General features: G+C 32.9%; 5 protein-coding genes across 5 annotated transcripts; all 5 read right to left on the bottom strand.

Moving 5' to 3' along the window:
- Nucleotides 1-3548: 3548 nt before the first annotated feature.
- Nucleotides 3549-7566, bottom strand: LOC131615901 (mitochondrial fission 1 protein A-like). The gene is made up of 5 exons (XM_058887082.1): nt 7308-7566; nt 6895-7036; nt 6677-6798; nt 3995-4058; nt 3549-3869 (listed from the first exon to the last, which is right to left on the bottom strand). The coding sequence occupies exons 1-5, from the start codon at nt 7407-7409 to the stop codon at nt 3772-3774; spliced, it is 528 nt and encodes a 175-aa protein (XP_058743065.1). The 5' UTR covers nt 7410-7566; the 3' UTR covers nt 3549-3771.
- An 8043-nt stretch (nt 7567-15609) lies between these two features.
- On the bottom strand, nt 15610-19003 carry LOC131615900 (probable magnesium transporter NIPA7). Its single transcript, XM_058887081.1, has 8 exons — nt 18686-19003; nt 18540-18596; nt 17755-17845; nt 17502-17662; nt 17297-17424; nt 16634-16771; nt 16404-16496; nt 15610-16307 (listed from the first exon to the last, which is right to left on the bottom strand). The coding sequence occupies exons 1-8, from the start codon at nt 18813-18815 to the stop codon at nt 16080-16082; spliced, it is 1026 nt and encodes a 341-aa protein (XP_058743064.1). The 5' UTR covers nt 18816-19003; the 3' UTR covers nt 15610-16079.
- Nucleotides 19004-23170: 4167 nt separating this feature from the next.
- Nucleotides 23171-25585, bottom strand: LOC131617847 (serine--glyoxylate aminotransferase-like). The gene is made up of 5 exons (XM_058889102.1): nt 25452-25585; nt 25032-25265; nt 24247-24898; nt 23788-23998; nt 23171-23396 (listed from the first exon to the last, which is right to left on the bottom strand). Exons 2-5 carry the CDS (start codon nt 25234-25236, stop codon nt 23259-23261), a joined length of 1206 nt encoding a protein of 401 aa, XP_058745085.1. The 5' UTR covers nt 25237-25265; nt 25452-25585; the 3' UTR covers nt 23171-23258.
- A 6205-nt stretch (nt 25586-31790) lies between these two features.
- LOC131615899 (protein CHROMATIN REMODELING 5-like) lies at nt 31791-52534 on the bottom strand. The gene is made up of 31 exons (XM_058887080.1): nt 52129-52534; nt 50462-51303; nt 50255-50313; nt 49630-50064; nt 46857-47081; nt 46581-46664; nt 46005-46064; nt 45817-45920; nt 45543-45594; nt 44799-44862; nt 43654-43747; nt 43496-43583; nt 43284-43418; nt 42349-42540; nt 42185-42252; nt 41225-41318; nt 39168-39292; nt 39015-39078; nt 38072-38284; nt 36984-37226; nt 36794-36904; nt 36518-36607; nt 36149-36331; nt 35955-36035; nt 35572-35808; nt 34624-34779; nt 34167-34344; nt 33902-34083; nt 33193-33540; nt 33013-33106; nt 31791-32810 (listed from the first exon to the last, which is right to left on the bottom strand). Exons 2-31 carry the CDS (start codon nt 51174-51176, stop codon nt 32365-32367), a joined length of 5220 nt encoding a protein of 1739 aa, XP_058743063.1. The 5' UTR covers nt 51177-51303; nt 52129-52534; the 3' UTR covers nt 31791-32364.
- A 10005-nt stretch (nt 52535-62539) lies between these two features.
- LOC131615898 (leucine-rich repeat receptor-like serine/threonine-protein kinase BAM3) lies at nt 62540-66112 on the bottom strand. The gene is made up of 2 exons (XM_058887079.1): nt 63452-66112; nt 62540-63217 (listed from the first exon to the last, which is right to left on the bottom strand). The coding sequence occupies exons 1-2, from the start codon at nt 66015-66017 to the stop codon at nt 62883-62885; spliced, it is 2901 nt and encodes a 966-aa protein (XP_058743062.1). The 5' UTR covers nt 66018-66112; the 3' UTR covers nt 62540-62882.
- Nucleotides 66113-72089: the final 5977 nt, after the last annotated feature.

Raw genomic sequence — 72089 nt, 5'->3', positions numbered from 1 at the left:
GGTATAACTTTGAAATCCATGGCTAAATCAGTTTTTAATTGATGATGGTATAACTTTGAAATCCATCGTGAAATCCGTTTTTAATTAGACAAAATAAATTAGAGTTTAAAGGTAGTGCACTGACGGTAAACTAACTTTACACATACAACCAATCAAAATTCTTACACTTGCCATGTCATATTAGTTTTTTTAAATTAAAATTGTTTTTTAATTATATACATAATTGTGATTGATAGTGTAAAAATATTTTACACGTTCAATGCATATCCTTTTTTCTCAATAAACTAAAACAAAATACTTTATAAATTAAAGGAGCAATGACAAAAAAAAAACACAATCTAAACCTAAATAAAATGTAAATTTTGCCTAAATATATTAACATAAGAATAGATGTCCACACTTAGTAAAGTAATCTTCAAGGAAAATAACTGTAATAAAATTACATTATTATATTATAAATATAGGAGTTTAAAATAATGAATATTTTTTATATATTAAAGTGAAAAATTTTAGAATGAAATAAATATTTTTTACGAATAAATGAAAGTTTAGAATTTAAAAATGTGAGAAATAAAAATGATAAATTACATTTAAAAAATAAAAGTAAAAAAATATGAGCTTTGTTAGTGTTCTGGACTGCGCCTAGCGTCGGCCCAATACACAATCCAAGGCCTAGTCCGAGACTGCTGGGTGAAAGGCTCAAAGAACACATGCCCGACAGACGAGGTCAATGAAACTATCCGAAGAGTAGCTGCCATGCGAAGGCACTCCCTCGTGCCTCCCGGGCAGCTACCTCCTCGCACGTGTCAACAACAACACCTCCTCGTAGGGTTTGTCATCATCGCCTCTCCAAATGTTACAGAGTAATCCTACTCCAAAAAGACTGCGTCTTCCACTTCCATGTATTTTGGGGCAGTTGAACCAGGTTGGAGTCCACATGCTGGTCTTCACTACAGACGTAGACCTTGGCAGTCTCCCTTTTGAGTCTGCACATGAAGTTCAATATGGAGACGTTGGTCCAGCGTTGGGAGCTATAAATATCCTCTTTTATTAAAGGGTCGAGTATCCATTCATTCTTACTCTTACTCTCTAGTATTTGCTCTCTCTCTAACTTTAGTATCGGAGTACCTTGCAGGTACACTCCCATTCTCAGAAGTCCATCAAATTGCAGAGCAAGACGATCAATTCTGATCAGGTACAATCAATTAGGATGTCATGCTCTTGTATAAAATTGAAATTTTTTGTATCAATGCCACATAAGTAAAATATAATTTGCTTTGGTAATATATATAAATAAATAGATAAATTAATGTATTATGTTACTTTTAAAATATAGATATAAGTCTTTATAAACTCTCTAAAAACTAATTCAGAAACTGATTCTAAAAATAAAACTGTTCCGAAGCTTTTAAATAGTCTATATCACAAAATATCAAATCGAGACCAAACTAAAATATGTTACCTTTCCTTTCTCTAGACCCTGAAATAAGTCAAACACCCTTAAAATTCACCGCGGGAACGATCCGGAGCGCCCCAAGCCCCCAACCACCTACACACCCCATATTAGATAGTTGAGGTGATCTCACACAAAATAAATAGATGATTGGTTAACTCCATAAGTTTACCATAAAGCACACCCAACTAAACTACCCAAACACAATTTGCTGCCTTAGAAATTTTTTCCTAGTCAGCAACCTATCTTGAAACAAGAAATAATCACCTAAAAGAGACACATAAACACGTTGAACAAATCTTAATATTATGCCAAAATTTACTCCCGAGGTCATTCCAAAATTAAATAAAACAAGAAAATGATGAAAACTAATTAAATTGATTTTTTTCTTTTTATTATATATTAAATTTTTTTGTAATTTTTTAAATTTTAAAATTAAATTATTAAAAAACAAAAATTATTATTTTGTATTCTCTTCCACAAAATTATGTAAAATACTTCCGCCACTTAGATTAGGGTATTAGTGTATTACAACATAGTATTATCATTTATCATTGTACTCACTTTACATATTTGTTAATGATGTCTATGTTGTGTTCATTTAATCAAATATGTGAATAAGCACCTGTGTAGATGCTAACAACATTGTACACATCAACAATATGCACATAATAATTTTGTTGTATGTTTGAACAAGCTGCAGTAACATGTAAGGACGTAAAAAGTATAAAAATTTCAGTCATAACTCACGTTTGATTTTTAAGGTTGACGTTGAAATGACTAGTAGATCGCCCTCATTATGATTTCCCTTAACCAAGAATTAGAACCTTTGACAATCAAATTGCATAACTTTATTAGTGTTGGATTTGATTACCTCTTCCTTAATTTCTTTGATGCAATTAGTAGTGTAAACTTGTCCTGAACCCAACTTTTTTGTCAGTTGATGTTGAATAACTTTCTAATACACTTTTGGGCCGTTAAAATACTTTTAGACAATTACACACTAAAATAAACAGTTGTGGATGTGAAAATGAGTACTTTAATATCCACCTCGTCTCATACCCGTATTTTATATATATATATATATATATATATATATATATATATATATATATATATATATATATATATATATATATATATATATATATATATATATATATATATATTATGTACAGTTTTATCATCACTACTAAATAGATATATATTTTAATATAAATATTTGTTTGTTTCTTAATTCAAAGATAATATCCTTGAATTTTTTTTTAATGTTGAAAAAATTTAAAATGACATGATAACTTAATCGATTATTTTTATTAAAAATACATAAATACTTAAATACTATGGTACAAGTAGAAACATTAGTGCCCACACGACCCAAGTATAAGATTGAGGATGATTTTTTTTTTTTTAAAATCGAGCAAATATAGAGATGGACCCTATATTACTATATACAAGTCGTGTCAATTGTCATTCATATTCTGGAGTGAAGGCAATGCTTGGTCTTCTTTGGGTGAGTAGTCTCATTCAAAACTAGGGCTTAAAACTATCAATAACTTGAGCATTTAATTCTTTACTAAATTTACCACTGAAATCTTAATAATTTAAACCTCAATGTTTTTCATTGTTTTTTCATAAGTTGGAGGTAATGCAACATTTTTTAAAAATAGAAATACTAAGATAAACTAATGATATATTTATCAATGAGTAATATAATTATTCTACTGCAAATGAAGAGCTTTTTTCAGAGATGATTTATAAAAAAAGAGAATGCGTTGTAAAAGTTTAAAAAACCTATAAGATTTTTTTTTCTTCCAAAACTTCCACACACCTTGAGTTGACATATGTAAAAGTACCCTAACTAGAAGAGACTCCCTACCACTAGTATTGACATATTACACAATCTGAGATGCCAAATTATTGTAATATTTCCCAGATTTTCCATAGATGTTTCATGTTCATACAAACAAAACTTCGGATTCAACCCTCACATCAATGTCTTATTGTCCAAAGTTTAAATTGAAATCACTGATATTACTGATATGGCTATTCATACATCATATTTCAAGGAGTTTAGCAGAAAGATGGAGAAAAATTGAAGGAGACAACAACCAAACATAAATATAGAATTTTCTCAAAACATGAAAACACACATCATATCTCTTATCTAGTACTTGGATATTAGTATATCCCCCATTTTGTACACATCATTGTTTGCTCCATCCTTTAAAAGCAGTAAAATACAACAAATCACAGTATCATATATGTTTTGCTCTTACACATCATCTGCGATCATATGCTTATCAGAAAGGACTCTGTCACCTTTTACGAGATGCAGCTGCCGCAATCCCACCTGCAATGAGTCCAACAGCAGTTGCAGCAACAGTTGCAGCAATGCCCAAGCCAATGACACCATCTACAACAGAGGAATAGAAACAATGTCAGCGTTATTTAGGGTCCAAATCAAGTCCCTACTCATTGGTCTCAACATGATAACAGTGGCAGAAAACGCATAGGGAGACATCAATAATTGTTGAGAACCTTTTGTAATCCGTTCCGAAATCGCCGTCTCAAGTGTCAATGCCTGCCTCCAGTCAGGTGCAATCTGCAGAAGAAAAAATGGATAGGATATTTATTTAGTCTTTGAGGAAAAAACATCAAAGCATTGTTTCCAGTGTTTCGAAAATACATTCTCTCTAGTTAGCTTTCATTTTCAAACTATCACAATTAAAAAGAAAATCCATAATACTCCCTCCGTCCCACAATGAGTGACCCAGCGGCCAGCACACCATTTCACACAGATTAAGAGAAGTAGAAAAAAGTAAGAGACATAATATTGTTTTTACTATATTACCCTTATTATGTATTGGAAATGGTGAACTTTTTAATAATCAGAGGGTAGAATTGGAAAAAATGTATTGGAAATTGAAATGGGTCATTCCTTTTGGGACACTGTTTTATTCTAAATAGATCATTCATTGTGGGACGGAGGGAGTAGGGGTGTGCATGGTTACCACATTACAAGAACCGATCCATTTTAGTGGTTTTAGTTTTGAAACCAAACCACTTTTTATAAAAGTCCATTAGAAACTGCAAAATGGTTTTAATTTGGTTTCAAAACCGGTTCAAATTGGTTTTTAACCAAACTAATTTGTTAGTAAATGGTAGCTTTATTTTTTATTAGATTTTTTTTGATATTGTATAACTTAATACTGGTATACGTGGCATTTTTAATAGACTCAGTCATTAATTTTCTTGACATTTGAAATTATTCATTATTTTATGCTTTTTCTAAAGAAAATTAAATAAAAAATAACTGAGATGAATAATAACATTCACTTAATTTTAATTAATTGATTTGTTTCATCCTTGTAATAACGTGACATGTTTTGTAAACATTCTACCTTGGCCACCTAAAAAAACTATTTTATTCTTTTTAAACAGAATGATCTTTTATTTTATTTTATACTTTAATTTATAAGTTTATGACATTTTAAGCAATTAAATTATAAATTATACTGTTTAATGCATACAATTTATGAAGGTCAAATAAAATAAATAATTTAAAGAATAAAGTATTTTTTAACCATAACTATATAATATTTATATCGACTTTACGCGACCCGTGCGAATATTTTACACGGGTCCTTTGCTAGTTCAAGAGTTAAAAGGTAGTGATTGGTTGACAGTGTAAAAATATTTTACACTATCAGTGCATCACTTTTTCTTTTTATTAAAAATAAAAAAAATTAACCAATATTTTAATGGTCAGATTAGTTATTAAATTGATAAGAATACTGAATAAACTGAATAACACAATAATTTTTCTAGAAACTTTAACTCTAAAGACGAAAAGTTGTCTCAAATAATTTTTAAACAAAGTCTATTTATATTTATATTTTTCAATTTTTTTTATCAAAGCAACATAGTTTTATATAAAAAAAAAAACACAAGCATATCAGTTTTTCAAAATCATAGATTTGTCATATTTTATCACTTTTGGCAATTTGTGATTGTTTTTCACTGGTTCCAAAATTTATCCAATCCAGTAATTTGACCAGATCAATGACACCTTCGATTCATGTTCAACTAATTGATTTGGTCCAATTTTTAAAATACTAAATTTAAGAAGATAAAATAAACTTATAAATAACTTAAAGGACAAAAATACAATTTAATAAGAATTAAAAAATTTAATGTAGAGATGAAAACAGTATTTAAGTCCAAATATTATATATAAATGAAGACAAATTAATTTGTTAAGTTCAAGAGTTTTTGAATGAGATAATACTTTTTTAAAAGAAAGATTAAAAAAATGAATTCAATAAAGAAAAATAACAAGAATTTGAAAGAATGAAAAATTGAATTCAGTGAAAAATGATAACAAGAATTTGATAGATTACAAAAAATGAATTAAGTAAAGAAAAATAACAGTAAAGAAAAATAACAATTGTACACAGTAATATTTTACTTTTCATTGACATCATATTCATTTGGTTATACGGATAACCATTGGTTATTAGAATTGGAAACCGGTTTTTTGTTTTAGTTACAAAATGGATTTGGAGCGGTTTTCATTCAACACAAATTGGATATTTAAAATTGGTTCATTGGATTTTTAAAATTGGTTCTTCTAAACCGGTTTTTTTGCACACCCCTAGGAGGGAGTAACTCAATCATACAGCCACCCACATATAAAGTAAAAATTGAAAATATTGTTAGGAAGTAGATAGATCAAATTAGGGGAACTTGATTTAAAACAACGGACGAAAACACATCAGTGTGATTTTGTCTACAAAAGAAACTGATGAAATCATTATACAACTATTAAAAAGTGGATGAAGTGTAGGATGTTAAAAAATTAGAAAGGCGGAAGGCTCCGCTCTAATATTTCTTTAGAGCCGAACATGATTCTAGAGGTATAATATTGATTTTAACATGTATGGTTTCTCTAAAGTAGAATTGATTTTGCCTTTAGAATTGATTCTAAGGAAGGTTTTGATTCTAGAATGGATTTTAACATTTTAATTTATTATTCAACACATTTCTACAGGAATGTATCCAAACATAAATCATTTTACTTTCAAGTCACTTATAGTCAAAATTAACTCATTCAAAACTAATTTTTACCACCGCAGAAGAACGGAACAGACACCAAGTAACAACAAACACAGAACCAAACACACAGCAAGTAACAATAAGGCCAAAGAAAGAAAACGATACCTCAAGGCATTTTTCAACAAGATCCCTACTCTTTGAATAGTCACCACTTCTATAATATCCAACAGCCAGAAGATAAAGATTCTCCCTCTGCTGCAGCGGGTCTACCATACTAGGTAACGATGCTGCCATACACAAGTAATTTTACAATCAACATATTCTGCTGAACACAGTTGCAAGTTAAGTAAGTAAAATATATAGATACAGAGATAGTGGTTTACATTGAAGCATTGCTATGCCACGCTGCACATCATCTGGACGTTTAGAGTGAACAAGAGCCCATGATAAACGCAAGAGAGATTCTTGCATAGACTTATCAGAGGAGGGTTGTTTCTCAGCCTCAGCAACCTCTCTTTCACATCCCTACAGATATACATACATACATCAAATGAAAAGCAGCAAAGCAAAAGGAAAAATCAATTTGGTGTGAATTAAGATCACCGGCTATAAGTGATTTTGTTAGATTATCAGAAACAGCTTTTTTTAATAAGCGCTTGTAAGCAATCTGACAAGTGTTAAACTGAAATAAGTGAATTGAAATGAGACTGTGAGAGAGAACAGATAGAGCAAAAACGAAAACCCTAAAAAAGGGAAAACGGTGTGTTAGATGATTGGTGAGAGAGAGGGGACTTACGGCGATGATATCGGAATCGCAGGAGGGAAGATGGTCGGAGCCGGAGAAGAATTGACCGACTTTGTCAACGATCATTCCTAGCTTAGCTTCAAGTTTCGCCATTGAAATTGAATTGAATCGAATTGAAATTGAAGTGAGTTGAGAAATTGGTATTGGAATTGTTTGATTGAAAATTGAGAGCAGAGAGAGTTGTTTTAAGTTTTATTGGCACGCACGCCGACTCGGACTCGGACACGGAGAGACTTACTCGTTAAGGAAAATGCAATAGATTTGTAGAACGCAATACTACTATAATACCCTTATCTTTTTTGTTGTCTTTATTAAATGCAATGAATTGTTTGGAAATTACTCGACTTGAGCTGATTTTATTGAAAATAACAGATAATTCAACTTAAAATTTATATTTTTTTATGAAAAAAGTTAATTTATAATATAAAGATTTGTTTATATTAGGCTAAATTATAGTTTTTGTTATAAACATTTATACTAGTGGATGTCCATCCCTCTTCTTATTCTTCATCTTCCTATTCCACTTTAATGTACTTAATTTTCTACCTTCCTTGGGTCCTATAAATAAGACTCATGTTACAATGTAAAGTTCACCCTTGAGAAGAATATAATACAATATTGCTTTTTCTCTTCTTTTCTCTCATTCATCTCTCCTTCGTCTATATTATTTTGGTTAATTTTATAACACGTTATCAGCACGAAGCTCTACCGAAAAAAAATTGAAGCCCTAATTGTTAGAGGTAATATTAGTTTATTATTTTATTATTTTACTTTCTCATTATCCATGTTGAATTTTGATATTATAACTTATTAAATTATCAATAATCTCTAAAGGATTACAAAAACAACGTGTTTGTTATATAGTTCCTGAAGAACTTAACAAATATCCATTAAAGATAGTATTAAGTTTGTTATATAGTTCTTGAAGAACATATCAAATATCCTAGAAGGATAATATTGAGTTTGATATATAATTCCTGAAGAATTATAAATAAAAAATGATGATTGTGATTGAGTTCTTGAAGAACTACACACACAAAAAAAAAACTTTTTATCACTACGAAGATCATTTGTGATATATAATTCCCGAAGAGTTAAAGTTTTAAAATAAGGATTTCTCACACCTTAAAATATTTTATCTATAATATTAGAAGAATTTCATCATGATATTAATGAATCCCAGAAGGATTGCATCTATACTAATAACATATCCCTGAAGGATTGCACAAAGAATAATTTTTCTTGACCGTTGTTTATGAAAATAGTTAGTGATGTGATATTTGTAGAACTAAAGATTAATATTAAACTATCTCCAAATTATTGTTCAAAGATTGAGTTTAATCAATTATTGTGTTTATAATAATTGATGAATTCCAGAAGAATTCAACGTTCAATCACCTTTAAAAGGCCGCATCTATAATATTATTGAATCCTAGAAGGATTGTATCAATTATGTTAAAAATTAACAAAATAATTGCTTCAATAATATTATCGAATTCTAAAATAATTGAATAAATAATATTGAAGTATCCCAGAAGGATGATTTTGAGGTATGATTTTGAGGATGATCTTCATGCATCCCAAAAATATTGTAAGAGTAATATTAAAATATCCCTGAAGGATTTCATAAATTTTTGTTGTTGTTGTATCGATCTAAAAATTTTTAATTTGTAATATGTTCATTAAAAGATTGTCATTCCAGAAAAATGACACAAATAATTTTAACGCATCCCAGAAGGATGGTTATATATTTTATTTATTTTTTAGATTATTGTTTATAACAAATTATTTATATAGTTCCTGAAGAACTTATCAAGCATCGCTGAAGGATAGTAAATCAAATTAATTATATGACGATATAATTTTAGTGATATGATATTGTATGATTAAATATGTTTAATTTTATAAGGGGTAATTGTTTGATAATTATATGATAATATGTTCATATGAATGTGTTTGATTAAAGTGTTTAATAATGAGATACTATTATATTGGTTTTGAATTATATTGGAGGTATTGAATATCTTTGTATTACACTTAAATGTGTCGTTGGTAAAACCGGTTGAGTCATCTAGGATTTAATATGATGCGAATAATTTGTATTGAAGAACCAGAAGTTTCTTCAATCCAGTCAACTTTTGTGTGTTTCTAAAGGAAAATAAAAATTTGAGAAATTGAGTTTTTATGACATTAATTGTTGCATCGACTAAAAGATCATGCATATGTCTCTACTCACAACCAGAAGTATGTGAAATCATTTTCTCAACTAATTAGACTAAGATCTTGTTTTCTGGATTTTTTAAAAAAATTCATGTATAAGTATCACATATATTATTAAAATTGATATTGAATATCATGTAATATATGTCCATAAAAAGAAAATGGACCCGAAGATCCATTCTTTAGACGTCTAAAGTTAATTATATGGTTGATACTTATGAGATCATCAATTCTAAATTATATATTTGAAACACCCAAAGTATGATATTAAGATATTTATTCGCATTAAGCCAACAAGATACTATATCTTAGTCCTCCCTAATTTATTCTAATATTTCTCATCTAAGTGAACATTTGGATGTGTTGTGTATATTTCAATTGCTCCAATATAATACATTAAGATGAGTCATGAAAGAATATTGGAAAAATATAATTAATATGAATCTCAATTTTGAGGATATAATTTGAGAAAAGAATTAAATACTTGATTGCAGCCCAGTAGGCTGATTATCACTTGATACATTAATTTTCCCAATATTAGGGGGAGGGAATAAGTAGCTGAAATCATGAACAAGAAGTTCAAATGAACAGCTAAAATCATGAACAAGAAGTTCAAATGAACAACTGAAATCATGAACAAGAAGTTCAAATGAACAATTTAAAATAAATTGTTGTCTTGATCCTCGTATAAATCAATATGAACCAAAAGTTCAAAATATTATTCATTTGCAAAGTTTATGAAATAAATTATCAGCTGATAATACTCCACTCAAAGTGGATTCTCCTATTGGATAATATAATATTGCAACAGAGTTGTTGCTGCGCCTGAAGCGTGGTATGAAAGTCGGTTCCAATGTTAAAAGTCCTCTACTAAGAAAAGAAACTAAAGATGACCCAAGTGAAGATATGAAAATGCTAAGAGCACTTTGACATAATTTAATTTTCAGTTCCAGAAGAACAAATCAAGTACTTGAAATATGAAATAAAGAGATCTCGATAAATTATGTCATGGATGAAATGGAATGGAACCGAAATTGAGATAACCAAATAAAGTCAATATTGACAATGTCTTTGTATACAATATAGCGCTAAAAGTGATCAATGGTAACGAGGATCATGAGTCAAAGTCTATTAAAGATTGTAGACTAAGTGAGAATTGGCCAAAATAAATATATTCAATTGAAGAAGAATTAAACTCACTTTACAAGTGACTCACTTTTGGACCTGTAGTCCGAACACCTCAAGGTGTGAAACTAATTGGATATAAACGAGTTTTTATGAAAAAGAAAAATAAGAATGATATAAAGTTTGATTTATTTCTCAATGATTTTCACAAATACCTAAGAATGATTTTGATAAAACATATTCACCTGTAGTGGATTCAATCAATTTTTGATATTTAATTAGCCTTGTAACACATGAAGGGCTTAATTTGAACATGATGAATGTAATGACATCTTATTTATATGGTTCACTTAATAGTGACATTTACCTGAAACTCCCTGAAGGGTTCAATATACCAAAGGCACGTAATTATGGATCTCGAGAAAACTACTACATCAAATTGAACAAGTCTCTGTATGAGCTGAAAGAATCTGGATGCATGTGGTATAATCGCCTCAGTGAATATTTACTAAATGATGAATATACAAATAATTCAATTTGTACTTGTATTTTCATAAAATGATGTGGAAAAGTATTTGCAATAATAGTTGTCTATGTGGATGACATAAGTATTATTGGAACTCCTGAAGAGCTTCCAAAAGCTATAAATTGCTTAAATAAAGAGTTTGAGATGAAGAACCTAGAAAAGACAAAATTATGTCTAGGTTTGCAAATTGAACATTTGGACAAAGGAATATTTGTACATCAAGAAGGCTATATAGAAAAAGTGTTAAAACGCTTCTATATGGACAAAAGTCATCCGTTGTCTACTCCAATGGTTGTTAGATCATTAGATGTGGAGAAAGATCCTTTCAGACCTCGAGAAAAGGATGAAGAATTGCTTGGTCCTGAAGTACCATATCTCAGTGCAATTGGAGCACTAATGTACCTTGCGAATTATACACGTCCTGATATATCATTTGCTGTAAATCTATTAGCAAGATACAGTTCTTCACCTACACGAAGACATTGGAACGGAGTCAAACATATACTTCGTTACCTTAGAGGTACAATAGACATGGGTTTGTTTTATGCAAAAGTATCCCAATTCGAATTAACAGGTTATGCAGATGCAGGTTACTTGTCAGATCCTCATAATGGTAGATCACAAACTGGTTATTTGTTTACATGTGGAGGTACTGCTATTTCCTGGAGATCGGTGAAACAAACCATAGCAGCAACATCATCTAATCATGCAGAACTTTTAGCATTACATGAGGCAAGTCGAGAATGCGTTTGGTTGAGATCCTTAATTTAGCACATCCAAAATACTTGTGGTTTATCTTTTGAAAAATTAAATACAACGATCATATATGAAGATAATACCGCATGCATCGCTCAATTGAAAGATGGTTACATTAAAGGAGACCGGACAAAACACATTTCCCCAAAGTTCTTCTTTACTCATGATCTCCAAAAGAATGGTGATATAAGCATCCAACAAATTTGTTCATGTGATAACCTTGCAGACCTTTTCACAAAGTCACTCCCAAGCAGAATTTTTAATCAACTGGTACACAAGATTGGTCTTCATCGAAGAAATGACTGTTCAACCGAGGGGGAGAAATGAAAGGATATTGTACTCTTTTTCCTTCACTAGATTTTTTTCCCACTGGGTTTTTTCTAGTAAGGTTTTAACGAGGCATATCCTCAATGGACATCCAAGGGGGAGTGTTATAAACATTTATACTAGTGGATGTCCATCCCTCTTCTTATTCTTCATCTTCCTATTCCACTTTAATGTACTTAATTTTCTACCTTCCTTGGGTCCTATAAATAAGACTCATGTTACAATGTAAAGTTCACCCTTGAGAAGAATATAATACAATATTGCTTTTTCTCTTCTTTTCTCTCATTCATCTCTCCTTCGTCTATATTATTTTGGTTAATTTTATAACAGTTTTGGTCTTCCTGTTTTGTCTGTTTCATGAATTTAGTCCTTCTATTTTAAATTCAAACAGTTTTGGTCCCCTATTTTATATTTAAACAGTTTTAGTCCCCTCTCATATTTTTTTTAAGAAAATCGATGAAATTTTTTATTTTTTAACTTATAGTTTTATCTACGAAATTCAATAATAAGTTTATATACGATGATTTATCATGTTTTACAAGTAATTTGTCATTTAAAAAGTAAAAATATTGTTAATTTTAAGTGAAAAAGTATGAAAGGGGACCAAAATTGTTTAAATCTAAAATAAGGGGACTAAAACTGTTTAAATTTAAAATAGGGGGACCAATTTCGTGAATTCGAGAAAATAGGTGGACCAAAACTGTAATTAAGCCTTTATATTAATATAGAAATATAAATAAATATTAGCATCAAATTTGAACTCTAAGGCTCCGCTTTAGTAAAAATAATGGTTGATTAATAAGTTAGTTGATAGTTTATAAATTAAGAATAATATTTTATAACTGAGTTTTTATAATTTATATTTTATATTTTATGACATAAAAGACTTTTAATGCATAATTCTTTGATTTTAAATCAAAATAAACTATATATAAAATAAAAGTGGATTTTAGTTATAATAATAGGGATAAAAATAAAAGACTAAAATGCTATTTGAAATAACTTCTAGAAAAAAAGGCATAAAGTAGTAAAATAATCTATAATATAATATAATTTTTAAAATTATTAATATATAAATATAAATAAATGATATTGTCTGAACCCTAAATCCTACATCAACATCTTACACGGATTTAACCAACTAAAATATACTAGTTTAGGTAGTAGAATATGATGTAATTTATTTTTTTAATTTTGAATTATATTAAGGGTTCTTTTTTTTAACCTTTAAAAAATATATCAAAAATTAGGCATTGACAATGTAAAATATTTTATATTTTTATCTAATAGAAATTTATTAATCTGCCATATCATTAATTTAATTTTAAAGCTTAAATGAATCTTTGGTCCTTGTAAGTTAGCGAGTTTTTGATTTTCGTCCCTGTAAGTTTTTTTTCTGGGTCAGAGTCCCTATATTTCACTTTCACGTTTGTTTTAATCCCTAAAATCAAAATCTGCAGGAAAATTCGCAGGAAAGGTTTTCCTGCGAATTTTGGCTTTAGGGACTAAACCGCAAGCAAAATGTAAGATATGGGGACTCATACCAACAAAAAAAACTTACAGGGACGAAAATCAAAAACTCGCTAACTTACAAGGACCAAAGGTGCATTTAAGCCTAATTTTAAATATAAATGTGATTTGGTGGAATATATGTTGTTGATAGATTAATAGTGTAAAATTATTTTATATTGTCGATGGAACCTTTGACTCAAAAGTTAAATACTTTTATCAATATTTAATTTAATTTTCATTTCAATTTTTATTATAAGAAATATTTTTATATTAATTAAATATTTAATATATTTGACTATATTTATTGATTATATATATATATATATATATATATATATATATATATATATATATATATATATAAAATAAACAATTTTGATTATATATAATTTCTATTTTTATCTAATAGAAATTTATTAATCTTCCATATCATTAATTTAATTTTAAATATTAATGTGATTTGGTGGAATATATGTTGTTGATAGATTAATAGTATAAAATTATTTTATATTGTCGATGGAACCTTTGACTCAAAAGTTAAATACTTTTATCAATATTTAATTTAATTTTCATTTCAATCTTTATTATAAGAAATATTTTTATATTAATTAAATATTTAATGTATTTGACTAAATTTATTGATTATATATATATATATATATATATATATATATATATATATATATATATATATATATATATATATATATATATATATATATATATATATATATATATATATATATATATATATATATATATATATATAAAGTCATTTGATAAAATAAACAATTTTGATTATATATAATTCTAGCTCAGTTTATTTGATTAACAAATTTATTGTTTCATCCTCTCAAAAAAAAAAATTATTGTTTCACCCATTTAATTTATATTTAAAATTTAACATATTAATTGTTTAATTGATTTTAACTCAAATTATGTTTAAATTGAATCATCTATTATTGGTCTTAATTTTACTCTAATTATTTTCCATCTTGTATCTAAAAGAATAAATAAGTAAAATATCGTAGATGAGAATATTTTATTTTTGATTAGTCATGAACAACACTATAAAATTAATATTTAATTTTTTTATTTAAATTTTTCAGTTCTAACAACTAGATTGGATTTAAGTGGTTAACACACCCCATTTAAAAACACAATTTTTTTAGAAGAAAAAAAAGATTATTCAATAAAAATAGACAGATTTGACTTATACCATTTTTTTCTTTTATAAAAATTTTGATACCTAACTTAAATCTCTAACAATGATTTTATGGTCATATTATATGACCAAACTTTACTTACCTTCAATTATTATTATAATATTAACTCAAGATGAACAAATGAATATGCTTCATATTACAAACATTGAATCAACACAACTTTTACAATGATTGTAAAAAACCTCTTTCAACTTAATCAAAAGTTTAAATTTGAACCCAATTCTATTGGGAGTTTTATTGTCCGTTTTATTTCTTATTAGCCCGAGAGATTAGTCTCTCTAATTGCAACTACAGAATGTTTGATTTTCTATCCTAGTAAAAACACAATTTTTAAAAAAGTAAAGAAATTTATGATACTTTTTTTTTTAGTCGAAGGAACATTCTATCATGCTAAAATCTAAGAATGTTAAATTTGTCTCCTCTCGAGACAATATTATTACTAGGCCAAAGTGATACAAAGAAGAGACACAGCTAAGGAAGGAGTAAGGAAATTGCATGATGTCTAACTATCATGAACACCCGGTTGAAAATATCTTGGCTTCTTCAAAAAAGTTGAAGCTTTGAAGACACCTTTTATGCTTCCCTAACATACATCCACATGTGCAAAATCTATAATTATCACTGTCCTTCAAAATCCATAGGATTTTTGAGCATGTAACAACCAGAACATGTTCTTAATAAGAACAAAAATTCATATATTCATAGGAAACTACAATTTTTAACTTTGTACCGAAGAACCAAATTGCACAACAAATCTATACAGTATGCACCTTGCAAAAACTAGTTCGAAGAATCTTCCTAAGATTCTCGCAATGAAAGAAATTGATTTTTATACACTGTCGGTGTATAACTTTTTACACTATCAACCAATCAGAAACTAGATATAATATACGTTATGGTTGATTGACAGAGTAAAAACCGTTACACTCTCGATGCATATCAATTAAACCCGCGAAAGAATAGCTTCAGAAATCTCCCACCATGCAATGATGGTATCATATGAGGGGTTTTTGATTAAGACCTTTGATGTGTTCTGTCCTATAAAACCATCTAACTCAAACTTTGTCTTCTTTAGCATGTATTATCAGGAGATTCCTCTTCTTCATCTTCCTTGAGTAACAAGTCTCCGTTTCCGGTATAAAGCCGGACGGATAATGTAGGCGACGTAGGCATGCTACCTCTAAAAGAATGGCTTCGCTCGAAGTCCCTCGTCAGATGTAACATTATTGTGCCAGAGAGTACAACAATAAAGCCACATATTTCTGATACAATAGTCGAAAAACTTTGGCCATCCCAATCCTGCAAGCATTATTTTAAAACGTAATTCACACAATTCATAGACACCTGTAAAATCTTACGCATCTGACATAAATTGCAAAAACATTTTAACGGTACCTTGAACATTATAATGCTGGCCACTATTGTAAGCGTCGTAAACATGACATAGTATATAGGAGACACGATTGCCGTGTTGAAGGTGTCAAGAGCCTGAAATATCGTAAACGTGTTAGCAAAACATAATTGATTAGGTATTACAAACCTTCTATATAATGCACGGAATAAATCTTATTAGAGCCTTGAAAAGGACGAATACATTACACACAACACTCCATTAAGTAACGAACCTTGTTAAGATAATTCATTTGCATGACGACGCATATAGCCACAACGAACACGAAAAACCATGTCTCTGGATAAATTAACTGATTTTTCCCTTCAAAGGTTAATTTCAAAGAAGTTCCTAGTGCTTTGACACTCATCACCTGCCAAAAAAAATGTAAAACATAAGTGAAGTTGCATGAAAGACGAAGCTTGATTTATGAAATTCACTGCTAGAAGTTAGAGCTTAGAATCCAGATTTTGCTAGATAATGTTAACGAATAGCAACGAACTAATTGATTGCAAAAAAGAAATAATATTCCTTCCGTCATATACTCCCTTCTTCCTTTTTGACTGTCGGTTTCGTATAAACTTGTTTATATTTACATGTCATTTTCAAAGTTCAATGCAGCATTAACTATAGTTTTGTTTTGTAAATATTACTCTTGACGTAAAAAGGTGAAATGAGATGACAAAAAGGTAAGTGAATTATACGAATAAAGACGATAGTTTCATCAAAAGTAATAAAATTGTTATAGCGGATTATGGCGGAAAACTCGCAATATCAGCCGATATTTACAAATGCGGTGAGCCTAAAAAACGCCATGTATAAATGCCATAGCGTATATTTGATAACATTGTTATCAAATATAATATTGAGCATAAAAGACAATAATAAATTTACTTACAGAGAGGGAACCCATCAATGAACAAATGCCGGTAAAAACCAGCACATTAGTATGTCCACATCTTGGCGCACAATGGAGAACCAGAATGAACACCAATACTATTACAGATCCGGCATACGCTAGAAATGCTGCGTGCAGAAAATACCTGTTATAACGGAACCAAAATAAATTGCATTTAAAAAAAAAACAGGTGAAGTATTCTAACCTGGTTGAGTAGCCATATTCCATATCTGCAGAACCGACGTGATAGGTTCTTCCTTAGGAGCATGGATAACAATAATGAAAGAACCAGCAATGCACATTACACAGCCTAATATCCCAAGCTTATGTAGCCTCTCTTTCAGAATTATGTCAGCCAAAACAGCACTGAAATATACGCATTCGTGTTACCAAAGTTAGAAGCTGTGAAGTCGTAAACTCGTAATTCAATGAGAAAAAAAAATTGAGACTGAGAATACCTAACGATAATACTTAATGCACCGAGAGGGGTAACTAGAACGGCGGGAGCAAAAGCATACGCGACAAAGTTCGCAACCTCTCCAACAATCACTGCACAAGAGATCAGACAGAAATAGATTCTGCAAGAAATCAGATAGACAAAAAGAAAAAGAAAAACCTTCGCTAATAAACTGATGGCAAAACACAACACTAAAGCATATGCGAAGCATTAAATCCTAATCCTAATCAAAGCCGTCTTTGAGAGTGTGCAAGATGAGTTATAGCTCTGTAGCACCGACACCTTTGAAAAAAGGTGTCTCTGTGTCAGCGTGTGTGTCTGAAACCAACACCGACACTTGCGATTACGTTTAATTTATTAATATTTCAAATTATTATTGGTGTTGACGTGTCAATGTTGGTATCATTACGTTTAATTTATTAATATTTCAAATTATTATTGGTGTTGACGTGTCAATGTCGGTATCATGTTTCTGCGTGCTTCATAGGGCTACACCACAGGGTCTCAAATTTGCCACAGCTAAATAGGGCCCTAAGCCATGACTAACCTAGACAGAGCCTAAAAGCCTTAAGACGGCTCTTAATATTCCACTAAGCACATTAATTCAAACCTCACTTATATGTTTCCAAAAACTCACAAATAAAACAAAATCCAATTAATTTCTAGCATTCATTGGACAAAACCATCAAATCAAAATCAATAATGAAGACAAAATCCATTCAAGTACAACAAAATCTAGACCTAACCCTCCATAGGTAAAACAAAAAGAGAGGATGAAAAGCTTACTTGTGATCATCCCCACCCACCATAGTGGTTCCAATAGATAATAATACCCACCAACACCTGCAAAATCATAAATAACAATTCAAAACCATGAATCATTAATCAAACAAACTCCTCAAAATTACAATTCAAAAGCGAAAAAAACTAACCAGCCCTAACACCAAAAGCAGAAGCTGCTCTTCTAAGACCTTGTTTCTTAATGATAAAGCTTGACCCAATGAACACACTTGACGCCAACGCAAGAATAAGACCTGTTACATTCTCTTTCGACAGACCCATGTTGAAAAATCTGTACTTTGTTCTGATTTTGAATAACTTTTTCTTCGTGTATGTGGTTTGAGACAAACGAGGTTTCTCAAATCATCATCGTCGTCATTGATCGTACGTTGTTGTCCCAATAGAATTTGATGGAAATGATAGGGTGCGAACCACCTCAACTTAATTATCCGTGAACACGTTTTTGGACCCCACTTAACAGTTTTTCATAGTATCTGGATTTATTTAGGACCAAATTAAATGCATAGTATATACTTTCTTTTAATGCACTCTTTATTACATTCTTTTGAACCTTTTGTTGAATGTCAAATATCATATTTTATTCATAAAAAAATATCTTTTCCTTCTTATTAAACAATTATTGTAAAAATAATTAAAATTATTTGAATGAGGACAGATCCATTGACATCAGATGTAAGTCTAGACTTACATTAAATCTCAATCGTTAAAAGAATTGATTAAACGATCATATTAAATGAATAAAAACATATATATTTTATTCTTTTTTGATCTAGTATTATTAACGGTTGAGATTTGGTTTAAATTTTTTAAAACTTACACACCTAATGTCAATGAATCATAACTCTTTTCAGTTTAAAATTAAATTCAATTGTTTATTATGAATTATGATACTTCCAACTCTGACAATTAAACACTAAAAATATTTAATTTGTTTAAAAATTTAACTTTTAAAAAAACCACAATCTTTATATTCATCTAAAAAAATTGAACTCAAATCTTATTTTATCAATATAAAATAATTGTTATTAAATTATTTTAAAAATTAGGTCAAAATTTGAGTTAATTTTATAATTATTTATATTTATTACTCCCTCCGTTCCTTTTTAAGTGTCGTTTTAGAAGAAATTTTTTGTTCCTATTTAAGTGTCGTTTTATAATTTAATGTTATAATTTGTCATTTATACCCTTATTTTTTCATTAACTTCACCTCAAATTTTTCAAATAGTTATTGGAAAAAGAGAGTTTATGATTGAATTTATTTGGAAAGAGAAAAATAAATAAGGGTATATTAGGAAAAGTAACTCTAATAATTCACTATCTTGGTTGAAGAGCTTTTTGTTAAAACGACACTTAAAAAGGAACGGAGAGAGTAAATTATTTAGTAAAAATTAGGTCATAATTCTAACTATTTAATTTTTTTAACCCACTCAATTGATGATCTTAATCCTCTTTTTCTTCTCTCTCATTGTTATCCGTCTCTTGGATGTAAGTATACTCAATTACTTGATTTTGTCTATTTTATTTACTTACTCTGCTTATATTTCTTCTTTTCTAATATAATTTCACGAATTTTTTAAGCCTCGTTCGGTTATTCTTAACTCTCTTAGACAACGGTCTATGATAGAAAAACTTTATGCTTTTCCCAAAACAAATACTTGGGAGTTAGCGCGTCTTTCTCTTGAAAAATGAGCTATTGGGTCATTGAGTATACAAAATCAATACAATTATAGCATGGATTGTGAAGAAATATTTGCTCTAGTGGCCAAGATAACTACTATTCACACTCTTATTATTGTTTCATCAGTTTGCCAGTGGCATATTTTTAAATGGATGTTAAAAATGTGACTCTAAACGGTGATTTCACGAAAAGGGTGTTCCTCATAATCAAAGGGAAATGTGTAAGTTGAATAAGGTTTTATATGGTTTGAAATAAGTCCCACGAGTTTGATTTGAGAAGCTTATCACTGATATTACATCTCTTGGTTTTTGCTTTAGTTATCACGACTCGACTTTGCTTGTCAAGACCACTTCCCAAGGTCATATTTTACTCTCATTATATGTGATGATGTTCATGTTGTCATCCAGTTCATTGTCTCTCCCACTACAACATATTAGGTAGATATTCTTAACATTCTTCATTATCTTTAGGGAATCCATTTTCAAAGACTTTTATTTCCCTTATTGTTCTCTCTAGAGTTATGCATTTTTTATGACGATTGGACGAACTCCATGGATTGTAAGTCTGCAACATATTTTTGTATATTTTTTTAGACTCTCTTATTTATTGAAAAAGCAAGAAATCATGCTCTTTTATTGAAGTTGAATATTATGCCATGGCATCTACTACTATTGAAATAGTTTGATTGCAATGGTTACTTTCTAATACAGATGTCCCCCTTACTAAATTAACTCTCACGTATTATGATAATAAGAGTGTCATCAAACTTGCTCATAACTCAGTATTTCATGAACGTACCAAACACATTGAGAATGATTGTCACTTCACTAGTCACCATCTTCAACATATAACAATTACTCAACTGTTTGCCTCTTCCTCCTTACATATAGATTCTTTTATTTACGGAGACGCCACTAAACATTTTTCTTTCTTGATGATCAAAACATTGATACTTCATGTTAATACATCATGAGTTTGAGGGAAAAATTTAGATAATGTGTAATGAGCCTTTTTGTTATAATTTTACTAAGGTTTGTTTAGTTTACTTATATTTTATTATATACTTTATATATATATATATATATATATATATATCTCTTTGTAATCTTTGTCTTCACAAGTTATGTTATTTGGTTATGAAATCTTAATCTATTTCTTCTTTTTCTATTTTGTTATCTTCATTGTTAACACATACATAAATCATCCTTATTTATCGTCTCTGATACAAAACCCATAGTCAAATGTGTTTTCACCTTGAAACGTCGTTGCATTAATATTGCATTTTATCTCTCATGTTCTTGACTTTTAATAACTAGATCTAGACAACTCGCCTGTTGTGTGAAGTTTCTTCTTTGTTGAAGACGAGTCTTCAAGAGAGAAAATGACTTTTCTTGCAATCTCAAGTGTCGATATCAAAGTGTATCACAAACAACTTGGTTTCTTTTCCACCAAAAGTACCAAAGTGTCATGCCATCAGATCTTTTTTATGTCGAGAAATGTAGAACAACGACTGAATGGTTGCTTTTATTAAACTTATTGCAATATCTATTATCTAATGCATAATGTTCAACAATCACATTTTTGTACCAAACCTCTGTTACGGACGTAGTATTAGTCATGGCAACAAAACTCATATCTCCATATACCTACTCAAATCTGCCTTGAGTTTGACAGAGAAAATACGTTTTGTTTGGGTTAGAGTATGAATTTAGGGTTTTAACCTCTGAACCCAACCCATTTATATTAATCTGTACTTTATTATTTAGTTTTGATAATTTGAAATATTAGTTGTATGGTTAATGCTTTGATTTTTTGGGTTTTACTTTATTATTTAAAATATGTGAAATGTGTGTTGGAAATTTTTTTGGAATTGTTTCACTTTTTATTTGTAATGTGATGTTGGAAAAAGAGACTATTTCTATTAAAAAAATTAATTATGCAGCAGGAATGAGGGAAGGGAGAGGATACTGAAACTCAACTCAGATCTGTTTAGGACGAGTTTGAGGTTCAATTTTTCATCCTCAATACCAATAGAGATTAGAGCGGGGAACAAATATCTATTAAAGATTTAAGTTTAGGTACGGAGAAGGTAAAAACCATCTACGCACAATGTAGAAATAGTGCAACCTATTCTCTCAACGATTCACACAGGTCGTACAACAATCCTACACACAATGTACCCATTTTTGTGACAACTATTATATGGTGGTAATATGCAGATTTTACTGAATATTTATTGCCTCAGGCCAACCTTCAAATTAGGTTATCCGCGGCATATATGTTCTAAAGTGGAATTTGTAAAAAATTTCACATCTCTTGGTTTGAAATATGTCTAAATCTTGTCTTCTTTCCATCGATGACTCTAATGGTCGATAAGGTAAGTTATAGTCAAAATTTTCTTAATATTTGATTATTTTTCCTTTTTATTTTAGTTAAAAACTTTATTTTTATCACTTTTTTTTTATAATTCTCTGAATTTATTTTTAGTTTGAAAAATCTTGAAATCAATTTTTTTTGTCAAGAAAATCAAATATCCAAAAATCATTTTTACCTGATACGAAAAATATATAATAGATTTAAGTAATGGATATGAATTGTCATATTAGTGTAAATTAGTTTTATACTGTAATGCAATAAAATATTTTTAAATTTTAAGTGTGGTTTGATGGATATATGTCGTTGATTAGTTGTTTATGTAAATTTTTAACATGGCCTATCATAACCCAATGTTGCATAGACATATTATTAAAAACACTCCAAGCATTTAAAATTACATAGACATATTATTAAAATAAAGCTTAATATTATCTTTAAAAAGTGACATCATTTCTCACAGTAAAATAATATCATTAAACAAATAAAACCAATGATTTAAATTTAAGATAATCAAATTGAAATATTTTTGCTTATAGCTAAAAGCCTAAAACCAAACAGAGTATATTGCTAGGCTTACAAGAAAATTCCATTATTCATTTATAAAAGACTCTGAAATAAACAGTAAATAAAAGAATGACTTTAATAATAACTTAAATCCTAGAAGGAATAATAGGAGTATTGTTCTGTAAATAAGCACATGCAGCAGCAACTCCACTTCCAAGCTTTACTGGATAACCTACATCTTTCAGTGTCATCTCCACACCAGCGAGACATCCCAAAAGTTGCAACTACAAAATCATATATCAAAATAGTTAATAAACCTAAGGTAGCAACTTTACCTAATTTAATAAATATATCACAATTTCACCCAGCTCAATTGATAGCTGAGCAGGAACAAGATGCATGTGCGCAGATGGATCGTAGATACGAACATCTGAGCATGAACATCAGATGTATGTGCGCAAATGGATCGTAGATATGAACATCAGATGCAGGTGCGCAGGTGGATCGTAGATATGAACATCAGATGCATGTGCGCAGGTGGATCGTAGATATGAACATCAGATGCATGTGCGCAGATGGATCGTAGTCATTATAACAATTTTTTTAACTTGTTTTAATTATACCATGCAATATATGTGATGATTGGTGTTTGAAAAATAAAAATAAAAATATTACCTCATTCAAATGGCCAATATGTCCAATCCTAAAAACCTTTCTAGCAACTTTGTTTAATCCAACTCCTAAGCTTAAATTGTATTTCTTCCAAGCCCTATTCACTATTTCACCACTATCAATGTTAGGAGGAACCACAACAGCAGTCACACTAGCACTATACCACTCCTCCTTTTGGCAGCAATTCTTCAATCCCCATGCCTCAACTGCAAGCCTGCATTTAATAGATCACATTTTCATAACTTCAAAAAATTCATCATTAAAATATATTGTGTCAACAAAAGTTAATCTATGACGTATCTGATATCTGGTCCACCAGATATTAGATGCACAAGTTTTTAAAATATACTTCATCTAGTCCTAAACATAAGAGACAATTGCGTCAATAAAAGTTGATGTATGATGTATCTGATTCACCAAATACCAGATGCATCGTACATTATGTTAGGGCCGAAAAATTACCTAGTTGCTTTGGCTAAACGATTGTGTCTTAAAATCACATTTTCATATCCTTCCTCAAAGATCAAATCAAGAGCTGCCCTTAAACCATATAGCAACTGAATGGAAGGAGTGTAAGGCCAATAAGTTTCCGACTTGTAGCATTTCAGGTAACCATTCCAATCAAAAAAACCTCTAACCGACTTAGCAGATTTCGAAGCCTCAATGGCTTTAGGACCTGCACAAACAATTCCCATTCCAGTAGGAAGAGAAAGAGCTTTCTGCGAGCTAGTCACAACCACATCGACTCCCCATTCGTCCATGCGAAAATCGAGAGCACCAATAGAAGAAACCGCATCAACAATAATAAGTGCTGGATGGTTGAATTCATCAAGAATTTTTCTCACTTTGGTTAAATCATTTGTGACTCCAGTTGTCGTCTCGTTGTGAACAATGCAAATTGCTTTTATGGTATGTGTTTTATCAGATGCAATTTTCGACGCCAGAATATCAAGATCAGCACCTTGACCCCATTCACTTTCCACAACATCAACATTAAAGTTGAGCTGTTTTTGTTGCTCAATCCAAAGATGACTGAATTGACCAATCAAAAAAGATACAATACGATCCCTAGGAGAACACGTATTTGTCAACGCACTCTCCCACGCACCAGTACCTGGAATATATATCATAAGTTATTTTCATAAATTCCCTGAAGTAGACTCCCAAGTCGTGACTTAGGAGTCTGACTCAAGACTCTATAAATATACTCTGATTAAGGAGCAATTTGACTAACAATTACACAATACCTGTTGTGGGAATGAGAAAAGGAATTCCTGAAGTGGTTTTGAAAATTTTCTTGATATCAACAAGTAAAGTTTTTGTCAATGCTGGTATCACGGGAGAACGATGATTTTCATTGTTTCGGTTCATCGCGCGAATAACTTCTTCAGGAATGTTGGTAGGACCAGGAACAAAGAGATGGTTTCTTCCATGTGCATAAAAAGGATCCATCTGCTTCAAATTCCAATCTTCAAACTCTTCTGCATAAAAAAATTCATTAAAAATAAGTATTCACGTATCAGTGGTCCGCCACCGCAAAAACAGCTGCGACAAAACGTGTACCAGTGGTCCGCAACCAATGGTGGTCGCGTACCACAGATACTGTTATTCACCATTTTTATGTTACAGAACAAATTGTAATTAACTAAGAAAATAAAGGCACATACCAAATTAAACCTAACTAAGGCTTCTCTTAATGTGATAGATAAAACTTAGAAGTGATGATTTGTGTGAAAAGAGGAGGCGTATTTATAATTAGGATTGAAGAGATATGTAACGTGATTTATGGTAATACAATTCAAATTAGGTATTTTCATAATCTCTTTGGGAAGAGATATATATGACCTAGTGCACCCATACGTGGATAAAGATATGTATTATAAGAAAATGGTTTGTTTATAGAATTTTGAATTGCAATTAGTTTATTTCATTAGTTGTCAAGTTTATAAATGGAATGAGTCAAAACCAAGTAATTGAAATAGGTTATTAGAGTTCAAATTTGGATTAGTTTTAAAACAAAATTGAGTCAAATCCAAAAATAAAAGTGTATGTGATTTGATTTGATTTTGAAATATATAAAATAGTTTAAAAAATTATTAAACTAACAAATAAATTGTAGGAAAAAAAATAAAATTTGGTTTGGTTTTGAAAATTAACTAATATATCATACTACTATAAAAAAATATTTACTATTTAGTTTGGTTTTGAAAATTGTAGCGCCGGTTTTACAAAATCGTATATCCATTAATATTTAATTTTGTGCGGCTTTTATTTTTATAGATTGATTTGCGGTTTTAATTTAAAACAGTTTGAGACTCCGTCGTTTATTTTTTATATTGTATATTTTTGTTTAAATTTTTTAAAAATATATTTTTTTAAAGAAGGTTTCAAATGAAAAATTAATTGAAATAATTTTTTATAAAGTTTTATTTTAGATATTTATAAAAATTTAATTTAAAGCTATTTGTTTAATAACTATTTATAAAAATTATTTTTGAGATATTTATTTTTAAAAAGGTATATGAATTTTGATTAGTTTATATTTTTTAATAATGTAAATTTATGCTATCAGATATCAATTTTTTAATTTATAAAAAATAACTTTTTCTATTTCAAAAAAATCAGATTTAAAAAATAAAAATAAAAAACAAATTTTTTAAAGCTAAAATTGACCTGCCTTAAATTTCATCGCACCTAAATTCTAGTTTCAAATCTATGAAATCATTTTTAATTAAATTTTGTTTACTCCTTAACAGAACTTAATGTTATCAAATCTATTTCGTTTAGAAATTAGAGAATCATCTTAAAAAATAAAATAAATACTCTACCATTTTTAAATATAAACAAAAATTTAATTTATAGATTTATTGACTAACAGATTTATTTAATCTAATATAATTCTCATACATTAACCATTCAATTAATTTAAAAAATTAATTAAAAAATTTAAAACAGAACTTAGGGTTATCATATCTATTTCTTTTAGAAACTAGAGAATTATTTTTAAAATAAAACAAATACTCTACCATTAGTAAATATAAAACAAAAGTTTAATTTTTAGATTTATTGATTAACAAATTTATTTAATCTACATATATTTCTCATACATTAACCATTAAATCAATTTTAAAAATTAATTAAAAAATTGAATTTATAGTAAAGAATTGAATTTGTATAGGTTTTTATTTTATAAGTAATTTGTATATGTCTAAGAAACCTAAATTTGTATATGTATAATAAAACTATAATGAATGAAAGAACGTGAAAAGATATGAACCGGTTCTTTGGTTCCTTATCTCATCATCATAGATGGCTGGCTGATCTATATTTATAATATGATAATTAATTAGTAACTTATTTATTAATATTTTAAATAAAAAGTTTGTTTTTGTTTTAGATTTAAAAAATGTGATTTTTTGGTATTAAAATAACAAACTTGAAATTAAAATTATAAACAAATAAAAAAAAATCCAACTTGTCCATCCACGTCAATAAAAATAAATAATTATTAAAAAATAAATGGCATGTAAATATTCTGATGAGTGGATATCATGAGGGACCAAAATAATAGAATCTTCAAATGTCAGGGAGGAAATCTAATTTTTTTTTACAGGGATATTTTTCAAACCTCGCCTATAAGGCATGGGATAAAATTCCTATTAACCCTTATATTAATAATGAATTGAATTTTGTACAAAAAAAATAATGGAATGACTAGATACATAGACCTTCAAGAGTAACATAATTGTGGACGGGCGACGTCCTAAGAATTTGGTACCTATCCTCCCCAGGGGTTCTGGGAGGTGCAATTCTCCTCTTTACAGTATCTTGTTCGATTGTCGAGATGTCGAAGCATCCCGCCTTATCTTTTTCCATCATCATATTGTTAGGCGGTCGGCTTCATCGAGGACGTAGCTTGATAATGACGGTTGAAACCTTAGGACCTAGAAGTTTCCTTTTCAAATGCTCCGGAGAGGCGCTTTTTATCGTCGGGAAAAAAACGTCCCCATTCACGTCTTAATTTAGAGTGGATAACCACCTCAGATGGTCAACAGGTGGCTAACGATTTACTTATAGGCGGTCTGACTTAGTGGTCGAATCCCCCTAGACCCAGGAGGATAGTTGGATATGGACGATGTTCCTTTAGATACCCGCCTCTCTGACATATGTGAAATGAGTTTGGATAGTTCTTTCTGTCTAGACCTCCCTTTTGAACAAACTATCAGGCGAGAATTCGATATTACTGTCGACCGGTTTCCTTGTACCCAGAGTCCAGGATGCCCTTACTCGAAGCGTAATTAGTGTACCACTATTACTTGACCAACCCAAGAAATGAATAAAAGATGTACTGAGGTCGGCTTGCTCAACTATAATCAAATCTGGTGATGGAAACTCGTTTCGCTTTGTCGTAGTGATGTAGCCTCGGTTGTGATGTGAGATTCATCCCGACCAATTGGATCCAACCTAAGGAGACCTTGGTACATGCGTGGCGATCCTTTGGAACATCAAGTAGGAGTTTCGGTACCAGATCTACATCCGGTGGTAACTATGAACATGTCATATCTTCGACATCACCATGATGAGTGTCCAGTTGGTGATAGAAAGTATAAGCAACATTAGATCAGAAGATGGATTGTGAACCTTCGGCATGCTCTTTAAGGAATCGCCTTCAGTCTTTGGTGCGGATCTATATCTGGATTTAGAATCCATTATTCTATTGCTTTATAGAGTTGTAGAGCAAATCAGAGATCTGAAATCCAATGAATCATAGTTTGAATGATGATTGGTTGAATTAACTGTAACAGATCTCTGCATTCACTTCAAAATGTTCTTGATTCTATGACCTGAGGAGGTTACAGACTGTTAAATCAGAGAATGGATCTAAAATCATGGAATTCGTAGGAATCAGATGTCGATTCCCATAAACGGCACTATTATTCCGTTCGGGAACCATAAATCGGTGCAATTGGAGAGTTGGTGATCTTGAAATGGTGGTGCTAATCTCCGTCACGGCACCATGGGGTGGACCTATAAGGTTAGAAATCCAACACCCAAGTTAGTTCAAGATTCAAGATGAGTAAAGTTAAAAAATGGAGATCATAGAATGTACATTGCTTTTGCGTGTGAGCTGATTTTATACTTTGGATCAAGTGGAGTTAATTTAAGATGAATTGGACTTTAGCCGACCTAGAAAAATAACTATAGTACTCAGCCACATAATCTCCATGTTGTTTCTTGATGTTCCATATACATGTGATGACATGTGATGTTTCATATTAACACAATATGTCTCAATGCCATTAGTTACACCAAATATTGCAAGATCACAACATGTTCATTATTGTCATCAACATTAGGAATATTCCCTTCTTCAACATGTTCATTATTACCATCATCAGTAATAACATTTGCACTTCTAAAGCCATTACAGCGTACATCATCATCATCAACATCAAAGTTGGTGCCTAGCTCACTAGCATCTACAATTTCATTACTATCTACATTGTGATTAACATATACATATATCACCTCAAACTCTTTGACATATTTGGCAAATTTCAAAACATCATTATCATTATTCAGGGTTTAAGACTACGAGAAAAACTAAACTTATGTTCAAATACCATGTACACTTTATGTACTTATATGACTTTAAATCAAAATCTTCAACTCCATGTATGACATGTAATTCACATTCCACTTTCAATTCATCTCAGATGATTCCCCATCAACATACCATTTTACAGGTTCCTAAAATAATCTCCCCCTACGATGTATGTTACAGGTTGAACGAGCTATTATTGATTGTACTACAAGGTTGATTATGTTTGGTTTAGATTGAGCTCTGATGTTGATTAAGCTTGATTTCGATTGCAACTTGAATTTGATTGTAGCTATGATTCGATTGAAGGAGAAAAGCAAAAAAGGATTAGGGTTCAGAGAGAAAAACTATTTGACCACAAATAAAAATGCATACACTTTATATAAATATTTTTTTTATTAATTTCTCTATTTTCCAATTATTAATAGACCAAACATAAAATTTATTTGAATAAAAACTTATTTATAATTTATAGTACAAATATTTATCAAAATAAACATTTTCAGAAACTAGATTAAACTATTTTTATAACAAGTAGATATTTTGTATATGGTTTTGGTATTAATTTCTATCTAATATTTATTTTAGAACTAAATTTAAACAATACACAAGTTCATTCCAAACACGTTTTTTCTCTAGCAATAAAAATTATTGCACAAAGTATCATTCCTATTAATATGACACTAATTCACACCAAACACTTTGCCATATTTAATATCAAATTAGGCTAGACAGAAAATAATTATAAAGTTACACTCTTCTTTCTCTTAATTAACACATTGAGAATTATACTCTTACACTTAACAAGTTTTTGAGCACATGTTTATGAAGATGATATGTAATGGTATATTTGAGAACGTTCAACATGTGCAAATTATTTGCAATTTTTGTCAAATTATTTAAATGGAAACTAGGTTCAGTCACCTATTATGTGTGTTTTTATTACCAGTTTTGTGGTATATTAACAATTTTGGAAAAGTTGAACTGTGCTGCACTTAAAATTTATCCGTATAAAAGATTCTAGTAAGTCCATTATATTATTGAAACGCATCACTAATTAAAATGTAGTTTGAACAATTCATAGCTTAGCTAGCTACCATCTATGTTGAGCTCTTACATGAAGTTTCTATGAATTTATCAAAGAAAGGGATGAATCAAGATACAAATACACTGATAAAAGAAACCTCATGTACTTAACATGGCCTAAAACATTTATTATATATAGTATTCCTTAATAAGGTTTTAAATTTTAATCGATGAGTCCGACTTGTCTTTAAAATTGAAAAAACCTGATAATATATATGCGATAGTCAAAATCATATTAATTTTAAATGAAATCGAGTTAACCTGAAATAATTAGAAAATTTTAAAACTTATATTTCAAATATATCTATAATTGTAATAGTTAAAACATTGAGCCTTCTTGGACTTCGCATCTCTACATACCACAAGCCAAGCTACGTCATTGGTAATTTGGAAACTAATATAATGTTATTGCAACAAAAGACATTTTGATTTGAGTGGAAATGCATGTGGTTTCAAGGTGCTCTCTCTGTAATTATGATGTGGAAACTACATAACACTCATTTCTTAGATGCATTTAAGCTTTACTTTTCTAGCATTTGGTGGAAAGATTGTATGGCATGAACATTGATAGAACTAGTTGTAAAAGCTTATTCAAACTTACTTGTAAAAGTTTGAGCTCTCAAATTCATAATTTGATCATGATTCTCATCATCCTAATTTTTTGAAAAACTTCACAAACACAAAATAATATCAAACTTTAAAATGATAACATTGAATTTAATAGAAACATCCTAATTTTTTGAAAAACTTGACACACAAAATAATATCAAACTTTAAATTGATAACATTGAATTTAATAGAAACAATCTTTATGTTAAATCGATGTTTATATGACATTTATTTCTTTCAAATAACACACGTAGTCTTAAATTTACGAGTTTTCAATTATTAAATGGTTTGACATCAAATGTCAACTATACTAAAAAAAAAAAATCTTTGACTTTAAGTTGACTTAATGTTGGATATTCGAACATTTTCTAATTTAAATATTATCCTTTAACATTTTTAATTAAATGGAAGAATATTTTACCCAAAATACAATACTGGCTTAAAATCAATGTCAAATTATATATATTATTACATCCAATAGTTATAAAATAAATCTGCTATAAATCTATTGAAACAAAATGCAAGCTCGAAACATTAGTATTTGTATTTAAAATATAAAGGAAAGAGAATAATTGATAATAAAGAAATTCCAAAAACCATAATAGTTTCAGAGTATGGCCGATTAGGAACGGAGCATTCAATGAAATATTGGAAACTGGAAAGAAAATATCAAGCTTTAATTAAATGCAGGAAAAACAACAGGCAAGAATCTGAGAATTCATTTTTCATTTACTACCCTTTCCAGTAATGAAACCCACTTAAAAGAGTTGCAAAATTTTGGACATTATAGCTATAAATATCACAAAATCAGATACAACTTTGGCTGGCCTCAACTAACATACTTTGTGGATTGAGCAGTTCAGTCCAATAAAATTGCAGAACTGACAATGTATATTTTCCTAAGTATGTCTAAAGCAAGTGGGAAGACTTCAATTTAAGATTTTTTGTATGTAAATATTTTGCTAGGCTTATATTCAAGAAAGGGTAGAAATCAAAAGGACAAGAAGAAACAATTGGCAAGACTCTATTTCATCTTGCAGTAAATCTTCATGTGCTTCAACGACCTTGTTAAGGATGCAAATCCCAGAGTTGAGATATTTTTCAGATCCACTTCTGGACACTACCAAAAAAGGGGTTCTTCAGATTTTATTCCCATGGGTGGAAAAAGAATTCCAGAGAATATATAGAAGCTGAGGCTGTGTAAATGCAGAGTGAAAGCCGGCCGGCCACCAACACTCAGGTAATTTGTCGCCAATATCTCACAAAGCTGGGTATTTTATTGCTTAGGAAAAACCTTGACTTGAAGGAACCCCACCAGGTTGTGTTTTCAAAGGTTTCCCACTAACAAAGCGTTTGTCAGATGGTCCAGCACCAAGGATCCCGAGTGATTTAGGATCCGTAATCCGGATCCCATTACTTGCGGTTCTTTGAGGTGGAGGTAGACCCTGGAAATGATCATCACTTTCAGATCTTCTTCTCCGTTTCCATGCCTCAGATTTTCCTGTATTATTGTCGGGTTCTGACATTTGGTAGTTAGCCATATTTTTTAGTCCTCTTTGCCTCTCCATGTGGCGATGGAATGGGTTTCCATTTCTGCTAAATGAAACAGAAGCACCAACCCCAGCCTCGTCATTTTGTTCCTGTTTAAGTTTGGAATATATTTGATGAAGTCTCTCCCCTGAAAGATGGGAAAAGGTGGATACATATTTCCACAGTCGGACAGTCATCCCTGAAAATAAACAAGGAAAAAAAATTCAGTCATGTACTGTAGACAATAGAGAACCCAAAAAATACAGGCCAACTCATGTCCTCTGCGGAATAGGAGACGAACAATTAAGTTATAACTTAAAAGTACTCCGATGCATGAACAGTGAAAATATTTCCCGTAAGGTAAGGTAAGACTAGGGTATCAGAATGGAGAAAGTACTTACTATCTTGCTTATAGGGTTCCACTTCATTTTCTAACACAATTTGATCAATCCTTCGCCCAAGAAGTTGTAAATAGTGACGTATTTTTGAAAGAACCTAAAGTAAACACAGGGAAGTAAATAAGGTGAAAACATATTTCAAACAGACATAATAAAAGGAAAGAAGCCTAGGGAAGTAAGTACCTTTTCCTTTGGAAGATCAGCACTAGTCCTCTGCAATCTCTTAAGACGTTCCAAAGTTTTTGTTTCTTCAACCATTACGTCTTGACACCATTCCATCCATTTTACATCCTTAAACTGCTCATATACTTCTTCATTATCAGACATTTCACCTTCCTCTTTTATAATAGGTTCAGCTTTTTGGGGTTTCTGAAACCTATCCTTTCTCATTTGGACATTAGCAGAACCCGATTTTTTCTTATTCTCATGTCCGCGCAACAGTGAGATATTCATTGTTTGTTCTTTCTCTTTCTTGGTAGGCTTCCGTGTAGCTCTGCTATTCACATTTTTTACCCCAAGAACAACAAGTTCCTAAACAAAGAAAAATGAAGATATTATAGCAATTGACAAGCAATAAAGACTTGATTAGGAAAATAATTTATATGCAGCACGGACACCCCGACACTGACACGGTGACACCGATAATAATTTGAAAAAATTAATTAATTAGACGTAATCACAAGTGTCAGTGTAGGTGTCCGACACGGACTTTTTTCAAAGGTGTCGGTGCTACATGGAATAATTCAGTATCCATCCATATATGAAAGGCCGAAGACAGGGTTGTGATATGGATGTTCACAAAGAGACACTTAAAAAGGAACGGAGGGGGTAAATCATAAATATAGGTGGAACAAGAAAACAGCTTAAATTAGAATTCATGTAACAGGCATACTTGTTCCAGAAGGGCATTAGCACGGTCTCTCAAATTTGGAGCTCGTGGCAAGAAAGTTTCATGGTTTTGGAGTTCTACAGGTGCTATTTTTTTCGAAAGACCAAGCCTTTCATCTAATCTAATCTTTTCCCAATTACCAAATCCATGGTAATGTATTCCAAGAAGCAATCTTGCATCATCAACTGTAAAAAGTAAGGCATGATTAGGTAATAATAAAGTCATTTGAAGTAATGCAGAACACAAACTACTTAGAAAGTACACTTACTTTGATTCCACCCACAACCTTTGGACCAGTTTGAAGGTTTGAGATACGATAAAACACGGAATTGTGCAATGGGATCTTCATACCGGCCAATGCGCTTTGCTAGGAGTTGAAGTTCTTGGACACGAGTAACTATGTCATTTGCTTTCACTGGGACACCAAAATAATCTAGCACAGGCCCCTGGATGCAATATTACATGTTATAGGCATGCAAATGTAAGCCTACATATTGTTGAAATATTGCTCTGATTTTTTTCTTTTATCTTCTACATATATTTCTGGTAGTAATCAATTAGATAGATATAGGCTCTTATTCATATCAAGTTATCCCTATAATGAAGGAGTCTTGATTATAACCTTATTGCTATAAATAAACAAGACTGGGGGTAGACCTCAAGCAAATTAGATAGTCAAACAACCATTTCACACCAGCTTTAAGAGAGTTTAATGCTATACAAACCTTTGGGTCTAGATTTCCAATTTCCACTGCTTCTGAACAACCATCAATTAGTGCATTGAAAAGTTCTATCTGTGCTTCAGGAGGAGCTGCCACAACTGCGCCACCAACGTCGGCCGCAATTAAATCTATTTGGTTCTCATTCCCGAATTTCATGACCTGGGCATTTAATTAGGGATGATCATACACCAGTAAAATATTTACTACAATGAAGATTAACAAAAATAAAGCATATTTAGGACACATGCACAGACAGCAAGCACGTGCTAATCAGACAAAATACCATTCTTAAAGAGCCAAGAGAACAAGAAAAAGACAAGGGTATCATTAACTCAAATGAGCTGTAAATGCAACATTAACAAGCCACTCGCTAACCCACGGGGAGGCACAACAATGAACTCAATCTAAAAATAAAAGGAGTGGTAAGGCATTTTCTTGCGGGAGAAACAGCGGGGCTGGAAACATCAGGAAGATATCTTATATGCTGATAAGATTTAGAACCTACTCTACTACCAAATAAATTAAAGAATGTGTGTTTGGCCAAAAAGTCCATGTGATCTATGATAAGCACAAGAAACTCCCACAAAAAAAAAAAAGTTACTTTCCAGGAAACATGGACTTCATCTCAAGCTTTCTTAATTCCTTGTCATGCTAAGCCTAAGACTATCATGCGCACATGTCCTGATTTACAAAATACCATAAAGATTTTTTGAAGGAAAACCTAACACTAATTGTTCTGGGCTAACAAAAGTGAATGTTCAAATATAAGGTATGCCCAGTGCCACCTCAAAGCTCTCAGGCTCAGGCTCATATCTCAAAAGCTTCACTGATCCCAGCTTAAAACAAAAACTGAGTCTCATATTCGGTACGCCAGGTAGAATATGGACATTCAATAATAGGTTTCTGATAGAAATATAACACTGAAAATTGCAGGAAGTAATAGAATCTTACAGCACGAGAAAAACGGAGTGCGTCTCTTTTAGATAAATTCCCATATGACCAACTTCTAACTTGGACAGAAGCTCCATCAACCATTGGTACTGCAGGAGCTGAATACTCTGCTTTACGGCGTTTCTGAACTCGCTCAGGTGGTTCAAATTCCTTCTTTTTCCTTTTATTACTCCTTTCAGATGGATCAGCCTCGGCATAGCTTTTAATATTTCTTGCAGAACGTGGAGCAAGAGCTTCCTGAAAGAAACATGAAAGATAAGCCAAGTAAAAGAATAACATGCTGAGCATTAAATATAAAACAAACAGTACATACACATTACCCTTGAAACCCAACATCATTAGACTATTATAATAACATATCAATAAAAAGAACAAGATCAAACCTCAGCTTGGCATACAGCATCAGGCTTTATCCAACGACTCCAAAAACTTGCATCATCTTCACCATTGCAAAAATTGGCAACCTGTACATAAAACAGGAGAAAATACTTAATAATTTCTCAACCTGTCGAAATTTATCCTTCTACCTCCTGAAAAATAAAAACAACAAACCCATGGTACTATCCACAAGTCTTACCTTAAATGCACTTAATAACTCGCTTCCTTGTTCTCCTTCATCCGTCTTCTCTTCAACCTTCTCAGCTCTTTCAAGAATCTCATCTATATTCATACTTTGGAGTCGTTTCTTGCTTTCTTCTTCATTTCTTTCTTCCTTAAAAAGCTCTTCTGCTCCAAACCGTAAGATTGCAGACAGCTCATTCTATCATTTAAGAAGAAAATGTTTGACACATTAATTTGATACAAATGATTTGATGCAATCTATAGTTATACAACATACATAGAAGACAATATCACCTTAGTAGTTTGGATTTTGGTATCTACAAAGATATCATATAGTATGGTGCACACATGCTAAACAAATATATAATTTCATAAAGGTTCTTACTTTATCAAAATAACTTCCTCCCTTTTTGGCTTCTTTCTTCTCCAATCTACCTTCAGCATTCAGTTTTTGAATCACCAAGTGGTCCAGAACCTATAGAACACATTCACATGAAAAATGGTGCAAAATTGTTGACGTCATGGCATGTCCACAAGCAACAGAATCTATCTTGTACGAAAATATTAAAATTAAACATACCAGAAAAGATAGAATACCAAAGCTAGACAACAGAGAGTAAAACCAAAACGGCTATTGGATATTCAAAAATTCTGAACATACCATCTTTTTCTTGGCACGCTCCAGAATATCTTCTTCTACACTTTTGCTCGTCACAAATCTATATATGTTAACAACATCTTGTTGCCCAATTCTATGAGCTCTACTCATTGCCTAAAAGAAACATAGAAATGATACTAAGTACCTGGAGAGTTAAATGGTTAATACTGAGATCAAATTAACTGAAATACACCTGCAGGTCATTTTGAGGATTCCAGTCTGAATCAAATATAATGACAGTGTCTGCCGTGGCAAGGTTGATACCTAGACCTCCTGCTCGTGTTGAAAGAAGGAAGCAAAAATCATCACTACCAGGCGCATTGAAATGCTCCATTGCCTGCTGCCGTACCTCAGATTTTGTACTGCCATCAAGTCTTTGAAATTGAAACCCTCGAAGTGACAAATACTGCGCCAATATATCCAACATCCTAACCATCTGCAATACATCTCTAATAACTTAGAATCATCATAAACTGATGCTTAAAACATGTTACATTAAAGCTGATTAGAGTGCTTAGAAAAGCATCATCAAAAGTCAGAAGCTACATGATTGTCACAGCCACCTCTCCGTGAACCTTGTACAATAATGAAGTCTTTAAAATCAGCTTTTTTATCCACTAGGTTTCTAAATTATTTTTGTTGTGTAACTTTTCAGGTGCGTGAAAATAAGAAGCAAGTAATGAGCACGATTTTCAACCAGGGAATCCATTTGCAAAAAACATTATAATATTTGTGGTTTGAGTTCATGAATTCTTCAAGAGGTTCTATTCAAAGAGGTTTTGAAGAGTGCTGACAGAAGATTTTAATTTTTCTCCCCTTGTTTTAGCAGGGGTTTTCCTGCTGACTTCAATCTTTAGTCTTCGTCACACTAAACTAAGTATTTTTTTTCAAACAGAAAGTATTGTCATTCATGATCAACCTTAACCTCTTTCCGTGCTAAATGTCACCTTAAACATCAAAGTTGATTCACTAGAGAACTTGTACTGCATGATATACCCCAGATAAAATTGATGATAACTTCAACAGATGAGCATATATCTAGCATAACCAGAAAGATGTAAACACAATGCATTTAATATATGTTTTCAAAATTCACATGATCCTCTTATATGTAGTTGAATTAATGACACACAAGTGTGTGATCTCCCTAATTCTCCAGAGAGCCACAACCACAAAAATAACAAAAATACAAATCGCAAGAGTACATAAGAAACAATTGGCCATTTCCAAAACAATTAAAAAGATCATCCACTACATCTATTTCAACTTCCAACAACAAACCTGAGAGAAAATCAGAACACGGTGCTTGGTTTCATGCAATCTAACAAGCAGCTTATCGAGTATCACAAGCTTGCCACTGCTAAAAACAATTCTCTCAAGTTTATTACTGTCACTTCCTCCAGAGTCCCCACCATAGCCATGGTCAGCACTTTCAAATAGGAAGGGATGGTTGCAACACTTTTTCAATTCCACCACAATATTTAGAAGAGAAACCTGAAATTTAGCAGAGTACACTTGAATTTACTAATTTGATGATATTGTTTAGGAGGAAAGGATTTAGAAATATGAAATTAAGTTTATCAAAGAAATATGAAATCGGTTTTGTTAAAGTTTAGAAATATGAAATAAAGAGTTTATCAAAGTTGTCAGTCCGACTGATAACATACGGGTGCATTATTTTTTGTCAATTCGTTCAATTTAGTTGAATAGATTACCACAACTTAAAATTATTAGATATTTAGATCAGGCCTACTTATCCTTACAAAATTGGCATGGAAGGTCACGGTGTCCCTCTTTATAAACTTTTTTCAGGTCTTTTTCAGGTCCTGTCTATCTTAAATGTAGGATTTGGGTTTTCCTCAATAAAAATAGTAAAAAGATTAATAAAACCTTCATCAGCTTTTTGCATGTAGAGCAAAAGTTTTTTTTTTTTCAAATAGTGAAATCTTGAATTTTGTTAACAATAACAAAAAACCGAACTAACTCTAGCATCTTTCGATTAAGAATCAATGTTTACAACTACATAGTGCAAAGAAATCAAGCATAGGTCAAGTATTGGCATTAGAGTAAAAAGGTAAGTGTCTATAAGCAGATTATGTAAAAATATAAATTCAGCAATATAGGACCAGTATTAGCATTTACTGTTCCATTAACCATCATAGTGAAGAAAGCACAGAGTATCCATGTACAAACGGTAAATAGAAATACATGATAGAGGTGTAACCTGATTCCCACGAACTCCTTTGTTTAAATTTTGAAAGTTACGTTCCAAAATCCATTTATAATACCTACATGAAAGAAATCAGCAGCAGTTATATAGAAAACGGACTAACAGGAGTATCTTTTTTTATTTAAAAAAGAAAAGAAAATCACTTACTGTTTCTGAAGAGGAGACATTTCAACCCTAAGGATGCGCTCAATTTTGGGGGGTAAAGATTTCTCCACATCTTTGATAACTCTTCGAAGTATGTGTGGCCTCAATTCCATATGAAGATTTGCAAGCTATCATAAAATAACATATGCACATCAATAACAGTGAAAAGAAAATTTGAGATCAAAGAAAATGAAGTAGCAGGGAAGTAAAGAGAAAGATTGTCAAACTCGTAAGTTGACTTATAAAAAAAAGTTAATTCGTGTATAGAATCCTTTCGGTATCAAACTCGAACAGACTCGCAAGTTAGAGAACGAGTTAACGAGTCTATTTTCAATTTACTAAAAAGGACCAAAAGGCTGTGAAGAATGTTGTTTCTTTAATCTTTGTAAGCCCCCACATTTCATATATTGTATCTTTCTTCTCTATTTTGCTCGCATTCAAACTTTTGAGAATTTGGGAAGCCATTTCCGGCCGTTGAGAGAAGGAAGAATTCAATACAAATGAGGGAGAGGGAGAGAAAGAGAACTAGTAAATGGCATAGTGGTAGACAGATTAGATTCCTCGGGCGCCTAACTACATAAGGTGAAATTACATTCTAGTGCATTTGGAATGAATCTTGATGAATGGTATTGTTCAACCAAGAATCCCTTCTTACTAAACTTGAACCTACTTCCCACAATGACTCTTTAAGCTCCCAAGTGGGCATCTGCCATGCAGAATGAATATAATGCACTCATCAAGCACAACACAAGAAGACATATCACTTCCTGCAAATAGGGGTGCTATTGGCTGCAAATGGGTGTCTAGAGTAAAGAGTTGTAACCGCAGTATGACTTATAACTTTCACCATCTTTTCTACTATAGGTGTTACCCCAACACTCTCTCCAAACTGCAACGGATCAATATGCAGATCTATTTACCAAGCCCCTACCCCCTCTCAGGTTTGTTAATCTAAGGGATAAGCTTAGAGTCAACACTCTCTAAACTGTAACTGATCAATATGCAGATCTATTTACCAAGCCCCTACCCCCTCACAGGTTTGTTGCTCTAAGGGATAAGCTTAGAGTCAACACTCTCTAAACTATAACTGATCAATATGCAGATCTATTTGCCAAGCCCCTGCCCCCTCTCAGGTTTGTTACTTGAAGGGATAAGCTTAGAGTCTGACAATGACAATGGCTCTCTAACAAAACAAACCCTCTTGGATTTGAAGGGGAGATATTAGAGTAAACATTGTTGGTGCTAAGTGTAACTGCTTTGTTAAGGAAAACAGAATAATGATCCTGTAACTAACCGTGCTGACTCCGCACAACTGTTACAGATTGTTTAACTGACTCAGTTGGTTACATCACCCTATATATTGCTTTGTGAAAGCTATTGCAATATAATCAATTCATTCTATACAATTCAATATACAATTTTCTTCTTTCTCTGAGTTTCAAAAGAGGAAATCTTTATCTTCTTCAACTTTCTAATAAAAGTGACACATCAGCTGATATGCTGGGGAGGAAATTAATTGGTACCCGCAAAAAAACCAATCCTATTTCTTTTTCATATTTTTAATACTAAAAGTAGTCAAGTTGAAAAGAGTTTCTTTGTGGAATGTGTTCCACCTTCTTGTTTGCATCTTCATATTTTAATTAAAAGACAAACTTAAAATGCAATTTTTTCACGAATAAACTAAGAATTAATTTGACCTGCTAACTTTATTTAGACTCTTCAAATATTTTGTATATTGCAGATATGTGTTATTGTATAGTGTTTTCTATGTTACTTATTTATATTTCATAAACTATTACGAGTCGAGTTTAAGGGACTCTCCACGGGAGTACGTAGACTCTCAAGTTTGATAACTTTGGTAAAGGGCTTTTGATTTGAATCTGAATATTTCTTGTATTGTTTACAAAGAATTGTGCAGATGTCACACACAAGAGAAAGAGTAAAGACCCCTGAGTTTTGAGATCAAATCAATCAGTCTAGGCTATTTTTGGAAGGCTTTCATCTATCAAAACGGAAAGAAAGAACTCATAAATACTAATTATGAGTTCAATAATTTATACCTCATTCTCATGGAAAGAACTCAAATTCTTATAGTTTTGAACAAACTCATCCTTGCTTTTGAACTTGTTAGGATCAAGGAAGTGGAGCAAAGCCCTACAAAACATGAAGAGTGTGTGGGGGAGAGAGATTATTATATAAATATAAAAAACAGAGAAAATAAAATAACTGGTAGCATAATCAAAACCTATTTAGAAATCAATACAGTGCACATATACTCATGTCATGAACCCCAAATCAAGGTAGACTCCAGGAAAAAAAAAAGGACAAGTCCATATCTGTGGGCATGAACCTGTAAGATATCTCAGTTTTAGTTTTTTCTCCATCATTCGCCTACCTCAGGTCACAAGGGTAAATGTTAGCGCTTGGCTCTAAGTCGAGCATGAGCTCCTTTAGCTTTCTGAACTGACAGTGGTCAGTCGGCATAGTGTTAGTTAGAATCAGTTAAGTATAACTATATACATTCACTCTCTAGTGGGTGCACACAGAGAATAATACTATTGAAGTTTCAGTCGCGGCTATCTTCCTTATCTCTGACAAACATTCCTTCTATTTCTCTCAATATATCTTCGGTAATCAAAATCTACCAATGAGCAAGTAAAAGATGCAGTATAATATACACATCAATGAAGATATGGATATGATTAAGCATGCAATAGCACCCTTGTGGAATGTCAAATTTAACTCCTTCAATATTGTATGCAGAATAGTTAACCATGTTGGCTACTTTAAATGAATTAATACAAAGAATGTGCAAATAAATCGTAAGTTACTAGTCATGCATCAAGTAGATAATAATATGCTTGTTCAGCTGCCACTAATAGAAAAAGACATAGGTAGAAGGTACCAACATTTATTGACATTAATTCTTACAAAAAAAGCATTAAGAAATCTCACAAAACCACAAAAGATCTAAGTTTCCTTTTCACATGTCTTCTATAAAAGAAAAAAATTACTATTACCATAGCTCTTCAACACTGTTTTGTAGCGGAGTACCGGTGATGAGCAACTTATTCTTGGTGCTAAATTCCTAAAAGAGCAGCACAAAAATAAGCAACATTAAAACAAAGGTTTAACTCAACAGCATAAACAATAACTAAATATTAAATTGAGTTAAGTTACATACTAAAAGGGAAGTATACAACTGTGCCTCGCTATTTTTTAGTCTATGAGCTTCATCTACCATCAAATAATTCCATTTGATCTTGGAGAGAACGGCCTTATCTTTCAAAATCACTTCATATGTAGTCAACAGTGCATTGAACTTTATTGGTCTACCGGGCTTTTTGTCATCATAAAATTCATACTGTTGACAAACCTGCCATAAAGATTCAAAAGCAAAAATTAAAATTAAGAGACAAAAAAAAAGACTAGCAATTACTAGTTTTGATTACAAATTAAACCATCTGCATGTAGGAAAGTATATCACTATTCACTACAAATAACAGTATGATTATAAGCTTATTAAAATTTCAGCTATTAAAAGGTGGAATAGAACAGATCATTTCAATTGAAAGATGTGTATCAGAACTACAACTACTTACTGAGCTGAGAAAAATACAAAAATAGCTTGTTTATCTTCTCGAAAGTCAAACAAAAAACTAACTAGATATCATCTCATTATGGGGTCTGTCAGACTTAAAAACCATGAATTTCTTTCCTTGTAGCAAAAAATAACCAAGTATAATAAATTCATCGCTTATGGCAATGCAGTATCAATGTGATTAAACACTTGATGGAACAAAATAGGACTCGACCAAATGCATTCTAAAGTTACACTTTCTCCTTCAAAGCTAAACCAGTGTAAAATGAATTAACTTGGGACTTGAAAACGTTCAAGACGGGATGCATACTGTCTTACAAAGTACAAACATAACAAAAGTTTCAGAACTTCAAGAAAATCAGCATTCATTACATAGCTACTAAACTACATGTAAAAAGTCATATTTCCCCAGGATTTGTTTAAAGAAACGGGTAAATATATTCATTATGCCAGACACAGCATACAATTGTGCCAAACAATTTGTATATGAACTGAAAATTCATAAAGAGATATCTCACCTCTCGACTTGCTCGAGTACCCACATATACAATAATATTCATATCAGGAAGCCACTTCCTAAATTCTTTGGCCCAGTTTGATAAAGTAGACAACGGCACAACGACAAGAAAAGGGCCATGGATTTGCTGGGCATTCTGTACAAGCAACAGAAATACGTGTTTTAATTGCATTGCAAGGGCTGATGTAACCAAGCGGATTATTGATACTATACCTGTAGAAAACCAAGCATTGACACTGACTGAACAGTTTTTCCAAGACCCATTTCATCAGCTAAAATCACATTTGTATCATTTCTCCAGCTTCAAATGCAATAGACGTAGTTTTAGAAGACCAAAAAATGAAAAATTGAAGACAAACAAACATGCATACCTGTTAACAAGAAAATTCAAACCCTCAAGTTGATAATCACGGAGCTTTCCACCCTTCAACCATTCAGGTTGTTCCTCAAGCTTCCGCAAACTTGCTAAACATCACAACCATGGATTAAGATCGAAAGTTACATAGATAACTGTATATAATATTTAATATATGAACCACGCATTTAGATCGAAATTTACATACATAACTTTATATAATATTTAATATATGAACCGATGAAACTAGATTATTGTTCATATGGTATTAAAAAACAAATAACTAGTTAAAGAAATAGGCTTTAGAAGTATTGGAAAAAATCCAAGTCCTAGATAGACTAAAGATAAGGCCCGATTAGAGTTTTTAAATTAAAGAGTGACATCCTTCATCTTACAAGTCAGTTTGATGAGTTAGACCCAATATAAAAACCTGATGCAGTATCACAGCCTATCGATTTGGGTCAACCACCATTTATATCCACACATCAAACCCAAATAGTGTTGGTTGTGAGGGGTGTATTGGCAAAAGCCCAAGTCCTATATAGACTAATGGTAAGGCCTAATTAGAGTTTATAAAAAGTGACGTCTCTCATCTTACTGTTGAAGAAGGAGAAGAATACAAACATAACTAATTACTAAGCCTATCCAAAAAGAAAAGAGTCAGCAGTGAATTGTATTCACTTGATTGAAAAAATAGAGTTAAAATTCAAAAAACATATACAATCAGCCCTTAATTACAGTAATTAAAATAAAGTACACGCACTGATCTTTTTTAAAATATAGGTCTCAGCATCAGGGTAAGCCTTAAGACAGAGCGCTTATAACTTGATGAAATATCCAACTAATTTCCCTTTCAGTTATTCTTATTATTGTACACATCATGTTTTCATCTTGCGGATTGTAGCTTTTACTTTTCCCTATAATTTTGGGATATTGATTGTAATCATTTTAGTGTAAATAAAGGTTGGGGGTTCAGCCTCTCAAGCAATTCTACCCACCAGCAAGATCCTCGCATTGGCAGCAGGATTTGAACTCGGGCCTTGCGGGATATAAGTCACATCTTACCAAGTGGAGCAACATTCTTAGACAATAAAATCCTAATTATGCTTAACAATAACCCCACACAAACCTAGTAAATCCGGAAAGAAAAAAAATACCTACCTTTGCTCTTCTTACGCTGGGAATCCACCACCTTTCCTTGAACAGACATTGCAGCCTCTCGAACCTGTATTTTCAAATACAGAAGAATTAAAACTTTATAAAATAATATCCCAACTATCATATTATCAGTCTTTCATATGCATACATTATGCACCACAGAAAAACATAAATACAAGAACCGCCACAAAGCTCAGTGCTGATGGACAGATGAAAAAACCTCGAGACTAACCAGGCCACCATTTCAAGTACTAATTTCACTCAAGCATGCTTAACACTGAGCTAAGATACAGTAGAACCCAGCTTAATGAACAATGATATAGCTCAACACAGACTAAGCCACAAAGAACAAAAATGCAGACAGTTAAATATGAAATCCAAGGTGTGAAAAACTATCAGAAACTCACACTTCTTTATTAAGAGAAGATTACTTCAAGAGCACCTGGTTACTCAGTTAGTTGTACCCCTGCCATATATTATCCTAAAATTTTCAAAACCATCATGTCCCCGTATCCGTATTGTTTCATACTCAATTACCCATTATACTCAATCATATTTTTGCCTCCTAGGTTCACTACAAATTTCTACCTCATTGTGGCCAAGCCATCTTAGTCACTACATGCTAAATACAAGCCAAATAGTTTTGATAATAACTATGGTATTAAATCCAGTCAAATAAGGAATAAACTTCCCAAAACCAGCCGTATAATGAGAATAAATAAGTAAAAAAAAAATGTAGAGAACTACCCTATATTCATCAATTGAATGTTGAGCAAAAGAGATATCAGTGTCCTTTTCCCTGGTACAACAAATAAACAAATAAGAATGTGAGACTCACATAGTATTACTAATACACCATAGACATCTAATTACTGCACTTACTGAACAAGAACTTAAAACACCAATGCACATCGGAAAGACAATGCATAGATGTTCTACCTATCCTCCTTTCTAATATGAAGACAGTGGATGAACAGAAAATGTACAAAAAAATAAATAGACTAAATTTAATGTATTGTACCAAGTCACTTCAGCATAAGATAGTCCTTGCCACTTGACCAGGTATTCGGGGATAACATTGCCAAAATTATCTTTATGGATCCTATCTGCAATTATTCTTTCCACCTGAATATGTAAATATCTGAATATATCAAAGATTTCAAGAAAAAAGCAAACACACTATTTAATTATGCAAAGCGGGAAGGAAACCTGACTGTTCTGCCTGATAATTTCTAAATCCATCTCCTTGCTCACATCATAGACCTCAATCTGCATACAGAAATAAATAAAGTTCAAAAAATAAACACATAATATTATGTTATCATGTAACAGTTATCATTTATCTAACTGATATTACAAGCAAGAAAGAACATGTACACGTTCAACCAAGCAAGACTTGTCAATATACTTTTTTCATGATGCAGCTAGATTGAGTAATAGGTTAAAGAAAAGTAAGAAAACAAGAAAAGGCAGAAAATGCCACAGAAAGTGAGGATGATAGGCCAATGGGCCATCCTGCACAGTGTATGGCCCAATTCAATAGACCTTTATCCAAAGTTGATTGCACTAAATTGCATAACATGCAAATAGAAGTATTGTAAAACAAGGTCAGGTGGAAAATCACTTTAGTATGCAAACTTCCTACAACATGTGAACTGGTAAACAATATGCCCCAAATAAATTTCTGCAAGAGCTTCTGTGGTATTTATTATGTTATCAACATCTATAAAGATGAACTAGAACGTCTAAAATAAATTCTTCTAATAGCTGAACTCAAGTATTTACCTCCTCCCTTGAGATTGTCTTTCGGTATCTGATGTCCTCCATTATTTTCTTTGTATAATTCAAAACCTTCTTAAAGCCACTGAGCTGCAATCTCAGGTAAACAGGATGCATTACACTTCAGCCAGAGAGAAATGAAGAAAAACCTCCAAAAATACATGGACAGTTAAAATGACCAAAACAACAAGGATTATTTTAATAAAAGAAGAGAGAGAAACAGACAGTAGAAATAGCATAACATTAATTAATGCTTAATTAATAAACAATAAGAATGTATACATTTTGTAGCTCTACAAAAGACTTCCATTGACAGTGCAAATGAGACTGCCCCTTCCATTTTATCAAAAATTCCATCTCATTCCAATCAAATTCAGAATCAAACAAGTGACTCGTTAAAACAGGCTCGGATGATCTACTATTCCTTTGAGCATCTTCAGATGTTCCCTTCAGCTGATGCCAAAGCACCTTTTCAATAGAGTCGCCATCATCCTCTTCAATTTCTTCCTGAAGAACATTTAAAAGAATCAAATAATTAGTGATAAGTTGAAAGTGCACATTAAGTAAAAGGTGGCATCATAGTAATTTAAGTAATTCTCACTAGCAAGCCATTTGCATATAAGCAAATAATATAATAACTTAACTTGGGAACCAAGATTCTTACTACAACACAACAATCATTATTGCCAGATAAGATTCCCTTGATTAATATAAAACGAGAAATAAAGAAGGCGCCTAAAAGCAATGATATGTAATCATCCTATACACAAACAGTTTTATAATGCTACTGAAATTTCCCTCTTTTGCGTAAGTCCCATCAACAGACAAATTTCATGACTGAGATCATACCAACACCATACCAACACAAAAAAAAAATGTTAACTGATACCAAACAAAAGCTCGTGACACCATACCATCCTCCCTTTTCTAAAACCCTATAACTTCAACATGGTAACACAGCAGTCTCGTCCCCTTTGACCTGTCTCAACTCATCACGATTACACGGCCAAGTTTCCTAAAGTCTAGAAATCTAGTAAAATCTCATTGTCTCTGTGATTCTTTTCTTCTTGTCAGTCATACTCAAATTTGGGCCACCATATCTCTCTCACTGGATTTTTCAGCTTGCCACTTCAGCAATTTATCTCTAATGCCTTAGATCAGTTTGCACCAGCATCATTTCCTTCCGATAACCTCCGCCATCATGATTGTCCATGGTTATGATATGATACACACCATTCTTAATTTCAATTTTAACATTTATTTTTTTATTTGGTATCATAAATTTTCTTGTGATCTAAAGCTTCCAAATGTTGTTCTTGGTGAATTTGAGGAAATATTGGCTCGTGCAATTATAATTGCTTACCACAAAATTTCAATTGATGATCATTCCAAAGACCCTCGTCTTCTTAGGATAACATTTCAACCACCTCTTCAAGTTAATGATCACTTCGACCATTTGGAGGAGTCCTTTTTTAGCATTGGTCATTCGCTGAAATCTCCAATATCCCTAAGTTGCCTTTCTGACCATGTTGTGTAGCCCGTGTTATATTTTCTTTTTTAAGGTTTCATTTGCAACAAGCGTAAAGCTTAGTAAGGTTTAACTTGAGGAAGTGTGTTAGAGTTCACAAATACTTCATAATATTTCAGCTGTATTATCAAGTAATTTAGAATACAGTATATTATCTCTAGGGACTGGTATCTATACTTTATGATTTGTTGCCATACTTAATTAGGATTAGGAGACTAGGGTCAATAGTTATTGCAACTAACTTCCTTGTTTAGTTAGGATTAGGTTCTAGTTATTTGTTTAGTTAGAATTAGGTGTCTGGTGTAAGTATAAGCAAGGGTTAGTGTTTGGTCTTCTGTATCCAAATCATAATCTAATTCAAAATCTCCACTCTTTCTCTTCCCTCCTTCCCTAGTTCCCTATCTAACTTCAACAATAGTGAGGATAATAAGAAATATCAAAATGGTAGGTAACTGAATAATCATTAGTCTATCACAACATCATTTCCTAATTTGGAACAGCATATGCTGCCTGTTTGTTCATTTAATTTGACTCGAACATTCTGAACGCACGGGGCATTTTGCTACCTCTTGGGTTAGGGCAGTTTTTTTGGGGGTAAAACATAGGGATAGCGTTTTTAGCCCCTATATTAGATCTACTAATGATTATTTCAATGTAGGTGTGCCTTCCCTCTGTTCTTTCCAGAGTTATTAATAGAGGCCGCTATCGGCACTATCCCGGGAGTTTCGGCCAGAGCGGCCACCCTCCGTGAAGGTTTCATGATGCGGATCGCAGTTTGCAATCTTGGGCGCGATAGAGGGAATCTTGTGGAGCAGGGGGCTACCCACGTGGAGCAGTTTGACTTTTTTTTCTTACTTTTTTAGTTGTGTGTTTACAATTTTACCCTTAAGTATGAAAGGGTCAAAAAAGCTTACGATTACATTTGGGATTAGTTTCGTGTTCTCTCTGCTCGTCTTCTCCATCAACCCTAACAGCCGCTCATCCTTGTCTCCGGCGCTCTTCCTCCATCAATCCTACATTTGGGATTGATTTCTATGTTTGTTTTTGAATTGGAGGAATAGTTTGAAGCATTGTACTTTGATATTTGATTTTATAAATCTTTTATGGATGTTGTGTTATTTGTTTCATAAAAAATTATATATAGATAGATAATTCATAAAAAATTATCCCGCTATCCCATTTTTGGGGTCGGCCGCTCCGCTCCACTATCCGGAATTAATAACTCTGCTTTCTGTTAAAACCTTTTACCCATTGAATAATAAGTGCATGTAAAAAACTTCCTCCTCACTCATAATATACTGCCAAAACTTTCACCCAAAAAAGCATGTCTACACGGCAGTCATTTAATATGAAATCTAAAACAGCTTTTGGGTATCATGTTATCTGAGAGTGACATGATGATTTGAGTCTTATAAATAAAACTTAATGGGTTTTAGTAGACAAATAAACCCCAAAATATTTACACATACACACGCCCAGAGAGACAAAGCATAAACTGTGTTCAAATATGTATAATGAAGGATTTACCTTTTGAGGCTTTTTCTTCTTCCCTTCATCAGCTTCTTCACTTTCGTCACTTTCAACATATGATATCTTCCTAACCGCCCTACGAGAAGTGCGAACGTCACTGTTGTGCGTAGAAAAACTTGTTACAGAAAAGCGGTTGTTATTCTTGCGGACATTGAAACTTCTCTTTCGTGTGCTTTTGAAATCGTCATCACTATCACTGTCAGAATCCTCTGTTGTTGACTCATTGTCTTCAAAAGATGATTTCAATCTTCTTTGTCTGCCAGATGCAATACCTGATTTGCGATCTCTGGTAGATTTTATACTTTTTCTAACTTTACCTTGTTGCCTTCCCTTGGGTTTTTTGGTATAGAAAGATTCGTCGTCATCAGAGAGATCTAGACTTTCATCACTGTCATCATTTTCATCAGATCCTATACCTTCCCAATTTTTATCCTGGAACACCAATCAAAGCATCTAATATTCAGAAACATTCACCAAAAAATCAAATGCCTGTTAACTTTAAAACTAACAATGAGGCGACATTTGACCTCTAACAAAAATATATAACCCCTTAATAGATTAACGGTCATTATTGCAAATGATATAGAACCTAATAACAATAATAACCACAAAAAATGAACACCTTGTTTAAGGCATGGCTATTCTCGACAGGCTCAAAATCTGCATCATCAGGATCATCTTCTGCAGGGTATCGGCAAAAAATGCATCATGAGAGTTCATCAATAATCAGTGTACTAAGTAACAAGGCCTAGACATTATTAGCTAATTTTAAAAAGTAGTATTTCATGAATGAGAAAGAATCTTTATGCAAATTCAATGTTTAGCATACCATCTACTTCATCCTCTTCTTCATAGTCAACATCACCATCACCATCATCATCATCTGAAATCCTAGATTTCCTACGCACGGTTCTTTTCACGGAATTAGACATCAAATGAGGCTGTGAATTTCGTCCAGTGGGCTTGTGAATCCCATTATAATGCAACGAGTCACTTTGATCTTCCCCATCCTGCTCATAATATTCATCAGACAACATCTCTTCTGCAGGAACATCAGAGTGACTTCTTCGGCCTTTACCTGCCTCTTTTTGTCCATCATCATCTTCTGAGTCTACCCTTCCTGTTTCTCCATCCAAAGAATTATCTTCGGACCCCCCTGCATTTCTGTAGTCTGATCCACTTTTTGATTCCTTTCCAGAATCCAAGCCATTTTGAGGGAACATTGGTTGGCAGTCCTTCCAAAATGTCGAACCCCACCTTCCAGCCGTAGATGCTTTACTACCAACAGCCTGTAAGTTGGATTCTCTCAAAGCATCTCCATCATTAGCTGTACCCTCATTTTGCAGTCTACAGGCACCATCTGGTCCACCATCACTCTCATATTGTGCCTCCAAGTTCATATCAAACTCTTTCTCACTAGAAGTTGCATCAGTACACTCATTAACTACTGATCTATGAATATTATTAGCATCCTGTCCTAGATCTTTATCTTCCATGACACCGTGTGAGACTGTATCATTTACGAAGTTCCTAAAGAAAGCCATTTTGTAAAGTAACTGTACTTCAATCACCTCTCTGTAAGAGGGATTGATTGTTGATCATAATAATACTATTAATAACAAATTACATGTATCACTTGCTGCTTTTGTTATCTACAGACTCCTCAAAAACCTGAACAGCAAAGAGTAATAAATGGTCAGCGTGATCCAAAAGTATGCTCAATACCACACGAAGCAAGTTAAATATACAAGATGAAAAGCTGGCATTACAACCTCCTAAGTTAGAATGGAAATAGAAGAAAATCAAGTGAACTACTTATACAAATTCCGAAAATTTTGATATGCTCACAACACTTCAAAGCATGCTTAATTGTTAATGATCAAATTACTCAGGTTCAACAAACAGTGACAGCATTTAAGTTGAAATTCCACTATAAACCAGTAGATAGTTAATGATTATGTTAATTCCCATGCTAACTTATTTCCACACATGGCAACCACGTAGCCGGAAGGTCGAGATTATATCAAAAACGCAGTAGAACTTGACTAGGTGAATTCAATTTTAATTTTGAAGTTATAGAAGAAGGTCCTATTCGATCAAACCAAGTTAACGAACCAGCTTAATTGAAGAAGAATTTTAAGAACCGGTTCAAAAGAGTGTTAAGTTTAACGGTCAAAACTGAATTGAATTAAAACCCCTGCTATGCCAAAACTCGAATTGCAACACCGTGAAATGCAGAAAACCAGCAACAAACCACCAACACCTAATCAAAAACATGTTAACTTCTCAAAAGTAAAGCCATAAATGAATCGGAACGGATCAACAAGCAAATTCAACGAAGCGCGTCACTAAAACCCCTAAAGCTTGGAAAACGCTTACGCTTAGTACCAAACCTAACGATAAACCAAATCAGCAATCGAAAGCACAATTCGGAAATTAAATCACTACGTAACAAACGAATCCATGCTGCGATGATGGGAAATATGAACCTCTCACCTTCAAAAACTACACAAAGCAAAACAGTTCCGTTAATTTTGGTTTGACCGGAAGGGAAAGCGACGACCGAAGACCGACGGTGCGCGGGGTAATAATCGTGCGCACCTCCCCGTCCGACAATGAATCGTCGGAGACCGAATCGGCGGCGGCGAATATGAATAGGAAAAAATAGGAGAGAAAAATCGGTTGTTGTGGTTGAAGGTAGAGTGAAAAACGAGATTAGAAATTGGGGGAGAACGGCGGAGGATTCGCCGGATGCGGCGGCGGTAAAGTTTGATTGGGAAAGTGAAAAACGACGCGGTGTTTTGGATTAACCGACGACGGAGAGCAGATTAAAGGGTAAGAGAGATAAAGGTGTCTTTAGGAAGAGACGCACGGGAAAAAATATTAATATTGAGACGAATATTTTGTTTTTTTATTTTTGTTTACCTTTTATTTTGGGCAAAATTAGGGATGGGGTAAGAGGTCTGAGAAAACTTTGTTAAATAATTTTGGCTCCTAAATATTCGATATTGAGATAAATTATACAACAAAAATTGAGAATACGATTAATTATTTTTGATAGTTTAAATATATGATTAATTATCTTTTATCAATTCTTAATAATAGAAAAACTCTTATCACACGGCTTAGGGTTCTTATGCATCATGCTTACTTCTAAAACTGTTTATATGTTTATGTTTTCGTAGATGTATCTTTGGAACCACTTTTTTTTTATATTTGTGTGAAAATCTTTTGTAGATTCATATACGGAAAACTTCCTTAAGTTTATCTACAGAATAAATCAGTTACAGAATACACAGAAAATAACATTTACGCCGATAAAAACAACATTCATATATTAAAATTGGCATTACATCGATAATTTCAACAGCAAATTAAACATTATGTTTCAATAGTCCGGTGAATGCTTGCAGATCTCTAAGATTTGCTCGACCTTTTTTTGCATCGTCGCTACGAACTCGAGCGGGATTTTCTCTTTGAACCCGAAATACATTTGCCACATCGCCAAAACATCCGCTCGATTTTTGAGCTCAAAGTTGTTGTAAACGATGTTTCGTCCGTTGTCAAATGAAGGTGAACGATACTCGAGCTTCACAACCTTTCGTTTGTCACCGTAAGGTAGGCGGTAGTGGATTTCGTTAATGATAACCTCGAGCGAGGTGTACTCGTTCGGTTTGAACGTCCGCATGGGTGTTCTATCGTCGGAGTAGGAGACATTTGCGACATACCAACGGACGATGTACTCATACTGAGACATATTTGTGTTTGTGTGAAATAAAACATTAGAAACCTCAAATTTATTATAGAAAACCTAGGTGAATTTGAACCATCCATTTTCTGTCATAGAATGTTTCATAGGTATATCCACGGAAGTATCCTAGATATTTTGTTTCTGTAGGTGTACCTACGGTAAAAACCCATAATTAGCAAATTTTAAACATTTTGTAGATACATCTTCGGAACTTTCCCTGTTAGTTTATTTAGCATAACAAAATTATAATGCAGTCCAGAATTATAAAGCTTTCCAATTTTGACTTTTCCTTATTCGATTCCTTTTTAATGTTATTCAATCTTTTGAATTTATGCTTCCTATCAACAAAAAGATTCGGCCACGTCTTGGCATCTTCGGCATGATGAAGCGCCCATTCCGATGACGTAGGTGGTATGGGGTACCCCGGTTTCAAGTAAACTTTCACAAAATGACTCGATTTTAAAAGGCATCCAATACACATGATGTGCTCATTTGGATTTGTTTGTGGTGTGGTGCAGAGGGGAAAAAGGTTTCCGAAAAACCATAATGCGTCAAGTCAATGCACACCCTATTGTACGCGTATCCAATAAAATGTCCCATTTCCAGGAATCTCATCCATTTCAACATTGGTGCGTAAGCGGCCAACCAAGGAACAAGAACTTCGTTAACTGCTTCAAATTTAACTTCCTCACCATATAACCGTGTGTACGATTCTCTATGCGTATTCAACTCTTGGATAAGTTGATGACGGACAATATTCGGCATCAACTCCGTTACCAAGCAACCCCGAGACGGGATGGTAACTGCAATTACCGTCCCCCGTAACATTGAGGATACACTCTAAGTATTTGTGCATAAAAACTGGCATCTCTTCAATGAATGGAATCTTCGGTGGAATAGGCATCTCTTTGATTATTGGAATTTTTTGTGGAATGGCGTCAAAGGTGGTTTGCTTATACGAGCTTCTTTGTTTGAACTTGTTTGAGATTTTTGAGAATTAGGAGTCGGTGAGTCGGGAAAAAGTTTATCGGCATGCTCACAATACGAAGTAGCCCGTGTAGTCGAGTTGTCATTTGGTGTAGGCTTCAATTTCTTTGGAACACCCTTTGTCTTAATCGGTTGAGAAGGCGGTTTCATGTCGGTTGTTTCGGGATATCCAATCTTCACCAATTGTTCCTTGATGTGGAGTTTCATGTTGTCATCGACCTTCGAAAACCTCTCTTGTATCGCTTTCAATTCGGAAGTAATAGAGATATTCAATTTTTCTCCTTCGATGTAACCATGATTATCAAAACTAAGTCTTTTCCAACGAGGGATAACTTCGTCCATTCTTATTGTCTCTCCTAGTTTTATCTTTGTAGCAATATCACACGCACACGGGAGACCATACGTTTTAGAAATAATACAACCAAACTTTGCGCTATCGAAACCTACAACTTCACCTCATTTGGCCTCGTGAAAAATATAGTTCAACCCCGCCCGAGACACATTGCCGATCAATTGAGAATAAAGTATGTTGTCCTTGAATCGATGTTATAACACTATAATGCTCCGGCCAAATGTGGTTTGTATCTTATTATGTTGGTTTTTAATCATGAGATTTATAGAGTTCCAATCTCGACACAAGTCACCCTTGCTATTAACCAACCAATTTTTCAAACTGGCATGTGCGACTCAACTCTGTTGGTGGTTGTATTCCTAAGATGTCGGACATTATCAACCCACGCACAAACAACATTCTCCTTCACCTTATCAAGAATGGTACTTTCAACATATTTCAATAAATCAGGATATTTTTCACACACTTTCCGAAACTGCATGACGGAATCGACGTATAATTATTTTGTCGAAGAATTCACAATACGACTCCATGCATCCATTATTTGTTCAACAATCAAATCGGGTTTCACCAATTTTCCACCTTCTGCTTCTACTCGTTTCGTCCCTACCGCGAGTTTAACCTTACTTCTCACATTACATGTTATGTGATATCGACAAAGTAATGTGTTATAAGAAGAAAGTACTTTTGCCAACGCATTAATCAACGCGATATCGCGGTCCGTAACAATTGCCTTAGGCATCTCGACTTGTTCCTTTAAAAGTGACTGACACACCTCTAATGTCCATGTAAGTTCGGTACCGTGACATGTATTTGTTATCACCCAACAATTTCAACAATTGTTGCATCTCACTTCTATCTCCCCTATTCGCCTTATTATTGCGGTATCGGATGTTATACACTTGGCTTATATTTGATATGTTTTCGAGTTCCTTCCGTTTCAATGTGGCAAGTATATTTTTCGGTGGGACAAAATTCAAGGACATGTCACTAATACATGTCTTCTCTTCCGGTTTGAGCCGACATACACTAGGATGACCTTGTAACTTTGAGAATAAATCATGGTTATGCAAACCACAAATAACACTAAATTTCCACTTTTTGCTAGCCAACATATAACCACGAATTTTAAATGGACACTCGTATTTTCTAGTACCTGTGTCATCTCTTTTAAACTTCCTTAAAGGAGTATGATATTTCCCGCTTTGTTCGCACAACATTGTTAGGAAAGTGTTTCTTCTCACCGTACCATTATCAGATCTTCCTATTACCACACCAAAACCAAGGTTTGTTGCATTCCTACGCATCCATGCGAGCATGCTTTCACGATCATCAAACTCTTGCTTGTTATTAAAGTCACCGTCGACATCTACCGCCTTTACGACTACCCCTTCAACATTCGGAAAAATAATTGCAGAAGAAATTAATTCTCTTGAGATATTATCGGGGTGCACCATACCTATTTGTGAACAATAACACAAAGTCACAAGATTACTGAAAAATGGCACAGACACATTCTGTAGATGCACCTCTGGAACGTGTTCATCTTCAACACGTTCCGTAGATGTACCTACGGAAGCAACGTTAATTTTTTTGACAGAAAGTTGATGCATAATATGAGCAATGCAATTGACAAAGATGATTATTTACCTGAAATCCAGTCTTCTCTTGCTCCCTTTGATTTGTTGCACCAAAAAGTTGGAGTTTTGGAGTGAAAAATGATATTGATGATGTAAGGTTTTTAAGTTGTGGAGAAGTGAGTGTTGAAGAATAAATATAACAATGGGGGAGTGATCATGATGGTTCAAACTAAATTAGATACTTCCGTAGATACATTTACAAAATATTTTGGCGCTTACCTATTCCGTAGGTGCATCTACGGGAAAATCCTTGAACTGAATTAAATAGTATTTTTCCCAACGTTCACTAGTTTAAAATACTTTGGTAGATGCACCTCCGAAAAAATTCAATTTTTGGCAAATAAAAGGTGCTTCTGGATGTGCATCTACGGAAGTAAGGGGAAAATTGGAATTTCGCCAGGTGCCTAAGAGAATAATGGAGTGCATTGAGAATTTCTCTAATAATATCACACATTTCAATAATTAATTATTTAATGTAATTAATCATAATGTTTTTTATTACAAAGAGGACACAAAGGCTCGAAAACAAAGGTTTAACACTCCAAAATTTAGATTTAATTATTTAATTGATTATTTTTTATTTACTGTAAATTTGTGTGATGTATGATTATATGTGTGGGGCATTAGTGGGAGATAGACGATAATTAGAATTATTTAGATTTAAATAATTTGGTTTATATTAATTGGAGTAATAATAATAATAATAATAATAATAATAATAATAATAAAATAGAATATTAAGAGGAAGAAAATGAGTTAAGTGAGTGCATAAGAGGAAGATCATAAAAAGCGTCCAATGGTGAAATAAGAATAAATCAATGAAGGGAATAAAGATCAGTTTATACAATCGTGGAATAGAGAGAATAACGTGAAGTGAGATCTAGGGAATAAAGAACCAAAGAGGAATTCCCTTAGAATGCGAAGGAAGAGATCGATTGCTAGAAATTTGAGGTAAGGAGTGTAATCAAAGTTTATTATGATTGATAGGGGTTAGGATAGAGGTAGGATTTTCATGATATGATGAAAAGCATGATGATTCGTTGATCGATGATGTATTTTGATGTTGAGATGTTACGATTTGTGTCCAATATGATGTGATGATGTATTTTGATGATTATTTTCCATGATGGGTGTGTTGTTATTGTTAGACCAACTGCATAAATAAATTCTAATCAAATTGGCACTGGTTTATGAGTTAAAGAAGAAATTTTAGTGAAAATCCCGTAACTTTGAAATTTTGAATTTTTTGGAAAAGTTACAGTGCAAATCGATTGCATATTGATGCACATCGATTGCACTTTTTGGCCAACTTATTGTGCAGATTGATTGCACCTATGAAAACTGGGTTTTTTGGAAAATTTTACTGTGCAAATTGATTGCTGTAAAGTGCAAATCGATTAGCACTGCAACTTTTTGGAAACTTTCAATATTTTGATCATAACTTTTGATCTGTGTGTCTGTTTGACGCGTCGTTCGAAACATTGGAAAGCTGACGCGTAGGTCTATAATATGATACAATCATATGAGTTATTTGATGCATAATTCCATAACCTATGTGTCTATGTGATTGAATTTTTATATATGTTGTTATGTTATGATACTTTATTTTAACGACGAATATGACGTTGCTATGAAATTGGTATGAAGTTGTCATGAAGTTACTATGATGTTGTTGTGATGCTACCGATGATTTTGTGATGATGTTATAAGGATATGTATGCCTTAAATATTTAATACATGTTGTGTGATGATTATGTGAATGATGATGCAATTGACTAGTTGTGGTCGAATGTTATATGACGTTGTTATGCATCATACATTCATAGCATTTTTGAATGGTGGTCCGCTTGTGACGAGCCTCAATCCCATTGTGTGGATTGAGTGTGTTTCGTGATGTGTTCCAGTTCCAAGAAGGAATCAATCCTATGGAATGGATCTTTGGAGGGTGATGAACCAGGTGTTCATAAATTTGGTACCACGTGCATTGAGTCAGTGTTGTTGCATTAACATTCTATGTGACATTGCATGGATTTCGTTGATGAGTTGTGATGTGACAATAATTGCGAGCTATGTGATTATATGATGTTTTGACAATAAACGGTATCTATGTGCTATTATGTTTTATCGATGAGTATGATGAAAGATATGTGTTATTATATGATAAATTTTTTGATAACTACTAATCTTTTCCTTATATCTTTTAGGGTTAAGTATGTATTTGGTCCCTATAAATATTTCAAATTTCATTTTTAGTCCCTATTAAAAAAATGACATATTTTGGTCCCCATGAAATTATTATGCACGTAGTTTTAGTCCCTACTGTTAAACCGATTTGTATTTTTAAATGATTATTTTACAAACATGTTTAAAACATTATAAAAAATTTCTCGAAAAAAAAGAAACTCAAAATTTAATTTCTAAGTCGAGATTTACATTACTTTTATCATTATCTTTTGAAATTAAAAAAATTCATATTTAATTCTTCTCATTATAAAAAATTCTATAATTTGGTAAATAAATATTTTATAATATTCTAAACACGTATGAAACAAATTATTCAAAAATTTAAAATTTTAAGGGTAATTAAACTATTTTCAATATTTTAAAAAATCGTAGGGACTAAAACTAAATGCCTAAAAATTTTATAGGGACTAAAATACGTTATTTTTTTAATAGGGACTAAAAATGAAATTTGAGATATTTATAGGGACCAAAAACATACTTAACCCTATCTTTTATAATGAATTGTGATTACTCGCCCTTTCTGTTTGAATGTTGCCTCACGTGAGTAACACACAGGTGACCCGAAGTAGTTGTAGAAGCATTGAATATAGCTTCTGAGGATTTTATTAGTTTCGTTATGGTAGTGGTCTTTTGCTCTGATATGTAACATCAGGTTAGGAATGCTTTGTTTTGCGAATGATTACTAGAATTTGATTAAATTACTTCATGAGATTTTTGGATGTTAAAAAACAGTTTTTGAATCCAAATTGTGATGAGACTAAAATATTATGAGTTTTGTTTATGAAGAAGTTTATTTTGTGACGAGAAATTTGTTGCGATCTTTTAATTGAAAGGTTGAAGTATAGCCTGATGTGCGTGTTGAATTTATGTAAATCGTGTTACGGAGGAGGATCTGTTATGGTGTTTTATGTGAAGTGTGACACTCTTGCGTTGGTGATTTTGATTTGATTTATTTTCGTAAATTATATGCAAAATATTTGTGGGTTTATAAGGGTATATAACATAGTAGTATCAGAGCATATCGATTTGTCCGATCAGATTTTAATATGATGTATATCCATGTTTGTCGATTAGTATAAAAAACATTGTCGATACATGACCCTTCTAATGTTAGTTGTGTATATGGAGAGTATGGCTGGAGGAAAAAATGATGATGATATTACCCAGGCTTTTGAAACAATGGCTTAAGCTTTGCAAAACCAACAAGGTCCGCAGAACCAGAATGGTGGAAATGATTATGATGCTCGTGCATGAGGGAGGTTTTAAAGGAACAACCTACCAATCTTCAAGGGTAGGCACAAACCCGATTTTGCCCAAATATGGCTTAAGGGAATTGAAATTGTTTTTCGAATGGTGATTTGCTCGGAGGAGCAGAAGGTGCAATTTTATACTCACACGTTAGAAGACAAAGTTGAGGAATGATGGAATAACGCACGCCAGAGTATGTAGATTCTAGGCACAAAGATTACTTGGGTTGTATTCAGAGTTGCTTTTCTGGAGAAGTACTTACTTGAGGACGTGTGCGGAATAAAAGAAATTGAATTCCTTGAGCTAAAGGAAGGAAGTTCAACTGTTGATGAGTATGTTGCTAGGTTTAAGGAACTACTGAAGTATTGTCAATACTATAACAATCTGGTATCTGAAGTGCCAAAGTGCATAAAGTTTGAGAATAGATTGCGTCCAGATATCAAGTAGGGTGTCGGGTATCTAAAGATTCACCAGTTTCCTATGCTAATGAATAAGTGCAGGATTTATGATTAGGATACCAGAGCCAAATCTTATTTTTATAAGAGTTATAATGAAAAGAAGGGGAATAACCAAGATCGTGGTAAGTCGTATAGTACTTCTGTTGACAAAGGGACCGAAAGTTTCTGATGAGAAGAAGCCAAGTGGGGGAGGAGCTCCCGCTTCTGTCAGATGCTTTAAGTGTAGTTAGCAAGGCCACCGCGCCAACGATTGTAACAATAAGGTGTTGAGATGTTTCAAATGTGGTAAAACAAGTCAACGTGCCCTTAAATGCAAGAATGAAGGTTCGACCTATTTCAACTGTGATGAAAAGGGTCACATCAGGTCCCACTGTTAGTAGCCAAAGAAGGCCGCTACAACTGCTCATACTAATGGTAGAATGTTCGCTTTGAGTGGTTCAAAAGGTTCTAAGAAGGACAACTTGATTCGAGGTACTTGTTTTTATTAACAATGTTAAGTTGGTTGCTATTATTGTATTATTGATATTGGTGCTCTTCAACCACCGACATAATCTCATATTACACTTTGCATCGATGTCAATCAACGCTCATGTACTAACCACAAACCAACATATTGTATAATCTTGATTTTATCAACACATCATCAAATTGAATTTTTCATAAGTCAAAAACAATTATTCCATCAACTTTCTCTAGCCTAGACCACCCAACGAAATTTGTAACTGAAACTCAACAACTCTTTCACAATACCATCATTTTTTTTTCTAATGTGGTAGATCATATAAAGTCACAATACTAAGAACTCCTATAGCTGGATCAAACCAAAAGCTCTTATATCATTTGTTGGAAAGAACCGACATGGAGAAAATAAAATAACACAATACCTACACAAGGACATAACATGAAATATCCAAAACCAAAGAAAAAACTATGACCATTGTCAAATTAAAACCAAAGAATAATACTATGTGAAAATTTTTACAACACATAATTCACCCTAAACCACCCCATGCCCTCGTTACACCACACTTCCAAAGCAAATATTTTACATCTCATAATACTATGGATGACAACGGGTCGGGTGCGGGTTTCACACTACCCAAACCTGCACCCGAAATCACCACATGAACCCGAAACCAAAGTCTATTCTCGCGGTAAAATAACACTCACGCCCACACCCGTTGGGTTCGGGTTTTTTCACCCAAACCCGAACTGGCAACAAAATACATAAAATAAAATTTTCAAACAATTCAATATACATATATATATATATATAAGCGGGTGTGATTTCGTGTTTCAGACGTGGGTTTCACACTATCCAAACCCGCACCCAATCAACTCGGGTTCGGGTGCTGGTGGGCCCCGCGAGTATGGGTCCACCTGTCATCCCTACATAATACTCTAACACAAGAGTATAAGAAAACAAAAAAGTCAAATTCAAACTTAAAGTGCTTTTGGCTATACATCTTGTAATAAAGAACTTGAGTCCATTATATAGCACTTGACTCCCTCTTCCTTTACAAAACTAAGCAATGTGGGACCTCTTCAACACATATATGTTCAACCAACCCTAACAAAACTGTCCGCAGTTAAATTGCTGGAATAATCTAGATGAAGCATTGGGTAGGTTTCAATAATCTAGCTTTAGCCGATCAATCTTTGACTCATATGATTGGGGAAACATTCATGACTAATTAAGATATCAAATACACATATCTGGGTAATCATTCCTGATTCTCAATCATCTTTTAAAGCAAGATCAATCATATTAAATGACATCAATTGAGTCTTCATACAAGATGGCTCAGAATCAATATATAAGTGGAGAAGCACAAGAAGAAAAGAAACTCACAATTTCACAAAGAGAAATTACTACAACTCTTATTCCTTATCAAAAGAAAAAAAATTGCAACTCTTGTTAACTTAACTTCAATAGAGTTATCAATTAGTGTACCTTACGTGTCCAGACAGACACACCAAACTTAATTCCTAATTTAAAGTATGATTATTACGTCCCAAAATAAAAATTTAGTCTTAAATTAATTTTATGACTAAAAAATTAGATTGATGTCAATCAATTTGATCATGTGATTTAAAACAAATAAGATTAACAATTTTTTGCACCAATTGTAACTACAATTTTTTAGTCTTTCTTTTAGTTAATGTCCTTTCCACTCCTACCTATTGAAGTTACTTAGCCTTCATTCAGGTTGGTTCTCATCAAAATCTCTAATGTACTCACATCTGAAGATCATGTTTGTGGCATTATCTTTATCCTCCTCTGCTACCACCTCTCCAAGTGGTTTTTCTTCACTTGGCCTAGGTTATGAATTTTAAAAAACATAAGAAGAAAATAGCTTCTATTCCAACCAAGAATCATTGACATGACTATAAAATTTGGCTCACACTTCTTGAATTTTTTTTATGATATAAAGTTTCTAATGCATACAAAATCTCTCAAACTCAAATAACAAACTACTTACAAAAATTGACACCTACAACATGAACACATGCATCCATGCAAGGCACATCTCAATTATTCTTTATTCCTTGATGACACACTCACCTCACTACACATGAAAGATATTTGGTTGCTTTACTTGTGCTAGCATTTCAACAACTTCCCTCATAGTTGGTCTTTCCACACTTTGTTCTTCAACACAACACATAGCCACAAAGAATATATGCATTGCTTCCTCTATAGGAATTTGATGTAACCTTCCATCAAGAATCTTCACCACACTTTCTTTGTTCCAATCTGTTTGTAACTTTGTCCATTGAACAATATCCATTCCATCTTCACCAAAATCTCCCACTGGTCTTCTCCCTGTCAATAACTCTAGTAACACCACTCCAAAGCTATATACATCACTTTTCTCATCCACTTTCAATGTGTATGCATATTCTGTTAACATAATTCAAAATCAGTATAGTGTCGTATTTAAGGATCTGCAAGGCGGACTACCGCACATGGCTTAAAATTTTTCACAGTTAAGTTGTGGCTAAATAAGGCTTCATAAAATATTGTCACAGTTAAATCGTGATAAAATAAGGTCTGTATTTGTTTTGTCATGGTTACACAGAGCCTCCAAAAACTTGAGGCGGCTCTGTACATACACAATATCAAAATTAAAAGTACCTGGAGCGATGTATCCATAAGAACCAACAATAGAAGACATGCATTCAGAAGTGCCACCATTCTCTTGCAACAAAAACTTAGCAAGTCCAAAATCAGCAACATGAGCTTCAAGTTCAGAATCCAACAAAATATTATTTGACTTAACATCTCTATGAACTATCAAAGGACAACAATCATGGTGCAAATAGCAAAGTCCTTTAGCAGCTTCACTTGCTATTTTCACTCTAACTTCCCACTCAAGAAACCCCCCTCTTTTTCCATGCAACACTTCACCTAAACTTCCATTTGTCATATACTCATAAACAAGCAAATTAGTGTCTCCATTTGAACAAAATGCCAACAACTTCACAATGTATCTATGCCTTATTCTACCAAGTGTTTTTATTTCAGCTGATAAACCATTATCATAAGAACAACCTTTGTTAACTCCTAACAACTTTTTCACAGCTACTTTTTCTCCATTAGGCATTGTTCCTCCATATACAACACCAGCTCCACCTCTTCCTATGATGTTACTTTCTTTTACACAGCCTAATATGTCTTCACTTCCATATTCAATCTTCTGAAATGCTGTTAACTTCCATGAATTTGAGTCCTTCCGAATTCCTTTTCGACTTTTGATTACAGCAAACGTCGCGAAAACCAACGAACAAACCAAAAGTGCTAATGCAAATAGAAGCTTATACTTTGCCAGAATTCCACGTTTCGCACGACCGTTTTCTTGATTCGGAGACTCGGGTGTTTCTGATGATGAACGGTTGCATGGACTCAATTCATAACCGCATAACTTCGGATTACCGATAAAGGAAGTAGAATTGAACACTGAGAATTGTCCTATTTCAGGAATTGAGCCAGAGAAATTGTTATGAGAGAAATCAGCTGAAGTTAGGCCCTTAATAGAACCAAGTTCCTTAGGGAGTGTTTGGTTGAGATTGTTCCATGACACATTAAGATAGTTAAGTATGTGAATTTGTGAAACCTGAATTGGAATAGGACCTGATAATTGATTCTGACTCAAATCTAAATAGGTAAGTGAAAAACAATCACCTATCTCAATAGGAATTTTTCCTGAAAAGTTGTTGAAACTCACATCCAACCTTAGAATGTTCTTCAACTTTCCTATATCTTGAGGAATTTCACCTGAGAATCTATTTCCATGAAGAAGCAGAATCTGCAAATTCGGAAAATTTCCAATAGAACTCGGGAGAGATCCAGATAAACGATTGTTCGACAGATTTATCTCTCCGAGTTTAGAACTGTTTGTGCTTGTGATTTCTTGCTGTGCAAGAAAACCACTGAGAAAATTGTTCTGTAGTTCAAGAAGTGAAATCTCAGGCAAATAAAGCAAGCCTTTCGGTATCGAACCTGTTAAATTGTTTTGTCCTAAACGAACTCTCTCAAGTGTGTAACATTCACCAAGCTCATTAGGCAAAGAACCAGACAGAAAATTGTTGAGTAAAATCAAAATCTTGAGCTTCTTACCAATGCATAAAGATCTAGGAACTAATCCAGTGAGCTTGTTCGTCGATAAATCAAGCTCAGTCAATTTACCATTCTCTCCAAGCTTCGAAGGAATAGAACCTTCGAAACCGTTATGCCAAAGCTTCAACACTTCCAAATTCGGTAACTCAGAAACAAAAGATGGAATATCACCATTAAGTTTGTTGATGAACAAGTTCAAGAGTGTGAGTTTATGAAGATTCGAAAACTCATTCGGTATATTTCCAATCAACTCGTTATTCGACAAATCAAGAGATTTCAAACTAGTCAAATTCCCTAACTCACAAGGAATTGAACCACTAAGTTGATTGGTTTGCAAGAAAAGTGTGTCTAGTTTGTATAATTTTCCTAACTCATGTGGAACTTCACCTTTCAAACCACAGTTAGCAAGATCAAGATGAACCAAATTATCAAGTTTACCAAAATCATTTGGAATCTCACCTTCAAACTCATTGTAATAACCTAAGAACAGATGTGTCAAGTTACTAAGATTTCCAAGCTCAAAAGGTATGAAACCTCTCAAATCATTACCTGCAAGAGACAGATATTCCAAACTCAACATGCTTCCATATCTTGCAGGAATCTCTCCATGGAAAAAGTTTCCGCCGAGATTCAAGTACTTGAGACTATGTAACTCAGTGACTCCAATAGGAAGTGAAGAATTGAACTCATTGTTGTAAGCATCGAAAATCTCAAGCTCTTTGAGCTTTGAGAATTTCCAAGTTAGGTTTCCATTGAGCATGTTGTTTGATATATTGAGGTACCTCAAGGTTGTTAGCTTTGTGATGGAAGATGAGAAGGTTCCAGAAACATTCAAGTTTGAGATGTCTAGTGAAACAACAGAAGTGTTGTTTGTGTTACATTGGACACCATACCAAGATGTACAAAGGGACATGTAGTTAGAGATGTTCCATGTTTGTAAAGAGGTTTTGGATTGGAAATCTTGTTTGAGAGAAACTAAGATTGAAGCTTGAGTTTTCAAAGAGATAGGAAGAGATGAAGAAAGAGAAAGAGTAGAGAAAAGAAAGAAGGTATAGAGAACAAAGGTGAAAGAAGGAATATTCATTGTTTGAGGAAGAATGATTCTAGCTTAGGAGAGAAATGAAGCTATATGAAAGTGTTGTTTTTCTTTGATGTTTAGCTTTTAGAAAGCAAAAGCAAAAGCACAATGTGTTGGATAAAAATGCATGGCCAACAAGACTATTTTATAAGCATGTTAAGTATAATATTTTGTTGGTTTTTGAGCCATTAAGCTTTATTTGATTTTGGAAGAGAAGCTGAATCAGATTTGGAATCTTGATGTGAAGCAGAAAATATATAGTAATTAATACTAGAATTAGAATATAATCTTTAGGACATATCAGAAATACCAATCATGTGTAGAAATAAATTGACAGCAATAGCCATGCTGAGTGTACATTTTATTTTCTTGTATCTTTGCTTTCCTATCATTGCCCAATGTATTGCTTTCTTATTATTCATGACATGAATGTCAAAATATATACCAACGATGTGATTCTACATATCACATAATTACTGGTCCAGTTATAATTGTTTTATTAATACTTTGTCATTTATTATATTTACAAAATGCTTAAATTATCGTACTCTTCAATGCGACCGATTAATCCAAGAGAATCAATCTTATATAGACATAACCTAACACAAAAATTGTTTGCATTTAGTAATTTGAACTTAAAACCTTGAGAGAAACACATTTCATGATCCAAGTCTTCACTACTAAACTAACTCATATCTCATCTCGTTCAAATGCTTTTGAACGGATAACCTTCTATTATTATGATAGTTTCAAAAATGCACCGTAAAACATAGTTATTAAACTCATTAATAAGCTTTATACACAATTAGGGAAATAAAGAAAGATTCTTATGTCAATTTTGTATACATGATAAGTATTTTTTGAATGCCTCGTTGGTCTTTTAAGTCAATAGTTTATTTTTTTAATAGTAACATATTCAATTCATATATAAATAAATTTTATCCTTTTAGATGGTAAAATTAATTCTTTTAAGAATTACATATTTTATTAAGAAGTTGTCTCATATTTTGATAGACGTGGGTTCAATTTCCCCAATTATCTTTGAAAAAATCCTTTTCGTAAATAATTTGTCTTTACGTTTTTTAAACTTGAAACTTATTTGATTTTGGTGAGTTTTTCAAATTCAATTCACTTAAATTTTATTATATTAAAAAAATATAAACATTCACTCTTATGATTGATGTGGGATTTGATCATTTGTATATTGACGTTCAAACAATTTTTTTAAAAAAAATTGGTCTATCTTGTCGTCTATTTCTAGGGGTCTGTTTAAACCAGAACAAAATGATCTTGAGATGAGTATACTCTCAAAACTCAAGCTTTCACCATTAAGACAACCTCAACCCTAAATAGTACATTCAAGTTTAAACATTATGAAGAAGACCATTTTTATGATTTATTTTAATGATAAGAAAATAATTAAGGTGGGATACCTTGTTCCCTTGAACCCTTTATTTCTTTGTAGTTAGTGACTTAGTTTCATTTCACAATAAAGTAAAACAATATACTATATACACTAGTTTATGATATTTAGTACAGTGTTAATGGAGAGGAGCTAGGTTCTTTTAACTCTCACTTTAACAACACCGTTTAACGTGAAAAAGAAAAAGCAAATTTAAAGTTGATAGATTCTTCTTCTTTTAAGATCATGTTGGGATCCATTATATTCATATCTCTCCAAAATGTGGACCTATCTTTTTTTATTAACCAATTGAACTTGGTCAAATGGCAGTGGTCTTTGCATGGCTTCAGTATATTGAAGATATGATTGTGGTCTGATTTTGGTCAGTCATTGTCTTAGGACCCATTTCTAGCATTACATTAATCCACACTAAAAACAACTACTTTAGTTTTGGTGCCTTTTCTGCTTCACTTGTTAAAAGAATTTATTTATTGTTGTCTAAAATCATGATAAATAATGGCACGTACAATTAGAAATGATACAATATATATAAGACTAAGGACTCCATTATATAGTAGAGATATAAATATCAATGCAGTGAGATATCATGTATATGTCTCTCTAATGTCATGTCCTATCAAAGATTCCTAGTTTGTGGCACTTTCTTTATATCTATAAGATATATAGATATTGTTGGAAATTATGAGGATTAATTCCATCAAGTTATGTTCCAAAATGACAAATGTGAGAATGGTAATAAATGCTTCATAAATAGTCCCACATAGAAAGTGGAGCAAACTTTAAAAGCATTTATATATCACTTGGAATAATGTACATTCCAAAAGAGCCAAAGAGGATAAAGTGCCACATAGTCATATGTGGTGGTCCCAAGCCTTATGCCACTTGTCTCTACCAAAAACACCCTCGCCGGCCGGTGTCGCCACGCCGGTGGCGACACCGGCGTAGCCGGTGTCGCCACGCCGGTGGCGACACCGGCGTAGAGGCGCTAGTGGCGACTTGTAGACGGCACTTAGGCACGTCGCATCGGAGCGATCGGGCTATTCGCGGCGCCGGTGGCGCTCCGGCCGCCTCCGGCGGGCGGCCCGGCCGAAAACACACTTTTGCATGGGCTATAAATACAAGCTTGTTATTTTCGGAATCAACCCACAAAATCATTATCCTCTGAAATATTTTCCAGACAGCTTCCTTGCATTCGAGTTTCTTCACCGGTCTTGTGCAGACTCGAGTAAGGCTGAATTATCCTGGGTATTCAGGCCGTTCCAACTCTAAGACAATCGAGAGTGTGCTTGAAATACTTTTAAGGAAAGTGATTCCGTTCGCGATTCAGCCTGGATCCATTCGATCTCACCGATATTTCTAACAATCTTAAAAGTATTTATTCTTCAATGGCTTCCGACGCTGCAGTTTCAAGCATCAAAGTTATGAACCAGGATCTTGTCAAATTGGATCGTTTTGATGGAACTAATTACACCAGATGGCAAGACAAGATGACATTCCTTCTGACTGCCCTGAAGATTCAATATGTCTTAGATCCTGACTTGCCGCCAATTCCAGAACCAACTGATGATGATTCTGACGAAGTCAAAAAAGAACGTAAGAAACGTAAGGAGGACGAATTGCTGTGTCATGGACATATCCTAAATACATTATCTGATCGTCTCTACGACCTCTATACGGACAATCCCTCCGCGGTTGAGATATGGAAAGCCCTCGAGTTTAAATTCAAGGCCGAAGAAGAAGGTACGAAAAAGTTTTTAATTTCTAAGTACTTTGATTTTAAATTTGTAGACGCCAAACCAATTCTTCCCCAAGTGCACGAATTGCAAGTCCTGGTGAACAAAATCAAAGCAGTGAAAATAGACATCCCAGAAACCTTTCAAGTTGGTGCAATCATTGCAAAATTGCCACTTTCGTGGAAAGGCTATAGAAAGAAATTGCTGCACAGTTCCGAGGATTTTTCCTTGGAGAAAATCCAGAAACACCTTCGAATCGAGGAGGAATCGAAGGCAAGGGAAAAATCAGAATCTGCAGGTCTTTCCAAAGCCAATGCTGTGACCAACAAAGAAAGAAAGAAGCATGATAGCAACAAGCGTCATCTAGGACCAAAAAAGGAATTTAACAAGTTCAAGAATTCTGGGGGTCAGAAAGGTCCAAAGACCGGATGCTTTGTTTGTGGAAAACCTGGACATTATGCTCGAGATTGCAAGCACAACAAATCAAAGAATGAGATCAATGCTGTTCATTCAAATGATGACATAATCGCTACTGTGAGCGAGATTATGGCAATCCAGGGCAAAGTTCAAGGCTGGTGGTACGATACATGTGCCACGGTGCATGTCTCCTATGACAGGGCTGCATTCAAAACCTATTCTGAGACAAATGATGGACAAGAGGTACAAATGGGAAATGAAGTACGATCTAAAGTTGTTGGAACTGGATCGGTTGAACTTAACTTCACTTCCGGAAAGAAAATCACTCTTGTCAATGTGCTTCATGTCCCAGACATGAATAGGAATCTTGTTAGTGGGGATTAATTGGGAAAACCTGGTATTAAATCTGTTTATGAATCAGGCAAACTTATATTGACCCGTAATGGTGTATTTGTTGGAAAAGGATATTCCGCTGAGGGAATGATCAAACTATGTATTACCAACAATATGATTAATGAAATTTCTAATTCTGCTTATATGCTTGATTCTGTTTCTTTATGGCATAATAGATTAGCACATACTGGTATTAGTTCAATGAAGAGACTAATTAAATCTGGAATGATATCATGTAACATCAATGATTTTAACAAATGTGAATTATGCGTTAAATCAAAGATGATTAAAAAGCCTTTCAAAAGTGTTGAAAGAAAAACAAGTCTACTTGATCTTATACATTCAGATTTGTGCGAATTTAATGGCATGTTAACCCGTGGGGGAAACAGATATTTCATCACTTTTATTGATGATGCTTCTAGATACACATATGTATATCTCTTAAAGCATAAAGATGAAGCTTTTAATGCCTTTAAAATTTATAAAGCAGAAGTAGAAAATCAATTAAGTAGAAGTATAAAAGTCCTTAGAAGTGATAGGGGCGGTGAATACTTCTCTACTGAATTTGATGCATTTTGTGAAGAACATGGCATAATACATGAATGTTCGGCGCCTAGAACACCGCAACAAAATGGCATAGCCGAAAGAAAGAACCGAACATATCAAGAGATGATGAATGCTATGTTAATGCATTCAGAATTACCTTTCAATTTATGGGGCGAAGCGTTACTATCCGCTTGTCACATAATAAATAGAATTCCTTTAAAGAAAACTGGTATTTCTCCATATGAGGTATGGAAAAACATGACACCGAATATTGGTTATTTCAAAGTGTGGGGGTGTGTCGCTTACTATAAAAATATGGATCCTAAGAGAACCAAGTTGGGTCCTCGAGGGATAAGATGTGCTTTCGTTGGATATGCACAAAATAGTAAAGCATATAGACTTTTAAATTTAGAGTCTAATATTATTGTTGAATCCCGGGATGTAGAATTCTTTGAAAATCTTATCACTAAGGATAAAGAATCGGAGTCGGCCACAAATAAAGAATCTTGTGAAGAAGATTCCTCTCGGATTGTAGAAATACAACCTGAAGGCACTCCTCAGATCATTGAATCACAACCCGAACCAAGGATAAGCAAAAGAGTCCGTAAAACAAAGAACTTAGGACCAGACGAAATTGATTCTCAATCCATTTCGTTTTATCTGGTCAAAGGCAATAGTACAAAATTCGTTCAAAGTATTCCGGTCATACTTCAAGTAGGGGATGATCCTAAAACTTATAAGGAAGCAATAACTTCCAGGGACTCCTCTTTTTGGAAGGATGCTATCAAAGATGAAATGGATTCAATTATGTCCAACCACACTTGGGAACTTGTCGACTTACCAAAGGGATCAAGGCCCATTGGATGCAAATGGGTGTTTAAAAGGAAATATCATAGTGATGGTACCTTAAACACTTATAAAGCAAGATTAGTGGCAAAGGGATTCAGACCAAAGGAAGGTATAGATTACTTTGACACCTATGCACCAGTAGCAAGGACAACCACAATTCGATTGTTGTTTGCCTTAGCCTCTTTGAATGATCTTATAGTTCATCAAATGGATGTTAAAACAGCGTTCCTAAACGGAGATCTCGATGAGGAAATCTATATGGAACAACCAGAAGGCTATGTACTTCCTGGAAATGAACTGAAGGTGTGCAAACTAGTCAAATCCTTATATGGATTAAAACAAGCACCAAAACAATGGCATCAAAAATTTGACTCTACAATATTGTCAAATGGATTTATTCCTAATTCTTGAGACAAGTGCCTATATACAAAAGTGTACAAAGACACTGTAATATTTTTGTGTCTCTATGTTGATGACATGCTAATAATTAGCAACAAAATGAATGGGATTTTAGAAACAAAGAAATTTCTAACTTCCACTTTCAAGATGAAAGATCTTGGACTTGTTGACACAATTTTAGGAATAAAAGTCAAGCGAAATAGTGGGGGTTATGAACTTAATCAAACACATTATATTGAGAAAATGCTTGATAAGTTCAAACACCTACAATTCAAGGAAGTAACCACTCCATTTGATCATGTAATCAAGCTTGAAAAG

Source organism: Vicia villosa, linkage group LG7, assembly GCF_029867415.1.
Source record: "Vicia villosa cultivar HV-30 ecotype Madison, WI linkage group LG7, Vvil1.0, whole genome shotgun sequence".
NCBI classification, from domain to species: Eukaryota; Viridiplantae; Streptophyta; class Magnoliopsida; order Fabales; family Fabaceae; genus Vicia; species Vicia villosa.
This window is presented reverse-complemented; position numbering and strand designations above follow the sequence as displayed.

Excerpts from the sequence above, each read along its gene's own strand:
- LOC131615901 (XM_058887082.1), bottom strand. The coding sequence starts at position 7,409 with ATGGCGAAACTTGAAGCTAAGCTAGGAATGATCGTTGACAAAGTCGGT. Across the intron at positions 6,799-6,894 it reads TGGCATAGCAATGCTTCAAT|CATCGTTACCTAGTATGGTA; the intron begins GTAAACCACTAT and ends TGTGTATGGCAG. Across the intron at positions 4,059-6,676 it reads TTGTTGAAAAATGCCTTGAG|ATTGCACCTGACTGGAGGCA; the intron begins GTATCGTTTTCT and ends TTTCTTCTGCAG.
- LOC131615900 (XM_058887081.1), bottom strand. The coding sequence starts at position 18,815 with ATGGGTCTGTCGAAAGAGAATGTAACAGGTCTTATTCTTGCGTTGGCG. Across the intron at positions 16,497-16,633 it reads AAATGAATTATCTTAACAAG|GCTCTTGACACCTTCAACAC; the intron begins GTTCGTTACTTA and ends ACGATATTTCAG. Across the intron at positions 16,308-16,403 it reads CCAGCATTATAATGTTCAAG|GATTGGGATGGCCAAAGTTT; the intron begins GTACCGTTAAAA and ends TAATGCTTGCAG.
- LOC131617847 (XM_058889102.1), bottom strand. The coding sequence starts at position 25,236 with ATGGATCCTTTTTATGCACATGGAAGAAACCATCTCTTTGTTCCTGGT. Across the intron at positions 24,899-25,031 it reads TTTTCTCATTCCCACAACAG|GTACTGGTGCGTGGGAGAGT; the intron begins GTATTGTGTAAT and ends TATATATTCCAG. Across the intron at positions 23,999-24,246 it reads CGTTTAGCCAAAGCAACTAG|GCTTGCAGTTGAGGCATGGG; the intron begins GTAATTTTTCGG and ends TATTAAATGCAG.
- LOC131615899 (XM_058887080.1), bottom strand. The coding sequence starts at position 51,176 with ATGGCTTTCTTTAGGAACTTCGTAAATGATACAGTCTCACACGGTGTC. Across the intron at positions 45,921-46,004 it reads TTATCAGGCAGAACAGTCAG|GTGGAAAGAATAATTGCAGA; the intron begins GTTTCCTTCCCG and ends TTACATATTCAG. Across the intron at positions 42,541-43,283 it reads GTACTCGAGCAAGTCGAGAG|GTTTGTCAACAGTATGAATT; the intron begins GTGAGATATCTC and ends TCTTTATGGCAG.
- LOC131615898 (XM_058887079.1), bottom strand. The coding sequence starts at position 66,017 with ATGAATATTCCTTCTTTCACCTTTGTTCTCTATACCTTCTTTCTTTTC. Across the intron at positions 63,218-63,451 it reads TTATGGATACATCGCTCCAG|AATATGCATACACATTGAAA; the intron begins GTACTTTTAATT and ends TTATGTTAACAG.